Here is a 72,089-nt window from a genome sequence, read left to right on the forward strand (position 1 = left end):
ATAAAGACAAAGTCTAAAAAAAAATGTATATACATTTTTATTCACATCAAATTAGTTTATATGTATGTAAACAATATTTTGTCATGAATAACCATTAAGATAATAGAATTAACATCAGTCGTGGTGTCAGGGTTATTATATATCCAATATGTTTCACTTTAAAGTAGTAAAGAGCACATAATTTATCTCCACCTCTAAACCCCAATTTGACCTTTAAATTCCAAAACTGCTTAACAAAGAAGGATCCAAATTATGTTTGTCTTTAAAATGTCTGTATATCTCGTGTACCTTGATTTCTGGTGTTCGTGTTGTTTACATGTTCTGGTCTTGCTGTCAACGTATTGCTTCCTGCATGGACAGTTTAGTAAGTATACAACATTAAGGAACAGGAAATGGTTTATTTAATGTTACTTTTTTTTCCCACTGCTATAGGACTCATATAGAGCTATGTTATTAGAACAACAACTGCACGTGTTAAATGCACCACGTCTATAAAATTTTTTAGGTCTATTAAATTTTACTTGGATTTTCCACATTTCCAACTATTAATGCCAGATTGCAGCTTTTCTCTATATGACGTTAGGAGTTTTGTTTAAAACAATTCAGATAACAAAGCCCCATCAACAAAGCCCATCAACAAAGTCTTCACATTATTTCAATATATTTTATAAAGGATTTTTGTGATTGTTATTGGAATTTCAAACAAGGATCAATTATTTTCATTATTATACTTCAGATATAGGGGCTAATTCAGGTTGGAATCCAAATTGCGATGCAACCCGGAATTTTTTAGAATGCACCGCGGGCGCATGTGCAGCACCCATCCTATGCATGCTCCCACATTTTCTGCGCAGAAAATGCAATTGCCTTTGCCTGTCAATCAAGGAGGAGCAGTCACTGGGCAATGCTCCCTTTCCAGGGAGAAGACAGAGCATTGCGGGGGCGGTTCGGCGTGAATGGGGGGGGGGGGTAATTACATATGTCTGGAACACCCGGGCCGCAACTTCTTTTTTGCCCTTTGCTTTATAGTTATTGCTAGTCTAATGCAACATACTACTCATATAAATAATATAAATGTTGAGTGTATTAGATGAAAATATTTATTATAGGAGCCTTTTAGAAAAACTAGGAAGGGCATATTAACCTGCAGTAAAACACTTTACTGTGAATGTACAGATATAGCCATGCTCATCTATGCTGCAATGCAGTATGCTGCAACACAGCTTGCTGCATGGCATGCCAGGCTGCGATTATTCACAGCCGGTGATAGCTCCATTTGCTCCATTAATTCCTAAAGGAATTGATGGAGCAAGTAAGATAAGTATGTATCTTACATCGCAGTAAGATAAGCATGTCTACATCTGTAGTATTGCAGTGTTTTCGTATTGGCATTAAAGGGTTACTTGTGCTGCCAACATTACATATATTTACAGTATGTGGGATGTGTATTTGCAGTAATGACAGCTGAGGTGGCAGTTACCATGGAGATGGGGACCCTATGTCCAGATTCAAAATAAGCAGAAGGAGCTTAAGCTATGGTGATGATGATGATGATGATGATGATGATGATGATGATGATTATTATTATTATTATTATTATTTACCTTACATAAATACATAAATAAGTACATAAATAAGCAAAACAATAAAACAGTGACTTACAGTTCAAGACAGTATAGGACATGTACAGAGTATATTAACATAGCTGCATCAGCAGACAACACTGAAATCAGTATCGGGGCGGCAGAAAACCGAGGGCTTTGGTGCCATCGAAGGAAGTATGGAGTAGAAGATAGTTTAAGTAAGAGAAGGAAAAGTACATGAGGGAAGAGGGCCCTGCTCATGAGAGCTTACATTCTAAAGGAAAGGGGCAGGAAGGGATAGGGTCTAGTCAGGAGGTGGAGATGGTGGTGGTGGGGGGGGGGGGGATGAGGGTCATGACTCCCTCACCAGATACATGGGAGAAAGATTTCTGAGTTGGTAAGAGGGGTGTTGAGGGGTTGGAAGGTAGAAAAGGTGGTGGCTGGTTGCTACTGGTCTGGTGGGATTTGATGTCCAGACATATGGAGTCAATTTTAGATGTGAAGAAAGTGGCAAAGTCAAGAGCAGAGAGTGAGAAGGGGAGATGAGGTTGTGGTGGGCAGTGGATGGAGCAGACAGTGGCAACAAGATTCTGTGGGTTCAAAGATTGTGAGGAGTAAAGTTTTTGAAGTATGACTGTTTAGCAAGGCAAAGGGCAGCACTGAAGGATGAGAGCATAATTTTGAAATGGAGGAAGTATGCCTCGGAGCAGTATTCCCCCCACTGTCACTTGGCAGTATGTGAGCATTTTTGCAGATATCTGGTGCATTGGTGTGCCAGGGTTGAGGTGTTGACCTGTGAAGGTGAATAGTGGATGGTCAAGTGCAGAAGTAAGGGATGCATTTTATAGGGAAGTGGCTTGTTTAGGGCATGATTGAGAAAGAGAGAACAGGAGAGAGAAGTGAGTCAAACAGGGAGGACAGGAAAGTGGTATTAATAGTCTCAATGTTACATTTAGTGATGGTAGCCTAAGAAGGCAAACCTGGAGAAGCAGAGAAAGATATGTTAAGAGAGAGCAGATGGTGGTCAGAGAGGGGAAATGTGGAGTTGTAGAAATCAGAAATATCATAAAGTGAAGACCAGATCACAGACACATTCACATGGAAGGGCAAGGAGGCATGGGTGTAGCCAGAACTTTGTGGACCCCATAGCAACATTTTGAAGGGGCCCCCATCCCAATGCTTCTAGAGAGACACTTCTCTGCAGCAGTTGTTAATTTTATGCCCTATAATAGTGCCGTAGTTCATTTTCTGAACCATAGTAGAGCCTTATCTAATGTTATGCCCCATAGTGGTGCCCTAATTTCTTTTATGAATCGCAGTAGTGCTAAAGTTCACCCTATGTCACATTTCAGAGCTGCCAGTACACATTATGCACACAGTACCCCCAATTCACATTATAATATATAGTGCTCCCCATTCATATTGTGCCTCATTACAGTTTCCCGGTTCATATTATAGAACATTAAATGCCCTCCAGTTCATTTTATACCACACTACAATGATCAGGTTTGGTCCAGGGGTATACCTAGATATACTGCAGGCCACAAGGAAAATGTTTGAAAGGACCCCTATTTACCACCTAATGGCGAAAAATGTATATAGCACAGGTAACTTTGACAGAGAAGATGGGTCCCTCTCAGCTCTGGGCTCCATAGCAGCTGCACTGCCTGCACCTATGGTAGCTACGCCCTTGTGAGGAGGTCCACTAGGAGAGACCAAAGCGAAGATGTGAGGTTAAGGAGTTTAGAGGCAAGGGATTTTGTGAGGCTATCAATTGGGATGTTGAAATTGCCTAAAATAATGGCGGGAATGTCAGAAGAGAGGAAGTGAGCAAGCCAGGAAGTAAAGTTAATGAGTAATTTGGAGGGAATGCCAGGGGGACATTATATGGTAGCTACTCAAAGATGAACAGGTTGGTGCATAGCATGGATCTCAAATGTAGAGACTATAAGGGATGGTTCTGCGGGTATGAGTTAGTAGTAGTAGCTAGAGGATAAAAGACCCCAACACCACCGATCTGGCAACCCCTGGGTCAGAGGGGGGGGGGGTGAGAAAGTGAGGCCCCCAGCAGGAGAAGTGGTGTCAGAGGGAGTAATCCAGGTTTCAGTAATGGCTGGGAAATTCAGGGAGTTGAAGATGATAAGGTCATGGGTGGGGACCAATTTGTTACAGATCTGACATTCCAGGGGGTACAGGATAGGGGGTGTGAGTTTGTGGGATACATGCAAATGAGATTATCAAGGTTTCTGTAGCATTGAGGTGGGATGAATTTGGATGGCAGGGATAAAGCAGGTGTAGTGTTGGATCGGGCGCCTAAACTAGGAGATGAAACTGCAAGAGGAGAGCAGGGAGGGAGTACAGTGTGATGCAGATGGAGGTGAAGTGAGGTGACAGGGAAAGGAGGGAAAGGCTGAATGGTAGGGTAGTAGGTATGGTATGTGACCAACTTCTTGAGAGAAGATTGAGAGAAACAGACTTCCACAAACTGTATACAGTGGCAGAACAATAGCACAAGGCCTGAGCGGGAAACCTGGCGACATGTGCGTCACTCTAAAAAGAGGAGGCTTAAACACAGCAAATAGTTCTCTGAGGTACTTGTCAGTGGTCAGCCTGAGTTAGTAAATAGGAGGAAAGAGCCTGTCAGGAGGTGTACCATTTTGTCAGTAGTTGACAGGGCAGGTATTTCAGATGTAGCACTGTGTGGCAGTACAAGCTGCAGAAGGGCCCATAGTCACTATAGTAAGGCTAAGCTTCCAACTAATTGACAACAGTCCCAGGTATGTCTAAAAGTGAGCTTTCCCGAGCAAGAGGGTGCTGAAAAAGGAATCGAATGGAACAGGTACCCCATTCGTATACACTTCTATTAGTGAAAATAAATACATAATATCTACTGCAGTAAGCGATAGACTATACAGTAAGGTATATAAGTATCTGATGTGCATACCTGATGTGCATACCCTACTTTGAGTTAAAGTATTACATGTACATATACAGTACCTGCCTCATTAATAGCCTTTTTTATAAATTAGACCGAGGTCCAACTAAATATTCTATACGTGGATATGTGTGTGTAGGACTAGGGTTAAGTATATATTGGTTTTGTATTTACTTAGGGTACAGTATTGAAAAGGCTACTATGAATTTGTGTAATTTAGGGGGTTATTCGGTTGCATCGCTTATCATTGGCTGTGCTAGAGTGCACATGCAGGTCAGATCCTGCGAGTGCACTAGCAGCCAATGCGATCTGATCGCATTGGCTGCGAACACCTCTGCCTGATTGCCAAGCAGAGGTATTCGCATGGCGGGCGGAGGGAGGGGTGTGGCGAGCGCAAAATGAGGCTGGTTGGCAGTGTGTTGGGGTAGGCAGCGTGATGTCACATTCAGCCGCTACAATCAAGAAAATGGTGGTGGACCCTGCCTAGTTGCGGCTGCAGGGAGTCATCCACAGTTGCTGCGACTGCAATTAAATTGCGTCCGAAGCCACTGGGCAGGCCATTTAGCATGCTGGGCAGTCTTGCCCTGTGATGAGCAGCCCCCAGCATGCGACAGAAAGGATTGCAGAATCTGCAATCCTTACTGAATAACCCCCTTAGTCTGAGGAGTATTCTTAGGACAGTTGACACCGGGGGAATCCTACATTTTGTTAATAGATTTAAGTGGTAAAAACTAGTATTACTTTATTTAGTTTACCTTGTGTCTTCTGCATTATTGATTTAGTTTGGAATAACTAAGGGGCAGTTCTAATAAAGTATGTAATAATTTAGTAACTTTGCAAAGCAGCTATGGTTCTGTTTTTAATAAGGGTCTTTTTTAGCCAGGGGAGTAAGAAGAGTGTTATTTAGTCAATAAGGAAATAATATGACATTTTGATTAGTGTTTTTATTACTAAAACTCTTCTTATACTCTTTAAAACAGTTAATATTAGAGGTACAGCAGGATAGAGTTAGAAGAGTGGACCAGAAGAACAAACATATACAATAAATGTCTAATATACAGACCAGAACCATATCAATAATGTACCAGTAATGTCCAATTGTAACAATCCACCATACTCTACTTACCATCCTCAATTAGGCGAGATTAAATCTCTTAATTATGTCCTAACAGGTACAAGACCTACAGTGTCACTTGTGTGAAAATCTGAAGGTTGTGAAATACATCTTATACTGTAGCTACATCATCTTTTTTGCTGCGTCCAAACAATGTGGTGGCTGCCAAAATGTGAGGTTTTGAAGTTCAATTGTGGAGATGGTTTATTCACAGTCTGGCATGGGTTCATGTTCCAGCACTGATTACACTTCTAATGGTGTAATAAAGTGAAATATGGTATATTTGTGCTGAATGCAAACTGTTAGGATCTGTGGTAGGTTTGGACTCATTACAGTGGCCAAGGTGTTTGTACAGCTTGATGGTTATGGAATATAATAGGAGGTCTGAGCAAGTTCCTCTTCATAAGAACAATCTCAGTTACCTGCAGGATTGGCTAATATGACCAAGTAGCGGTGTTGGAGTGTCCAGTAGAATAACAGGTGTAATCTGTAGATAGTAGACACACAACAGATGAATGGTACAATAGGCAGATAACCAGGAGCATGGTGTAATTCTGGAGTTCTTTAAAGTCCTTTAAATGAAATCATGAAAGCTGTAGGCACGGGAGAAGATAGCTGAGCAGGAAGATAATTACCCACACTTAGGGGAGAAATTGGAAACAGTCTTTAAACTCAGAAAGATGACTGATGACTTTCCACTAGAACACAGTATGATATGTATACTTCTCTAGCAGAGCTCAGCTACACACTGGGATCTGTAATCACTGAACAGGAGTAGGCTAGAATGTTACTTTCCACTACAATAGGGACAAACTGAGACTTGTAGTTTGCTGAATAACCAGAACAGACTGAGGAGTTTATTTATCAGGAGTTATAAAACCCGTCATTTTGGGTCATTCTTCTGTCCGACATCTAAAAGGAAGGCACCCGCTCAACCCCCCCTCCCCCATCCCAACTGTCGCTCGTTGCTGCTGGCATCAGCAAGTGTGTATGTACATGTCAATGCCGCCACTGCCACTGGCTCCCGTCACTGATGACATCGCTTTGCATCAAATTCTAAATCTTCTGCATATGTTACATCTGCCCCACCTGCAGTGCAACACGGTTTTGCCCAGTTGCTTGCTTTTTTGTTTTGCTACCAAACCTAAATAAGGCCCTGTATCCAGGATTCATGTGGTAAATACGTTCATGCATCACTAAAATGCTTTATGTGTTGTGCAGTGGACACTGGTAGGATTTGTTTATTGTGTAGGGGGTCACTGTAGGGCTCTCTTTATTGTACAGGAGAGAGTAGAAGGCACTGTGTATTATTTAAGGGTCACTGTAGGGGAGTCTGTGTTGTGCAGGGACAGTGGAAGATTCTCCATATTACATAGGGGGCACTAGAAGTCGATTAGTATTGAGCAGGGTTTCACAAACAACTCTGTTTTGCGTCGGGGGTCATCACAAGGCTCTTGGTATTGTGTAAATGTAATTAGAGGCCGTCTGTATTAAACAGAGCTCACTGGACGTCACTTTCCATTTTATACATGCCAATCATGTATTGATTTTGCTATAAATATATCTTAATTGTTAAAAAATGTCTTAATATTGTTATCAGTGGGTAACATTATATTGTCATACAACTTTATAAGGAAGTTTATCAGTCTTCAAACTGCTATGCTCTTGAAGATGTAGCCATATAAATCTAATAGGGAAAAGACAGCATTGTCAGTGTATTTGAAGTTGAAGCAATTGGAGAGTGACCTACTGTAGCACTGTATAAAGTATTAGTCACACCTTGCATCATGGCCACAACTTCTACAGTGGTGTGAAGGCACCCAGGGTGACAGAGTGGTGGTGTACACATCGCCTGCAATCCACCAATATGACTCTCTGCCTACTAACAATTTGGAAATGCCTACAGCTGGAGGCTGCCATCAGAATTTTATACCAGGACCACTTTAAGATCCCAAGCTGCCCCTCTCTCTTGTATGGAGAACTGTGTGAGCATGGTACAGCTAGTAGGACCTGGCGTGCACAACAAACTGCATCTGATTACAAAAATTTCAGAGTTATCGAATTCACTCTCCTGCGTATTCAATTGCAGCCCGTTTTCGCATTTTTTTAGGCTTTTACGCAAATTCCTTTTCACGTCTTTTTTTAGTGAAAAGGCATTGGCAAAAAATGCCTCAAAATTGGTGAAAACGGCCCGCATTTTCACCAGCACAAGTTCGAAAATACATGTATTCGCCAATCCACATGTTTTTCACTTCTGGGGAATTTTTCGTCTAGGAGAAAAAATGGCAGTGCTATTGAATAGGACATTTCCCCATTCACTCTAAAGAATAGCGAAAAGTGTAATTTTTTTCTCCTAGGTGAAAAAACACTCCTAATTGAAAATCCCCCTATAGCTACAATGAAAGTAATTGCCACTATTGAAAAGAACACAAATAATAAATACTGTAATTCTAAGGAATTTTATAGAAACATAAAATCAGTTTACAGTAAAACATATCTAGAGTTAACAGTTATATACTGACTTACGGTATGTGAAATATAACTACTGCTGAACTAAGCAAGAGCCAGACAGCTTCCCCTTTTGAAAAACTTGCTTACTAAGTATTTTGCAGCATGTGATTGAGGTACATTTCTTAATATCAAGAACTATACTGCTGACTCTAACAAGATGGCAAAGAAACATTGAGAGCATTGCAAGTACCTATACTCTACTTCAAGATTTTCTATCTGCAGAATAAAGAAGGGCTGCAATGCACATACAACAGTAAAATCACACCCATACTGATTTTTATAGCATTCATTTCTGACTAATGCGCAGGCCCAGATTAAGGAGTGGGTGACAGGGTCTGCCTCAGGGCCCACACACACAGGGTTGCCCCCCACACAGGATCAATCTGACCCCACAATTGCTGGGAACAGGTGCACTGGGAACAGAGTGGGGTGCACTGTTACTATATTGTGGGAGGCAGGGCAAGGGGTTTTATTGGAGAGGACCCACAATTTAGTTGTCCTGTGGCCCCCCACAGGCATTAATCTGTCCTTCTAATGCCAGCCATACACGGTCAGATAACATGCCTGTCAGACCAACAGACATTTTATCTGATAGTCTGTAAACCAGCATAAACTGTGCTCATACTGTACACAGTGAGATATCTGAGTGTATGGCCACAATATTTGGGTTCCTCCATAGGGAAGCAGACATTTCCCCAATCCTCCCATGTGAAAGAGCAGAGGAAATGTCTATTGGTCGGCCGCAGCAGTGCAACCAATTTGCGACTCCAAAAATATTGCATCTGACAGACACGTTGGATGCTTCATTATGTCCAAATGATCAATATTTTGATATGGGTCACACAAATACAAAGTACAGTTATTGTATCTGGGAGATCAGATATCCAAGGACGGAGCAACTGGCTTCAGTACAATCAACCAGAAAATGGGGCCAACATGCATGCTTTTTCTGGAACGCTGCTTGTCGCCACCCCATCGTCACCCACGAACACCAGCAGCAAGGCAGTCATGCAGTGTCATTTGGTGCTCTGTGAGAGATATTGCAGCCCAGATCTGCACTTGTGCAGCGCAGCTACTCTGCATACGCAGACCTAAAATCACAGGAGATGTACGTAAACATCAGGCTTACCTACATCTTTTAAATAGGCCTTCCTTCCTTCATTCCTGCAAGAGTGGAACCCATACAGCTATACAACCAAAAGGTCCCAGTTAGTGAGGTATTTGTGTTAGCAGTATGCTGTGAAAAGCAGCCAAGTGCACACTGTAAAAGAGAGTTTTCACCTTTCTTGCAAAGCAAAATGTCTTGAGCAAAAACAAAGATGTTTCATGCCAAGACATTACATTGCAGATCACACTGATATCATCCACTGTCTGATCAAGAAACATGCACACAAGTTCAATACAAAGAATAGAAATAAATCTGCATAATTTGTTTAAAAAAAGCCTTTCACTCAATATGCTACTCCTGAAATATTAAACAGTAACATCTTAAACATAAATTGGGATGAAAAGTATATACTATGAGAACCCATGCAGAGTAAAAGATAAATGGTAAAAACAATATTCAAGTGCTTTCATCAATTATTTGACTGCAGATCTAAAATACTTTTTGTAAGTTATGGTTACATGCAGATAGCCTTCTACTAATACCATGAGCTGGAAAAGGTTTCCAAGAGCGTTTGTGCATCCTAGTATTGAAAATCATCAACTCATGACTACTGATCTACCAAAGTAATGGTGCTCCAGAGAAAAGTCAGCAGAAAATTAAAAGAATAATTATTATACTTATTAGATAAACAATCAGTGATATGTAAACTAGCTGCAGTGGCTGTGAAGGAAAAATGCAGAGCTTTCTCAGTAATTGTGCTACCTAAAGGCCACTCACAAAAGTCTGTCTGACTTTCACTGTGGTCATCATCACCCCAACCCCTACTTTTTATGGCAGTGAGGTATGGGGACCCATCACATACACAAATCATCAAAACATGATTACTGGTTGAGTCTCAAATATCAAAAACGCTTCAGACCAGAAGTATTTTGGATTTTGGATTTTTCCATATTTTGTTTTTGCATACCATAATGAGATATCTGGGAGAAATAATTTTATGCATGAACCAAAGTTTGTGTACATTGAGCCATCAGAAAGCAAACGAGTTACTATCTCAGTCATGCTCAGAAACTTTTTAGATTTTGAAATATTTTGGAGATCGGATTTTCGGATATGGTAGACCTGTACAGCTCAATGGAAATATTACTTTTGTAATTGTGCAAATGTATCCTACACGTGGCATACCCCTTACTTTTACCAATACATTAGAGGGCACATATAAACAACAACAGTTCTACCTTCTACTATACAGCCATAAAGTAATGCTCAGACAGGTGTACCTCAACAAATCATCAGTTCTATTTCCAACAAAAGGGGTCTTGAAAACAATTAAATATACTAAATAAAGGAATCAGTAAATATGCAAAAGGAACAGATTTCAATATACAATATATTGGAAAATTTAAATAAGGTAAAAAAAGTGAACATTTATTCTCGCTACTAAAGGTCTAAAAGTTGGCATCAAACATAACTATAAAGTATAATGTAAGTATCCTTTCCCTGTACCCTACATTCACTGGCAATGCTAAGTAATCTGTTATCAGTCCTGATAATATACAGTACTTATAGGTGGTAATTCTGAGTTGATCGCAGCAGAAACTTTGTTAGCAGTTGGGCAAAACCATGTGCACTGCAGGGGAGGCAGATATAACATGTGCAGAGAGAGTTAAATTTGGGTGTGGTGTGTTCAATCTGCAATCTAAATTGCAGTGTAAAAATAAAGCAGCCAGTATTTACCCTGCACAGAAACAAAATAACCCACCTAAATCTAACTCTCTGCACATGTTATATCTGCTTCCCCTGCAGTGCACATGGTTTTGCCCAACTGCTAACAAACTTCCTGCTGTGATCAACTCAGAATTACTCCCATAGTGTCTTGCAAAAGTATTCAACATCCTAAAAAGTAAACAGATGAGTACTACAAATAACACTGACACAGATTGTTCCTACAGTATTGTTTTGTGAACTGTAGGCTTTTTAAAGTAAATCTACAAATTCTTAATTCAATTTTTCTGCAGATTAAAAAAATAAAAGAAATCTGAGAAATGGTTCTTCAGGCCACAAAATAGCTGTGTAGACAACAAGTATACTTTTAAAGGGATTGAACTTTAACTTTTTCCTGGGGGGAAACTATGAGATGAGATGGACACTGATCCTACCATTATAAATAAAAAATAGTATTGCTCGTGTCCTTTCAGGCAGTTACTTAAAGTAGCAGCGTATCAGTAGGGTGAGCACATGTGACAGATAACTCTCTGCATGAACACTCAACAAGAATGTACAAAAACATTTAAACACTTCAGACTTCAAAATCACACTTGAAATCAAGAATTCATCTTACAGTTTTGTATGTGTGGTTAGACCTGCGTAGACTCTCCATTTAATAGCGGTGCTTAAAAAGTGTCATCACCACCCATTTATTGATTTTATGTGCATGCTTGCAGTGTGCTCATTTGTTCATTTCAATAAAGGAATTAAATAGAAATGTTAAAATATGTTATATCTACCATGGTGTTCCCTAAGAATGTGCTTGCTCATTGTTCACCCTTTACACATTCTCCCATGCCATCAATACAAAACTGCAACAGGCATCAGGTAGATTCTAAATGAAATCCTTGCATTAATTACATGCTGGCTGCCTGAGCCAACACAATGCTTTTTGAGACACATCCATCAAATAACTTTCTCAAAAAGCTGATGCAGGCTGCCGTGTCTATAGACACTGTGAAAGTGCACTGATCCTCTCCCGGTGCAGCTTTTGTTGTTAGGCCTTCTTGTTTCAAATGTTGCCATGGCATTAACCAATTATCATAAGAAAGAAAAAGGAGAAAAAGAATTTAGAAAAGTCTGTTAGTGCAGACGAGAACAATTTCTCTTATTCTTATTCAGGCATTAAGGAAAAAAAAAAGTTAAGCCACATTTTTCTAAATCAACTTTGTCCATAAATGTGACTTTACAAGACAATTGTTTCACCTCATGTGGTAGAATTTCTTTTAGTGCCAAGGTATTTTTAATTGCTTATTCTGCTGCTTGAAGGTACAATACTTCATAGATAATTTATATACAGAGCCATCATAATTCTCACAGAGACATACAGTATTCTGGGTGGGATTCGGGATTTGTGGAGAATCTCAGATCTGATCCTGTATAATTCTGTTGCTAAAGTAATTAAAGCTAAAGTCACATTTTTGGGGTGGGCTACAAGGTCCGGGAGTTTGAGACTTACCCTGCTGTGGGATTTTTTTGATGGCATGTGAATAAAGTTTTCTTTAACGTGTGTGTGTGTGTGTGTGTGTGTGTGTGTGTGTGTGTGTGTATATCTATCTATCCATCTATTTATATATATATATATGGACTGGCCTACAGGGGTAGTGCCCACTGCCTGCGGGTCCCTCCTCCCTTTCTAGGGATCAGGTTCCAGACTGTGTACTAATTATACATAACAAATGTGTTAACTTATACTGCACAGGTCTATGGTGTATTTTCTATGGTGCAGTGTTGCTATTTATCTGATACATTATCATGCATGCACTACCAGCATTTACTATATATATATTTATATATTTATCAAGGGGCCCAGACCATGACCTCTCTAATAGTTAGATAAACTAATGTGGCCATACCCCCTCTGCAGACTGGCCACACCCCTACACATGGGCCCCTACCACTACATTCCGCGGGTGGGCCCTTCATGCCCCAGTCCGACACTGTGTGTGTGTATATATATATATATATATATATATATATATATAATTTATTATTATTATTATTATTATTATTATTATTATTATTATTATTATTATTATTAGGTTTTTGAAATATTTTATTATTTTTTGCTTATACTGAATCCATGAAAAATACATTTTGAATCTTAAATTAAATTAAACTAAACTATGAGCCTGACAGTATGCTATTCACTCAATAACTGCCATTTTGCATAGAAAAATATTTAGAATGTCTTGGTGTAACTGTTTACAAAAAAGTTTTTTTTAATAAGAAAACTTGATGATTTAAAGTGGCACTCCTGTCCTCCTGGAAAAGTGGGAAAGTCTCCTGAATCCTGCTTACCCTACACCCTCCGCTCACCCCTACTCAAGGTGCAAAAGTGGGCGGGGGGATGATGCAATTCACTCTGATCCACATCATCAAAGCTCCGCCTGCCACTTTACAATGCTGTTAACGTGGGTAATGTGTGGGACTACTGCCAGCTGTGGACGGTGTATTCCCGGGAGGATATGCTGGGTCTGCGGGGGAAAGCTGGTGTGGCGGCGGGTCTCAGAGAGATCACTGTGCCGGGAGTTGCTGGAGCCATGACAGGTGCTGTGCGCGTCTCTGGCACTGACGCCGCGCCTGGAGCTGAGGCTGCGGCGGCTGCCGATGCCACTGGCTGGGTTTCAGGACATGAGACGCTGAGGTCGGCTGCTGTGCTGAGAGACCGGACAGAGCATGCTGCGGCTGGGGGTCGGGAGATTGTGACAGAGGGCAAGGGGGACGCTCAGGTGCTGGTGAGTGAGCCCTGGATTGATCCTCCGGAGGTGGATGCCATGTTCAGCAGGGAAGGGGGTGAGGACAGTCATAGAGATGGCCATGCCCAGGGCAACAGGGGTCAGAGGTGGAGGAATGGGAGACGCTGCATGGAGCCTGGCTTGGGAAGGGGACGTTATTGGAAATGCCGTCCTCGGACGGAGAGGCGGCAAAAGTGGGGTAAGAGGGCTGATGTGAGGGTGAGACTCAGACTGTGCCCACTGAATCCTCCATTACCAAGTTTGTTCCTGGCAAATGTTCAATCCCTCACAAATAAAATGGATGCTATACAGGCAGAGGTGGCAAATAAATGTCACCTGAGAAATTGCTCCCTTTTTATTTTCACGGAGACTTGGTTGAACAATTCTGTTCCAGATGCAGCTGTGGGTTTTGGAGATATGATTTTATTTAGGGCTGATAGGACGTCGGCTTCAGGCAAGCATCGAGGCGGTGGCTCTGTATATATTTGAACAATAATTGGTGTCCGGATGCCATTATTATTGAGACCTTTTGTTCTGAGTCTGTGGAATATCTAATTATTAAATGTCGATCTTTCTACCTGGCCAGGAAATTTACGACACTAATAATTGCAGCTGTCTATATTTCCCCAAAGGTAAATGGAAGTGATGCATTGGATCTGCTATATGACGCTTTGGGTAAATTCCAATCAACCTATGTGGATGGGGCTTTTATAATTGCTGGTGATTTTAATGGAGTTGATTTCAAATCTATTTTACCTAAGCATAATAAGAATATTGGGGTTCCAATGCGTGGTGGAAATATTTTGAATCAAGTTTATATGACTTTCAAGATGAGCTATGAGACTATGTGAGTATGTGCTCACATTGGGAAATCTGATCATGTTTCATTGTTTATGAAACCGACTTATGTCCCAGTAGTGAAGCGTGCTAGGCCTATTAGGAAATGTGTTCAGGTCTGGCCTGAGGGCGCGATGGAGCGGTTAAAGGATATTTTATCCTTCACTGATTGGGATTTATTAATAGAAGAATCTGGGGATGGTGGGAAAATTGATGTAGATCTTCTCACTTCTACAATTTTGGGCTACATAGATTGTTGTATGGAAAGTGTAACAGTTAGACAATGTTTTAGAGTTTTTGCTAATAAAAACCCTGGCTAAATGGAGAAGTTCATTCTTTGCTTAGGGCACGTGACAGAGCCTTTAGATCAGGGGATAAAGAGGTTTATCGAGCTGCTAGGGCTGAGTTGAGAAAGGGAATTAGAAGGGCCAAAATTAATTACTCATCAAAAATGGAAGAGAAGTTTAGTCAGAACTCTGATTCGCGGGGTATGTGGAGATGCATATGAGACCTTACAGATTCGGGGTGTGGATAGTTCCCTGGTTAAAAAATTAAGTGTATTTTATTCCAGGTTTAGTGAGGAAAGTAAATTAAATGACCTGGTATTGGAAATGAGGTCAGACGAGGCCCCTCTGGTGCTTGATGAATGGGCAGTCCGGCTGTGTCTGCGTTCGATGGTGCCTGGTAGGGCTGCTGGTCCAGATTGCATCCAGGGTGAAGTTATTAAAGAATGTTGTGAACAGCTAAGTGGGATTTTTACGTTAATTTTTAATCTATCATTAGCACACTGCTTAGTTCCAAGCAGTTTTAAGGCAACTACCATTATCCCGATTCCAAAGTGTGGGGTACCAAAAAGATTAAATGATTATAGGCCAATAGCCCTGACTTCCTTGATAATTAAATGTTTTGAACGTTTGGGGCTGGGTCATATCAAGGCTCACTTTCCAGTGGGGTTTGACCCTTTTCAATTTGCCTACAGGGCAAATCGATCTACGGATGATGCTGCACTGACTATGTTACATCATGTACATACTCATTTGGAAGGAAAGAACAGCTATATAAGAATCTTATTTGTTGATTTTAGCTCCGCTTTTAATACCATTGTGCCCAATTCTTTAGTTTTTAAGTTGTCCAGGTTGGGCCTAAACAGTTCTACTTGTAAGTGGTTGATCCACTTTTTATCGGATAGGGCTTAGGTTGTTAAATTGGGGGGTTTAACTTCGGGGGAAGTGGTGTTGAATGTAGGTGTTCCACAGGGATGTGTCCTGAGTCCACTACTATATTCATTATTTACCCACGACTGTGAGTCTACATCAGATTCTGTAAAAATTGTTAAGATTGCGGATGATACTGCTATTGTGGGTTTAATAAGCAACGAGAATGAGACTGCATATAGAAGAGAGGTCGTTAGTTTATTAGAATGGAGCAGGGTGAATGGTTTAATTTGAAATACATCTAAAACTAAGGAGATGATTATTGATTTTAGGAAACGAAATAGTGCCCCAAAGTCTCCTGTTATTCTGGATGGAATAGGTATTGAGCAGGTGGAGTCTTTTAAATTTTTAGGGATTTTTACTTCAAACTCTTTGTCTTGGTCTTTAAACTCAAATTTTTTTATAAAGAATGCGCAGCAACGTCTTTTTTTTTTTTTTGGAGGAAATTAAAATCTGCTAGTGTGAGTAAAGGGAACTTGTTAAATTTTTATCGTAGTGTTGTGGAGAGCAGAGGCGGATTGGCCATAGGGTCCACAGGGAAGATTCCCGGTGGGCCGACGCACCTGGCGGGCCTGTTTTGTTTGAGGACATGTGGTCCAATTTATAGACATAATGAATAAGATGCCAAATAATTTGCATATATGAAAATGACTTTGCCTCTTAGCCTGTGATTGCAGATGATCTAGTGTATGCTCTGTCTGCCTGCTTGGCTGACATATAAGATTGAGTGAATAGTGATTGGGATACGGTTGGTGTAATAAGCAAGAAAATATATCTTCCTAAAGAATTCTATAGTTTTCTGAATTCTAAAGGTGTATCATATAATGTGCTCATAACATTTAATTTTATTTCCTTTTAACTTCCCCTTGATGCTGGACATGCCCATTATCTGGAAAGTCTTGGTGGGAGGGTGCTGCTGTCATGCCCATGGCTAGACCTTACACCTCTGGTGCTGCCCATGTGGGGCCACTAGTACAAATTTTTCCAGGGCCACTTTTTGTTCCCAATCCGCCCCTGGTGGAGAATGTACTGACCTACGGGATTGTCGTATGGTTCGGAAATTGTAGTGTTGCAGAATGAAAGGCCCTGGATCGGGTGGTTAGGACAGCGTGTAGAGCAATCGGTGTCAGGTAGCCCAGTATTTCTGAAATATATGAAAAGAGGATCCTTAAGAAATCTATAGCCATTTTGGGGGATTCTAGTCATCCAAACTTCCCAGTCTTTTCAAGATTACCATCAAATAGACGCTTTAGGGCTGTCTACTCATGCACAAAGAGGCTGCATAACAGCTTCTTTCCGAGCGCAGTTCGCATGCTAAATTGTCAAAATGTTTCAATCTTAGGTCTTGAAATGTAACTTGCTGCAAGTTTATGTTATGCAATATGGTTTTGCTTGATTGTTTTCATTGACATCCCTTGGTGTTTGTTACTGACAATAAAGATATATTATATTATTATTAAGGTAAAGCAGTGGGTGGGGCCACAACATGATCATATCCCCACACCCTCGGACTGCCCCTTTTTCCGGATCCATGCTCCTCTGTTGCGAGACCTTGCTGCTGCCTCCTGGAAGGGAGCAGCCATAATGCTGGCATGTATGAGCAACTGTAAACTACACCACTTGTAATTTGATTAAAAACAAATTAAGTACAAGAGTAAGGATAGTAAAAATGGATAAATATACTGCAAAATGGTAAATTTGAGCATCATTGCTCTGCATTTACCCTTGTTTACATTAGCTGTATAGCCAGTATTTTTGTTGTGCTAATGCAGAGATACATGGTTTCTGGGGCCATGAACAGCTTTCACAATTATTTTTGGTGCAGCTGAGTCAACCATATAATTTTTCTCAAAGGAATATTTGGTCTGCTTCATCAACACAAAGACAAACATTGAAGAGAGAGTGAGGTCTTGAGCCCATGATTCTGAACTGTTGAAGTAGAAATAAACTTCTGTCCTCTGAGAGTTTGTCATTATCTGAAAGTTTGTTCATCTACAGTAGGTGCAAGATGTTCTACAAAACATAAAAAGGTTCTATGGAAATGCATTTTAAGTGAAGATTTCACAGTGAATCAAAACCATAAATTATATATAAACCTGTTATGAAAATGACACAAAAATATCTGCTTCAATTATAGGCAAAAAAAACATAAAATCATGAACATATAATTGAATGTAGGTTTTATGCCGTTGTTTAAGTAGTTCAAAATAAATATATATCAATATATATTATAAACAGTGAAAGAAGGGTGGCTCTCACAGGTCTTCATACAGCAAGAATAACGACTACTGAGTCAGTTCTGCAGTTCGACATTTTGGTGTTGCCACCTTTATCAAGAACATTGACAACACCGAAACGTCGAACTACAGAACTGACTCAGTAGTCGTTATTCTTGCTGTATGAAGACCTGTTAGTGCTGCCCTTCTTTCATTGCATGTATATGGGGATTAATTGAACCCGGGATGGCAGCAGGGCAAGTAGAGAAATTGTGCATTTGGAGTACTTGCACTATATATATATATATATATATATATATATATATATATATATATATATATATATATATATTATAGAAAGAAGTTTCCCCAGGGAGCTGATGTTGTACTTTGGTATGTACAAGTTGTGTATAATAAAACAATCTTAAAAAAGAAATTGTTTATTTTAAAATATAATGAATAAAACTGTTTACAATTTGCCCAGGATAACAATAAATGATGTTTGTACAGACAATAGTTGTGTTGGTAATTCAAACAACATCAAGAGTGATCTTCCTTGAAGAAATGTCAGAGAACAATGTTTTAACCCAACGCTTTTCGTCCTTCAGACTTCATCAGGGATATATTATAATCTTAATAATACAAAAACATTCATAAACAACTTTTCTTATCTATTTGCAGTACAATTATATCTCTTCAAAAAACTATTGAATACATACCAAAGAATCACAATATGGACATACATCTTATCGTGTCTTCAAAAGGCAAATAAACAATACTCAATACTTAAAATGGTATCGGACCAAATTTCGCCATATGGAATATCTGTAAAATTATGACATATATTAGCAAAATGTATATAGACAGGATATGTTGTGTGAGGAGGAACAGGGGAGGAGGACTAGTTCACAAGGAATTTCAATGGGCTTATTATCAGCCTTACTGCTTCATACTTAATCAGAAAATTGTCAAACAACTTATTTGTGTTTATATCATTTGATCATATTTAAATACTAAACATACTTCATACTAATACATTCAATTTTCAATGGCAGCAGGGCAAATAGAGGAATTGTGCATTTGGAGTGCTGGCACTACATATATATATATATATATATATATATATATATATATATATATATATATATATATATATATATATATATATATATATATATATATATATATATATATAAAATGAACCACTAATGAAATAATCTTCTATCAGTGAACCTAATTAATATAATATGGGGCACCAAGAAGGGGGCAGGTAGGGGGTCAGTAGCACATTGGGCAGGGAGAGAGAGAGGAGACTCTCAACCCTGCCAGTGCTACAGGGGTTGATTGCTAGAGATGTGCGCACCCTCATGTTTTGGTTTTGGATTAAACAATTGATAATAGCTACAGTCATGTAATTTGGACTTATTTTTGTTCCTACAGTAGTATTAACATCATTACCATTCATTTTCACTCATCTCCAATCAATTTGCACCACATTCTGCTGTGTGAAATGGCACCTGAAGTCATAAGGAAAAGATTTACAAGCAATTCAAAACACAAGATTCTGATGGTAAATTCAAGTTCTGAAATGTGGGAAGCTCTGAAATGGGACTCGTTTTGACTCAGATTGCCTAGATTAAAAAAAATTAAAAAAAAGCGCACATCTCCAGAGATTGCAGTGATCGCCTCCTTTCCCCTGGATCTCCCCCCTAGCTGAGGGCAACAAATCCACTTCCCTTCCTAGTGTGCATAGTACTTTTTACCAAAATTTTTTGGGTAGGGGGTGTAGCCACGCCCAGGGGTGTATCTAGGGGTCCGAGCGCTCCTGGCAAAGTCAGGGGCAGCCCCTCCCCCCCCCCCCTCACACACGCACACATATACCGTACTTGCCTACTTTTGAAAAAGCATTTCAGGGAGATTGTGGAAGTAACAACTAAAAGCACAGGCACGTACTGCTACATCGGAGTGGCAGCAGACATCCTTCTGTGGCTTCCTAGACATGTCACCACAGTGATTGTCAGCCAGAGGACAGTTTTGATTTTAATACTGCTTTACAAATAGCTGATCAGTTGCCTGCAAATAGACTGAGGTATAGGTTAAATTGTAGAGTTGATCTTCAGCCAAAAGACATTCAGAAGATGATTACACACCCTAACAGCATACACCTTTAATACCACAAAAACATACTACACAAATACTGAAATAAAGACCAGGAGACATACTGTAAGTATGATGAATTGGAATTTGTTTATTGAAGAACAACTCCATAAATTCTGGAATTATGCCAATCAAATAAGACATTGTTTTCCAGCTCAAAAAAAACAGTACTTTTGACAAACTAAAATGCAACAAACATTTGGACTGGCGTGTTATGTTTATTTTGTGATTCTTCATGGGAATGATTAACTGGGCGTAACAACATTATTTATAACGGATATTGTGTGCTTAATTATAAATGTGAGCTTATTTGAAGAATAAAACACACATACAAAAATTGACCGTGCACTTGTCAAATTATTCCTGTACAGCCAGTAATATAGGGGCTGCTCAAACCTATAAAAGTAGACAGAACCAAGAAGAGAAAAATATTACAGCGCACAGGAATATATACACAATTTATTAAAATACAGAATGTATAAAAAGAATTACACCCACCGTCTGGTGAATACATTTCACAACCCTAGAACAATTAATATGACCATTGTATATCATAAAAACGAGATTTATGGTAAGAACTTACCTTTGTTAAATCTCTTTCTTCGAGGTACACTGGGCTCCACAAGGATAGACATTGGGGTGTAGAGTAGGATCTTGATCCGAAGCACCAACAGGCTCAAAAGCTTTGACCTTCTTCCCAAGATGCATAGTGCCGCCTCCTATATCACCCCGCCTCCGTGCACAGGAGCTCAGTTTTGTTAACCAGCCCAATGCAGTAGCAAGGAAAAGAGATGACAACTGCAAGTTGCCACAAACACCACACTCTCCCAACAGGAGAAAGTGTCAGCGGCTATAGCCACACCAACCCAAAGAAGCTAAGTGCGTCAGGGTGGGCGCCTTGTGGAGCCCAGTGTACCTCGCAGAAAGAGATTTAACAAAGGTAAGTTCTTACCATAAATCTTGTTTTCTGCTGCGGGGTACACTGGGCTCCACAAGGATAGACATTGGGGATGTCCTAAAGCAGTTCCTTATGGGAGGGGATGCACTGTAGCGGGCACAAGAACCCCATGTCCAAAGGAAGCATCCTGGGAAGCGGCAGTATCGAAGGCATAGAACCTTATAAATGTGTTCCGAGGACCACATTGCCGCCTTGCACAATTGTTCAAGGGTCACACCATGGCGGGCCACCCATGAAGGTCCAACAGACCGAGCAGAACGGGCCGTAATGTGAGCAGGAGCTGACAGACCAGTCTTCACATAAGCATGTGCAATCACCATTCTAATCCATATGGCCAAAGTCCGCTTGTGAGCAGGCCAGCCACGTTTGTGAAAACCAAACAGAACAAAGAGAGAATCAGACTTCCTAATATGAGCAGTACTCTCCACATAGATACAGAGAGATCGTACCACATCCAAAGACCGCTCTTTGGGAGACAAGTCAGGAGAGACAAGGACCGGGACCACAATCTCCTGATTAAGGTGGAACGAAGACACCACCTTAGGTAAATATCCGGGACGAGTCCAAAGAACCACCCGGTCATGGTGAAAAATCCGATATGGGGAACTACAAGACAAGGCACCCAAATCCGACACTATTCTAGCGGAGGCAATAGCCAGCAGAAACACCACCTTAAGGGAAAGCCACTTAAGGTTAGCTGAGCCAAGAGATTCAAATGGAGACTCTTGTAACGCCTCCAAAACCACCGACAAGTCCCAAGGAGCCACAGGCGGGACATAGGGAGGTTGGATACGCAGCACACCCTGAGTAAAGGTATGAACATCAGGTAAGGTTGCAATTTTTCTCTGAAACCACACCGACAAGTCAGAAATATGAACATTGAGGGAAGCCAGACGCAGGCCTAAGTATAGGCCCTGCTGAAGAAAAGCCAAAAGCTTGGCTGTACTAAACTTGGAAGCGTCATAATTGTTAGATGCGCACCAAACAAAGTAAGAATGCCAGACCCTGTGGTAAATCTGAGCAGAAGCCGGTTTCCGGGCCCGCAACATAGTTTGAATGACCGCCTCAGAAAACCCTTTAGCCCTCAAGACGGAAGCTTCAAGAGTCACGCCGTCAAAGACAGCCGGGCCAGGTCCTGGTAGACACAGGGGCCCTGAACGAGAAGGTCTGGGCGTTGTGGAATTAGAACTGGACGCTCTAATGAGAGGCCCTGGAGTTCTAAGAACCAGTGCCGTCTGGGCCACGTTTGAGCTATGAGAAGCAGGATTCCTCCTTCCTACTTGAACTTCCGAATTACCCTGGGCAGGAGTGACACTGGAGGGAACACGTACGGCAGCCAAAACCTCCATGGCACCGCCAGCGCATCCACGAATGCTGCTTGAGGATCCCTTGTTCTTGGTCCGAAGACCGGAACCTTGTGATTGTGTCAAGATGCCATCAAATCCACATCTGGAAGACCCCACCTTTCCACTAGGAGTTGAAACACTTTTGGATGGAGGCCCCACTCTCTGTACGTCCTGACGACTGAGAAAGTCCGCTTCCCAATTCAGGACTCCCGGAATGAATATTGCCGATATGGCTGGTAGATGGCGTTCCGCCCATTGAAGAATCCATGAGACTTCCTTCATTGCCAAGCGGCTTTGAGTGCCGCCTTGATGATTTATGTAAGCCACTGTGCTGGCGTTGTCCGACTGTACCTGAACAGGAAGGTTCTGTAATAAATGCTGGGCCAGGTTCAATGAGTGGAAGACCGCCCGCAATTCCAGAATGTTGATCGGGAGGAAATACTCCTCCTTGGTCCACCGACCCTGAAGGGAGTGTTGCTCCAACACCGCGCCCCAACCCTTTAGACTGGCATCCATCGTTAACAGGACCCAGTTGGGTATCCAGAAGGGAAGACCCTTGCACAATCGTTGGTCCTGGAGCCACCAGCACAGCGACTGATGGACCTCCGGAGTCAATGAGATCATGTGAGACCTGATACGGTGAGGCAGGCCATCCCACTTGGCCAGAATCAGCCTCTGGAGAGGGCGAGAATGAAATTGAGCATGCTCCATGTCGAATGCTGACACCATGAGGCCCAGCACCTGCATCGCCGAATGTATCGACACTTGTGGATGAGAGAGGAAGCAACGAATCCTGTCCTGAAGCTTCAGGACTTTCTCCTGAGAAAAGAACAACCGCTGGTTGTGAGTGTCCAATAATGCTCCCAGGTGCACCATGCTCTGAGCAGGGACCAGGGAGGATTTCTTCCAGTTGATGAGCCACCCATGGGCTTGCAGAAACCGGACAGTCAGATCTAGGTGATGTAGAAGAATTTCTGGGGAATTTGCCAGGATCAACAAGTCGTCCAGAAACAATAGGATCCTGACCCCTTGACGGCGGAGTACCGCCGTCATCACCGCCATAACTTTGGTGAAGACTCGCGGAGCCGTGGTTAAACCAAAAGATAACGCCCAAAACTGGTAATGGAGCTTGCCAACCGCAAACCTCAGTTATTGCTGATGCGACACTGCTATAGGAATATGCAGGTAAGTATCCTGTATATCGAGGGAGACAATATAATCCCCAGGTTCCAAGGCCAAAACAATAGAGCGAAGGGTTTCCATACGGAACTTGGAGATTCTCACAAACTTGTTCAATGTCTTGAGGTTGAGAATGGGCCGGGAGGACCCATTCGGTTTCGGGACTAGAAACAGCAGAGAAGAGTACCCCTGGCCCCTCTGAGCAAGAGGCACATGTAATACCACTCCTGTGTTCAGGAGGGTCTGTACCACCGAATGAAGAGTCTTTGCCTTTGTCTGGTCCAAAGGGACGTCTGTCAGGCAAAATCGATGAGGGAGATGGTTTTTGAAGACTATGGCGTAACCTCGAGTGACGACTTCCCGTACCCAGGCATCTGAAGTGGTCTTCAACCATTCCTGGGTATACCCTAGAAGCCGGCCACCCACCCTGGGGTCCCCCAGGGGGAGGCCCACCTCATCATGCGGCAGGCTTATTGGTCTTGGAAGCTTGCTGACAGGCAGCCCAGGCTCTTTTGGGCTTTGGCTTACCAGGTTTGGGAGTGCGGGCCTGTTTGTGGTATGCCTGACCTTTTGCTTTACCTGAAGGACGAAAAGGACGAAAGGAAATACTTTTAGCCTTCGGCACAGAAGGAGCAGTACTTGGCAGACAGGCTGTTTTGGCAGTAGCCAAATCAGCCACTATCTTATTTAAGTCCTCCCCGAACAGGATATCTCCCTTAAAAGGGAGTACCTCCAGGGTTTTTCTAGAATCCAGATCCACAGACCAAGATCTCAGCCACAATATCCGGCGAGGCAGGACTGACGTAGTAGAAGCCTTGGCTGCCAGAACACCGGCATCAGAAGCCGCCTCTTTAATATAGTGAGAAGCTGTGACAATATATGTCTAGCATGGTCAGAAGAGATTTCAGCTTCCAACTCTTGGGCCCACGCTTCAATAGCTTCTGCAGCCCATGTCGCTGCAATAGTGGGCCTCTGCGCAGTGCCTGTGAGGGTGTAAATGACTTTCAGACAACCCTCCACACGTTTATCCATAGGCTCTTTCAGAGACGTGATGGTATTGACAGGTAGAGCTGAGGAAACCACCATCCTTGCCACATGCGAGTCCACTGGAGGAGGTGTCTCCCAATTTTTAGACAGCTCTGGAGCGAGGGGATAGCGAGCAAGCAGCTTCTTGTGAGACACGAACTTCTTACCTGGATTTTCCCAGGATTCCTGACGTATATCAACCAGGTGATCAGAATGAGGTGAAACTTGTTTAACCACCTTCTGATGCTTGAACCTATCCAGTTTCTTAGGAGGAACGGACGGCTCAGGATCATCCGTAATCTTTATAGCCTCCAATAGATCAGGAACATCCACTTGTGAATCACTATCCCCATCAGTATTATCAGTGTCAGAATCTGTGGGGTCAGTGTAAACGCCAGACTCATCAGACGAGGTGTCAATGACAGCAGTGGATTGTGAGGAAGTAATGGCCCACTTAGAGGACTCCTTGGTCTTAGGCGGGCGAGGGTTAGACTTTTTAGTAGTCAGGGACTGGTTAAATTTTTGTAACTGAGTGGACAAGTGCATCTGCCCACGGCAGACTAACCACGGGGACCATATACAGTTGCATAGGAGGTCCCATAGGGGGCGTTAGTTTAGTAACTAGCGTATTCAGTAGCGTGGAGACGGTAGCCCACGGCGGGTCATTCTGGACCCCCGTTGCTATAGTCCCACTTGGGGGCAAGGAACCCCCAGAACCATAGCCCTCAGCTGATATATTTTCCTCAAAAGTATCTGTGGCCTCAGCACCACTACCAGTGTGTTCAGCCCCAGAACCGTTACCCTCATCAGCAGACATGTTATATAACTTGCAGTATAAGGTAACACAGTACAATTTGTCAGCAGCACAGTACCTGACCCAAACCCCTGCACAGTGTAGTCAGCACAAACAGGGATTCAGGAGAGATATGGTGACTAATATCACAGAGAAAAATACAATTTAAGAAAATCTTGTGAATATCCTATATCATGTATTACAAACCTGACGCACCTAGCCCCCTCAGGTTATAGAATATAGAGTAGAAAGCTGAGTGAGAGACACGAAATGGAGGTCACACAGCAAGCCAATGCACACACATATAGTCACAGTTTGTACAATGCAGAAGTTATAACAATCAATAATATTGCACTGGACTAGCTCGATAATATAGCTATATAATCAATAGATATAACAATGCACAGTAAAGACTGGATGTATATCACAGGGTACTTGTACTAAATAACCCTGACCAAATGCACTTTTTCTTAACTAACACAGTCTAAACGACATGTAGAATACGTAAGTGTCTTGTAAAGGCACAGCGCTGACTTTCAGGCGGCTTTACAAAGGAGGATTTGCCCAAGCAGTCCCAGGAACAGTGTAGCTGGGGAAATGGCGCCCAAACACTGACTGGGAGTGAGGGAGAGATAGAGATATGCAGCTCCAGGGTGGGAACATTTACTGTAAATTGCGCCCTGGGGAGGGGGAGGGGCTACAGGTCTAAGCCTTATCCCCCTGCTGGACTTCACCATCGGTACTGTGGGCTGCATAAGAAATGGTTTACAAGAGAAAAACCAACCTGTGCCCTTGCCCTGGTGGCTTAGTGGGTCCCTGCACTGCCACAGTGTCCACACCGGCGCGTGCGGCCCGCCTCCCAGCGGCCGCGCCGGATCGCGATAAAGCATGAGTCCCGCGAGCGAGACCCACTTACCTCCTCCCGAAGTGCGGCCACGCAATCCCGGAGAGCCCCAGCCGTGTGTGACTGACTTTGAAGAAAACCGAAGCCTCCTGCTGTATGTACCCGGCAACCAGGGCACGGTAGTATGCAGTGCCGCTGGGGGAGAGATGGAGCTGCAGCAGGTGATGTCTACTGACATCTAACACAATCTGTGTCTCTTCTGCAGCCCTTGTAGTCTTTTTTCCTCAGAAAAAGCTTTTTCCTGAGCTGCTGTGAGCAGCCCTTCCTGTTACATGCTTGTACTGCAAGCACCAACTACAAAACTGAGCTCCTGTGCACGGAGGCGGGGTGATATAGCAGGCAGCGCTATGCATCTTGGGAAGAAGGTCAAAGCTTTTGAGCCTGTTGGTGCTTCGGATCAAGATCCTACTCTACACCCCAATGTCTATCCTTGTGGAGCCCAGTGTACCCAGCAGCAGAAATGTGGTTTCAGCAATAATTGCAACAAAGAACTTCTTTAAAGTCCACTGATTTGTAGCTTGTTTCAGAATTGTATACAGTGTAACATATAAGGAAATGTCTCATATAGGCTGATTGGAATTATCTGTTGCAGGCAAATGGAGACACAGCTGGAGTAATCAATTTTTAAATCACAATATAGGATCCTTTATATTCAATATTCAGAGGAATCCGATGTATACATAGTACTGGTTTGCAGCTCTGGCCAGACTTAAAATATAAGTGTGGTCTTACCACTCTCCACACTGTTCTGTTGCAAATAATTTCTCCTCAGCTACTGGTGCTTTTAACCTTTTCTGGCAGACATCTCTGGGAGACTGGTCAAAAAAACATTTTGAATACTGCAGGGTGATATGTGGAATTTCTCCGGTTCAGGTAGTGTATAAACACAAAGATTAAAATGTTGATGCGTTTCCCCGCCTCCTCACGGTATCATCGGCTTCCTCATGCCGGCCAACCTGTCTGTACAGGTGAGCATACTGGAAATAGGCCGACATCCAAATTCAACCTCCTATAAGCCTCAAACACACTGGGTACCTGTAGCAGGTCCCCATGAAGAGTGTCTGGGTTCTCTGTCACACCATACTATGATAGTAATGACCTACTGTAAGTATCCATCAACTAGTGCAAATTGGCCTTTATTTCCACGAAGAGGGTAGATTCAGGTGACCACTGGAGAATGGAATGCTTTAAAACAAATAGACTTTTATTCTAGTAGAAAGGTACATACAGCCAGTGCAATAAGATCGTACACAGGAATATGAACAGCTAACAGAAACATTGCAATGGCATTTCATAAGAACACAGCAGTATGGGAGGTAAGGGTATGCAGCATCCAGTAAACAAAGGGGTAGCTAAATGTGCACACCAACCAATCTCTCCCCCTGATTTATCCACACAAGCAGGTTTATATAATCTGGGATCCAGTCAGGATCCCGGCTGTTGGAATCCTGGCAATCATAAAACCGACCATCCCGAAATTGGTTCACCATTCAGGCGCCAGAATCCTGACAGCAACGATGATGAATGATCAGGCAGGGGCCCACAAAAGCATACCCCAAAAACCCAGCTAAAGGATATGCAGAGCCCAGGGAACTAAGCAGGTATCCCTTCACTAAATGGTGTCGAGCCAACCAAAATATAAAAGAATGGCCTACGGTCCACAAAACAAATCCCATACCTGCAGGTACAAAATAATATAGGGAGGTTCTGACACAGACAAAAACATCAATGGGAAGGGGAAGAGTAAATTTCCCAAAGGTGAAAAAACCTACAAACAACCCTATATAGTTTACACTGCAGGTCTGATGAGTAAAGAAACAGCAAAAACCCTGTAGGCCACATAGAGTGGTGGTCTGTGATGGGCAGGTATTCCAGGATTAGTTTTTGCAGGGAGCAAGATCTCCAAAATAACTGAAGCCAGTGATCACAGTCAAAATCACTGAATGCGGAAATAGTGAGTACTTAAATCACCAGGATCGAAAGCCACCCTTTCAATGCAGCACTTAAACACAACCCAAATCTGAGTCAAGAGGGAGAAACCAATTTGTAAACAGCCTAAAGACCACATCCTCCAAGCTATCTACAGCAACCAAAGCTGTATCATAGTTGACAGTATAGGCATATCAATAAGCAGATATGTGAATGTTGTGGTGGGGTTTCACCACCCCAGCTATAGTTCCGTTTTAGGTGGGTTTAAGCTTGAGGACACTCATAAGTAAATGAGGACCACACAGGTATCAAATCAAATAAAAGCATTTTGATAATACAAGCATAGATGATAGTGTGTGTGTGTGTGTGTGTGTGTGTGTGTGTGTGTGTGTGTGTGTGTGAAATTCCTCACTCACTCACTCATCACTAATTCTCTAACTTCCTGATATGCTAGGGAAAAAGGAAAACTATGTAACTAGAATTTTAATAAACCTCCCCTAAGGGGATGAAAAGGGGGTTGACATGATGACATCATTGCCGATGAATGGCTTGCACTGCCTGAACAATAATGCCCAAACTGACAATCGGAACAAAATTTGGATTGCACCTCCAGTGTGTAGAATTTAATAAACTACAAAACTGGTCCTTTCACTTTTTACCATATCAGCTATGGATGCTCCTCGGGTAACGCCAAGAACCATGGATTAATATTTACTTACATTAAGACGTCTCAAAAGTACAGCTCCATAGATTTACCAAATTTTGTACACTCATTTATAATGACAACAGTGAATATCAGAAACTGCCATGCAAAGAACGGGTAGAACAGCTAGTATATGGATACTCAGCTATGTATGATGTTCAGTAAGATGATCATTCAGGTAAACATGATCAAGGCAGCAATCACATCAGCATACATAGTCCAGGAGCCCCATCTTCAGGTCATTCGTCCTGGCACCTCTGCAGACAGTGTTTGCTTCAGGAGTAAGGCTCTCGAACACTTCCTGCCTAATACTTATAGTAAAGCTAAACAAATCACAAATATAATAGGCTTAAATGGTTATGAACATAAATGAAACCTATGATTTGCCTTTCCATACAATGCACAGCATAATCAGGTGCAGTAGCAGTTAAACCGTCACCTGGGACGTTGTAACATGTCTCATACTTTTTGGAACTTTCCAGTATGTAGTGAGACAGAGATGAGAGCAATAAACAGCAAAATGCGTGACAGCTGCCATCTTGTTACATCATTTTGTCCCTTCTATTACAAACCACCATTGCTCTCATCCTGGATAGCATCATACTCTTGCCATCCTTGCAATTCATTCGCTTTCCTTACTGGATACAATTGAACTTCTTGCACATTGTTGCATAATTTGGTCACAATCAATAGCATCACTCTTACAGTAATATAAAAAAATTAAAAGCAAATGCAGGGCATACCTTGGCATATGTAGTATGCCTGCTACACACCCTTTGATTACTGTGAAGCAATAAGCAGGATTTAGCCGTCAAACTGTCTTCGTTATATTGTTTGGCAAAGGTGTCTTTATTAAATGTTCTTGTAGCTCTCTCTCTGTCTTGTGATATTGTAGGCCTTGTCCACATCCCTCTCTTCCAGTGTAACATTGGCTATGGTCACCCAAAGGGTAAGGATCAGTCCGACTGCAAGGATGCTGGCAATCAGGATACAAGCCCACTGGCCCCCATCTAGTTTGAGTCCCAGAAGTTGCATAGAGCCATCTGCGCAGTCCCTGGGTATAGTCTGTAGGATGAAAAACACAGACCTGATTCACATAAGACCCTTAAAGACACAACTGGCGAGGTCTTCGACCAATAACAGTCACCCGCTGTTCCCATAGAGCTAGTAAGCTCACTGGTGCTTTAGTGACCACCTGGATTTATGCTTGGGACAGTAAGAATTTATGTGATCAGTCTAGTGACCACAGGATACTGGCAGATACTCAAGCTGTCTAGTAGTTAAGGATTCATCCAAGTAATTAAGTCTCCAGCCCTACAAAATAATGGCATGTGTAGAGCAGGCCGGGAGTACAGGACTCAACTGAGTGATAACAGCTCAGCCATACAGGACAATGGCACTTGTTGAGCAGGCCAGGATTACAGGATTTATACAGGTAATGATGGCTTCATCCGAACAGGACACTGACAGATGTTGGGCAGATCAGGAAATCAAGAGTCAGTTGGGTAGTAACAGCTCCAGCCAAACAGGACACTGGCAGGTATTGAGCAGGTTAGGAATTCAGGATTCAACTGGGTAGTAATGGCTCAAGCCGAACAGAACACTGGCAGGTGCACAATGGTAATGGCTACCACAGTGAGTAAATAGACTGGGGTAACTACGACTTTGCCATGGCAGGCATCTATTTCACTGAATGCAGAGGGACATGACGATAGATGGAGCAGCAATTGGGTACAGGTACGGACAGATACACAGGAACAAGCTAACACTGACAAGCAGGATACTCAGGAATCAGGTAAGAACCTGTAGCTTCCACACGAGGTGTAGAGTATAACCTGCAAGGATCCGGAGCGGGTTGGATATGTGTGCCCGGGGGGGGGAGCGGAATGAAGCCCCTTGCAGGCTCGCTTTGCATGCCGTGCTACGGGCTTGGTGGTGAGCTTTTGAACGCCTCAGGTTATATTCCCACTCTATGGGTGCCGTGGACACCCATGAGTGAGAATAGTCCCTGTTAGTCGGCATGCTGACTGTCAGGGCTGTAAGGGGGTGGAATTCCGGCATCAGTATTGTGACTGGGGGTCTCCTGTCCGCCGATCTCGTAACTGCCTCCCCCCATAGCACTGCCTGTGTTTAAAAAGGTAACCAGGTCATCAGAGAAAGACTTAAATGGATGTAGCTGCAGGACACACCAGACACAATCTCAGCCAGCAGTATCAGAAGAATTCCAAGTAGCAGTTCAGCGATGTTGTAGCCTAGTAGCCTGCTGGCATTTTGGTCACCCAGAGATGGCTGGAGATGCAGGAAGAGATGAGTCAAGGCAGCTCATAACAACTCAGCTGTAACAATTGCTTCCTTCGATTTCTGTAATACGTACACAGTGTTAGTAGAAATCACCTTCTACTGCCCTCTCATTCAAACAACACACAACCTCCTGAAGGACTTCTATCTTCTATAAGTTAAAGCTGGACATGTCATTCATCCTGGCACTTATGCAGTCAGTGTTTGCTCCAAGAGTAAGGCTCTTGAACACCTCGGCCAGTATTTGTTAAAAATCCGAGTTTGGCCGATTTGAGTTTTTTTTACTAAGTCTCAACACGGGAATTCACTAAGCACAAATCTCGGCAGTGTTTGGGACATTCGTAATGGTTTGAATGGCAAAGTACACAAATACGAATGAATAGACCATTGGTCAAACGCGCCTGTTATTTCATACAATACGGGAATTCACTATTCATTCGTATTTGGGTGTTAGTCTCTGAGTGCTCAATTGCGGTCGGATTTGTTTTCGATTCGTTAAAAAACGCAGCAAAAAAATAGACCTGCTTTTTTCAGCCGTGTTTACATGTGTTGACACTTACAAATCATTCTAACCTGAATTAGGATGCCTATAAAAGGGACACAAACTTCTCTCATGCAAAATAATTTATTTCCTTATGTTTGCTGGCCAAAACTTGTAGATTTGAAAGGCAATACACATTTAACAACATATATCCATTATTACACACATTTGTGTTCAACTTTCAAATATTTCAAATGTTGTTGTTTCTGCATCATGTTTTTAAATCTGATTACTTATTTTTAACACACACAAACATGGCACAACAATAATGTCAGTCATTTTCGGACTGAATTATCTAAATATTACCCCCAACATATTAGGACACTTTTAGCCAACTCGATTGTGTTTTTCTTGTCAATTCGTCTAGAGAAGAAATGTAAAACAGTTACAATTCACATTGTAAATTGTATTGGTCATGGATGAATCTGCCAGGCTGCCAATTAGTCTGTCTGCTGTCTCAAAGAATGATTAGAATCTAGAAAGAGTAATGATTAGAAAAAAATCAAGTGGTCTGCTTTCTGCATGCTAAGATCTATGTGCAGCTCAAACAACAGTTTCCTGCTAACAAAAAATACAAAGATGATAAAGAAGAAATGTGCGTACAAAATTCCTTTTGTTGTTTGTACCAGTTATAATTAATGATGTTGTACAAATTGTCAAGGAGCTAAGTGTTATATATATATTCTGTTAATCATACACTTGGTAAGTGTTTTTTTTTCTCTTCTCTTTAAAGAAATGGGTGTGGGTTTTTTTATGTTTATTTGGGTGGTTGCTTGTCCTGGCCTTTGCCTTTACCACTGTCGTGTTGGCGTGCTCTGGTGGTGCGCCTTGGTGGTGATGACACTGGCGTTACATTTGGAGTAGTCGTACCAGAACTGCTGCTTGTTTGCTGTTGCTGCAGGGATCTGAGTGTTTCATTGAGGTTAGTGAGGGTGGCATTGAGTTCACGTGTTGCAGCATTTTGATTGTCTACAATTCTGGACATGGATTCATTGATCATTTGATTGCTTTCTAAAATGTTTATATAGCTTTGCTGTTGTCTGTGCTGTTCTTCCATTATGCACTGTAAGTTGCCCATGACACGTGTAACGTCTTCACGTATGATTTCCATGGTATTTGCAATTCTTGTGTTTGTTTCATTTTGTCTACTCAGATTTCTGCTGATTCGTCTGAGGTGAGATGGTAGGCTTGCAAACATTTGGGTCTGCCTACGCAGGCAATCTTCATTAGTGGCCTGCTGTCTAGCCCAAATGGTACAGAACACTTGATCAGGGCCTTGTGTTACTGGTGTTGTTGGGCTGTGTTGGGGTGGTGGTGTGCTTTGCTGTGGGGGAGTACTCACAGGTGCTGGGGGGTTGATTCCTTCGCTTACTGGATGCATTTCTAACATGATTGTGTCATCCATGTCACTGTGTTGCTTTTGTTGCGGAGGGATGCTGGTACCAGGACTAGAAGCTGAAATTAAAAACATTTATCCGTTACTTATCCATATGTTTAATACATTGGTACAAAGCACTAAACATGGAACACATGTAATGGACTGGTGCTTTCAGATATCCGGCCTAGCAACATCATCACTCATTACTTAAATACATACATATGCCTGTTTGTGCCAAATGTGTCTGGTTACTTCATTCTGAAAGCAAACACATGAGTTGTATGGTACATCAGACATACTCCTGCCTAAAAACACATTGTAATCCATAATGTGTTGCCTTATAGTGTCTCCAACCAAAACATAGTAATGTTTTTGTATGCAGTTGGCAATGTTAGGACAAACACACATGTGTAAATGATTCTAACAACCTTACTATTTGCAAAGCTTACACATGAGTTTCTGTTGCAGCATCTTCCACACAATGTGCTACTGTATGACTGAAGTGGACATACATATCTTTACTGGATGTTGTGTAGGCCATTTTGTTTGGTTTCCATTTCATGTTTTACTGACTTGGGTAAGTATAGCAGATTTTGATGGGTATTGACTTAATGAGTTTAAGTAAATGGTTTTTTAAAGATCTGACATTTTTAATTGTTATCACAGTTTGTTACTCACAATCAAGATGAGGGGAGTATGGTTGTCGTCTTGGAGGTGTGTCCAAAATTTGGAGTGGGGGCACCGAACAAACAGTAGATAATCTTCGTGGCGGGGTAGCCTGCTGTGGTTGGCCCTGGACATCAGACCTTGCTTTCTTTGCTGGCAGATGTTTTTTGTGGTGTGTTACAGAAGTGCGCCTTCTGCTGCTTAAGACTTCTTTGGACGGACCTAGTATTGAAAGTGACATTTTGTTATGGCCATTCATTTAGAAACCTAACCTAAACTACAATGGACACTTTACCTGCTTCCGCAGCGTCATCATCATCAGATGTGATGGGAGTGACTGTAGGACGACCAGTACTGCTTTTTTTCAACACTGTAAATAAAAAAAATAAAAAAAATGATTCATGCTATTGTTAATACATCCACCCATTATGCTTATAAACATTACATCTTTAAAAAATGGATGTTTTATTATGAATCTAAAAATAAGGACATTAAACACAAAAAGCACAACAACAAACCCAAAACATTGTCCAATAGCCATATGCACTATGGAAAGTGCAACATAGGGAATCATATACAGGACACAGACATAGAACACAATTCCAAAAACATACACTAACAAGCCAAAACACACACAGCTGCATTTTCAAATAAAAGGGAAAAAAATACAGATGCGATATAGAAATAGGTCTGTGATGTGGCACTCCAAACACACATTAACACAATATGAGGCCAACAAAAAATAAAACAATTAAAAAAACAAAAAACAGTAAGGTAACTAAGTCTGCAGTTGTTGTGTCAGTGTACAAATACAGACTCAAAATGAACCAGCAAATAGTGGCCTTGACTTAAACAATATTACATTGAGTACTAATGAAATTATACATGTAACTGCCTTCAAAGACACTTTGCACTACTCCAGCCTCTAACATATCAACCACTGATTTGGAAACATTGCACATGGATAACTGAATTAAAAAACATAGTCCAACTTTCAAAATGTACAATGTGCAAAAGTAAAACATTATTGCTGGACAATTCAATGACACACCAAGTCCAAACTACACATGGAAAATGTACTGTCCAAAAACCACATGACATGCAAGCAAGTAAGACGTTACATTGACTTTTGTATGAAACATGACCCAAAACAATGTATTTGATGACGCACACTTGAAGATGGGAGTAATATGCAACGTCACATGACACACATTTAAAACATACAGTAAGCCAGAAGTAATGTCATAGAATGTTAAGGCAAATACACATGCTCACCATCCTTCCTGGGGCGATCGGAATCCCGGACATGGGTTGCAGACACTACTTCTGGAGGGATTATAGTCCGCATGGGCTCCTCATAGTCTAGATAAATAACAACAATAATGGGCGGACCACCACCGGTTTTGCGAGCCGACTTCGCCTCCTTCGCCATTTTGGACTTGACACGTCGCTTTATGTCATAGTACTGTTTGCGGCACGTGTCCTCCGTCCGCTTCACCACCCCCTCACTATTTACAGCAGCAACTACTTTCGCCCACAACACCGTCTTCTTCCGTGTTGGCACCTTGGCGGACTCAGGCCCAAATAGCTGCCGCTGATACTTCATCAGCTCCCGCACCAATGCCACATTTTCTGCATAACTAAACTTGACATTCCGCCCAGTCTTAGTAGTGGTGCGTGGCTGCGGAGCTGCCTGACTGTCACTATCACTGTCACTTGAGGCTGCTGCAGCAACCTCACCAACCTCCTCAACCTCACTAACACTCACCTCCTCCACCTGACCGACCTCCTCCCCCTCACTAACACCCTCCACCTCACTCACCTCAGCCACCTCTGAGTCACACATAATTGTTGACTAAACAATTAACACAGAAAAAAAAAGACAAAACAAAACACTCCTCCGCTACCACTACACTAATCACACACACACACACACACACACACAAACACTGACAAGGGACTATAAATAAAAAAAAACTTGGACAAAAATTGAGTCAAAACCAAAAAATACAAGACAACAAGAATGACAAAACTACTTTCAAACACAATACAGCACTCAGAACTCGCAAAAAATACTCCTCCAAACAAATACTACTCACCAAACTCCACTACACAACCTCTCTCCTCACCACTAACTAAACCCACGAGGTGCGGACGGTTTGGGGCGTATTTATATGGTTGCGCACAGACACTCCTACTATCTGAAACACAACCAATCACGAACGGGGATGAAAACCGAAACTAAAAGTGAAAATGCGACCGCTGGAAAAAAAAAACCCTGCCGCGTTTAACTTAGAAAAAAACCCAGCAAAAACAACACAAACAGGTACGCAAATGACAATGACGGCCGTAAATGTGCCAAAAAAAAACGACTGGCATCGACATCGGAAAACACGAAAACAATAAACTCGAATGCTTAGTAACTTGGCGTATATAGGGGGTCATTCCGAGTTGTTCGCTCGCAAGTGAATTTTAGCAGATTTGCTCATGCTAAGCCGCCGCCTACTGGGAGTGAATCTTAGCATCTTAAAATTGCGAACGATGTATTCGCAATATTGCGATTACACACCTCGTAGCAGTTTCTGAGTAGCTCCAGACTTACTCGGCATCTGCGATCATTTAAGTGCTTGTCGTTCCTGGTTTGACGTCACAAACACACCCAGCGTTCGCCCAGACACTCCCCCGTTTCTCCAGCCACTCCTGCGTTTTTTCCGGAAACGGTTGCGTTTTTTCCCACACGCCCATAAAACGGCCTGTTTCCGCCCAGTAACACCCATTTCCTGTCAATCACATTACGATCGCCAGAACGATGAAAATGCCGTGAGTAAAATTCCTAAGTGCATAGCAAATTTACTTGGCGCAGTCGCAGTGCGGACATTGCGCATGCGCATTAAGCGGAAAATCGCTGCGATGCGAAGATTTTTACCGAGCGAACAACTCGGAATGACCCCCATAGTTTCAAAAAGTTGCATGAAAATGCACCCGATACAAGACGAGTTTAAACACTACACAAACCGACACAAACACGAATATTAGTAAATTTTGGCCCTCCTGCCTAACACTTATATACAGTAGCAAACCTAAACAAAGCACGGATATAATTGCCTTAAATGGGTATGAACATAAATGAAACCTATGATTGGCCTTTCTAAATAATGCTTAGCATAATCAAATGCAGTAGCAGTTAAACGTCCTCCAGAATGTGGTGATGTGCAGTGGTGCACCAAGGGGGGGTTCCGAGCATCCAGAAACCCCCCTCCACTAAAAAACAAAAAAAAAATTATTATTATTTTTTTTAGCTGCATGAGTATTATTAATGGCTGTCTAGCGTCCTCTGCAGCCTGCTGTCTTCCTGGTGGCACTTGTAAGTGCAATAAAAGTTTACTTTACTTTAATTATAGTACATATATATCCATGTGCATACATATATACACATGTATATACATACATACATATAAACACACACACATATGATATATATACGTGTACTGTATGTGTATGTGTATATATATATATATATATGTATGCATGTTTAATATGCTGTTGTAACACTGTAAGGGTGCAAGGTGCCGTTTCCTGGGGTTTATGGCAGCATGCAGCAGCTAAGGAATAACACAAGTCCAGGTTCTGGTACAACTGGCCCCAGCCAGTTTTATTATACAGAAAATAAAACAAACACCAAAAGAAAATACCTTGCCTGTCCGGCACTAACTAAACACAAGATGTTCCTAACTATCACTAAACAAAAAACCCACAGAGTTCTCCAGTAAGCACTGTATAGCTCACTTGTATCAGGAGCGTGTTTCTCTCACAGAGATCCTGCAGTCTTCCCAGGCAGTCTGCACACCCTAATCAGGCCAGCAGCTCTATAACACTCTTACACAGCTGAAAGCCTGATTAGCCTTCTGTGAGGCCAAAGACCCGAACTGGGCCCAGTGTCTGGAACTTGCCCCATCTCTCTTTCAGGGCCCTTACCCAGCTTTTCCAACAAACTGAAAAGGTTCTAACAAAACAAAACATATTCCTAGAAGTTTTCATTTTTCTAATACACGTAAGACAAGAACCTGGGACAAACATACCTGCCCTCAAACACTATCCCAGTGTTTTTGTCAATATCCCCCTCCCCTGTTTCGACCTAGAGGCCGGAACACTTGTAATCCCCAAACAGAAGATGCGGGACAATGCATCTGCGTTGGCCAATTGTGTACCCGGTCTATGTTCGACAGAAAACTTAAAATCCTGCAACGCTAGAAACCATCTAGTTACATGAGCATTCTTGCCTCTATTTACATACATCCATTTTAAAGGGGCATGATCCGTCACTAGTCTGAATTGTCTACCCAAGAGGTAATATCTCAAGGTATCTAGTGCCCACTTAATGGCCAAAGCCTCTTTTTCCACAATGGCATACCTTTTTTCATGCTCATTGAGTTTCCTACTCAAATAAATGATAGGGTGTTCGTCCCCATCTCTGGTTTGGGACAGCACAGCGCCTATCCCTACCTCTGAGGCATCTGTCTGTACCACAAATTCTTTTGAAAAATCTGGTGTTATCAATACCGGTTGTGAACACAAAGCCACTTTTAACGCTTGGAACGCTTTTTCTGCATCGGGGTTCCATTTCACCATATTTGACTGCTTCCCTTTGGTAAGGTCTGACAACGGCACCGCTGTGGTCGCAAAATTGGGAATAAACCGTCTATAGTACCCAGTTATTCCCAAATAAGCCCTTACCTGTTTTTTATTCACTGGACGAGGCCAGTTTTGAATAGCATCAATTTTATTCAATTGGGGCCTAATTAGACCTCTGCCTATGGTGAAGCCCAAGTATTTGACCTCCTCCATTGCGAGGCAGCACTTCTTTGGGTTAGTAGTTAACCCTGCCTCTCTGATTGAGTCCAGTACTGCTTGTACTTTAACCAAATGGGACCCCCAGTCTGTACTGTGAATTACCACATCATCCAAATAGGCAGCTGCATATTTTCTATGGGGCCTCAAAATTTTATCCATCGCCCATTGAAAGGTTGCTGGAGCCCCATGCAACCTAAAGGGTAACATCTTATACTGGTACAGCCCCTCCGGAACCGAAAAGGCTGTTTTTTCTTTTGCGCTATCAGATAAAAGTATTTGCCAGTAACCTTTGGTCAGGTCCAACGTGGTGAGAAACCTGGCTGTTCCCAGCCTTTCTATAAGCTCATCCACACGGGGCATGGGGTACGCGTCAAACTTGGACACCTCATTTAACTTACGAAAGTCATTACAGAAGCGTATGCTACTGTCGGGCTTTGGGATGAGAACTATGGGACTGGACCACTCACTGTTAGATTCCTCTATGACTCCAAGTTCTAACATGGTTTTAACTTCTTTAGAAACAGCTTCTCGCTGAGCTTCAGGAATCCTATATGGCTTTAAATGAACCCTGACCCCTGGGTCTGTGACAATGTCATGTTTTATTATGGTCGTTCGGCCAGGGAGCTCTGAAAATATCTCCCTATTTTGGATGAGAAATTCTTTAACCTGATTGTTCTGATCAGCTGATAATGTCTCTGACACCTTTACTGCGGGAAGCAACCGAGGTGGCAAGGCTCCGCTGACAGAGACAACCTATCTTTCCAGGGTTTGATTAAGTTAACATGGTAGACTTGTTCGGGTTTTCTCTTTCCTGGCTGGTATACTTTGTAATTAACCTCATTCACTTTTTCCCTAATCTCAAATGGACCCTGCCATTTAGCTAGGAATTTGCTTTCCACAGTGGGTACCAAAACAAGAACTCTATCTCCAGGAGCAAATTCCCGTATCTTGGCACTCCGATTATATACCCTCTGTTGAGCACTTTGGGCCTGTTCCATGTGCTCTCTGACAATAGGTACCACGGCTGCAATCCTATCCTGCATTTGTGTTACATGTTCAATAACGCTTCTATAAGAAGTGGGCTGTCCTTCCCACGTCTCTTTGGCAATGTCCAACAACCCTCTGGGGTGTCTACCATACAACAAATCAAATGGAGAAAACCCTGTAGAGGACTGAGGAACTTCTCTGATGGCCATTAACAAGTAGGGCAACAAACAATCCCAGTTTTTCCCATCTCTCTCAACAACCTTTCTTAACATACTTTTTAATGTTTTATTAAACCTTTCCACCAACCCGTCAGTTTGGGGATGGTAGATGGACGTCCTGAGGTGAGTGACCTTAAATAATTTGCACAACTCTTCCATGATCCTTGACATAAATGGAGTACCTTGGTCAGTCAAAATTTCTTTTGGTATTCCCACTCTACTAAAAACCTGCACCAGCTCCCTAGCTATCGCCTTGGTTGTGATAGTGTGTAAAGGGACAGCCTCAGGATATCGAGTGGCATAGTCCATAATTACCAGGATATGTTGATGACCCCGAGCAGACTTTAACAAGGGCCCCACGAGATCCATGGCTATTCTGTCAAACGTGACCTCTATAATAGGCATGGGAACTAGTGGGCTCCTGAAATGGGGTTAGGGGCATGATACTGGCATTCAGGACAGGAAGAACAATATTCAGACACTTCTTTATAAACCCCCGGCCAAAAGAACCTTTGTAAAACTCTTTCAGTGTTTTTTTCTGCCCCTAAATGTCCTGCGGTAACGTGACTATGAGCTAAATCTAGTACCGTTCTCCGATAAGGCTGGGGAACTACCAGCTGTTCCACCACATCCTCAACCCTTTTGACAATGTGGTACAAGAGCTCATTACAGATGGCCATGTGGGGATACGTAACCCTGTCACCTGGTACGACAGGTCCTCCATTAACAACCTTAACATTCTCTCTAGCCTTTATTAAGGTAGGATCCTTTAACTGTTCAGACGCAAACAGATCCTTCTTTACCTCCAGGTCAGGCACGCTTTCAGTTCTAACTACTATGTCTCTGTTCCCAGCAAGAGGGTCTTCACTGGATTCACCATCTGTCCCTTCCCCAACCAAACTAGCAAAAGGCAAAGGGTCAAAAAGTTCTGAAGACACACGTACATCCATGAAATCACCGGTATAATCAACTGGCTCTTTACTTCTCACATCTGTTGATAAATGTGATTCCCACAGTTTCCAAAAATGAGGAAAATCCCTCCCTATTATGGCCTCATGCACCAAGGTGGGGACCAGTCCTACTTTAACAATTGCTGACCCACAACAAGTTTCTATATTCACTTCAGCATTGACATAATGTTGGGTATCCCCATGTATGCAAGTTACCCCAATAGGTATTTGCTGGACCTTTAAGGGGTTCACTAACCCTGCTTTCACGAGGGTAACTAAACTTCCTGAATCAAGCAAAGCCTCTACCCGGTTACCCTCTAAGAACACATCACACATTTGTTTTTCCAGCTCTGGTGAAGGTACCACAGTAGAGGCTAACCTAGGAAAGAAAGACATTCTGCGACATTCAAAGGCAGCATCACATTGCATGGGATCTTGTGTGACTGGGCAATTGGCAATAACATGACCTGGCATACCACACCTAAAACATTTAACCACACGATTATCAACCCGTTTGGGCAGCATAGACCGTTCTAGCCCCATTGGCCTGTCTCCAGGGCCAGTGTTTACAGTCTCTCCAGCCTTGCGTTCTCTTAACCGCCCAGCAACATTTTCCCACAGAACAGTCTTACCAGTCTTTACTGAAGGGCGCTGTCGAGGATCTATGGGTTGCTGGGTGGTCATCAGTAGTTCCTCTGCTGCCAAATACCTCTCTACCATGTCCACTAATTGGTAAGCAGTACCCGGGTTTCCATGGCTTACCCACTTGCGCAGGACCATGGGCAAAGATCTCTAGTAGCGGTCCATGACGACTCTTTCAACCATCTGGGGACCAGTTAATGTCTCTGGCTGTAACCATTTTTTTGTTAGCTGAATAAGGTCGTGCATCTGGCAGCGAGGCAGCTTCTCCATGGCGTACACCCAACGGTGCACCCCTTGTGCTCGTACTGACAGCGTGACTCCCAGGCGGGTCAGGATCTCAGTCTTTAGTTTATCATAGTCCCTAGCCTCAGCAGGGCTTAAATCAAAGTACGCTTTTTGGGGCTCACCTGACAGAAAAGGTGCCAGCAGGCTGGCCCACTGTGCTTTCGGCCAGTTCTCACGCTCGGCAGTCCTTTCAAACGTGGTCAGGTAGGCCTCCACATCATCAGCCTCTGTCATTTTATGCAGGAAGTGACTGGCCCGTATAAAACTAGAGCTGGTCGGAGCACTGACGGCCACATCTCCAATCCGGGCTGCAAGGCTCTGCACCACTTCTGTTAAGGCCTCTCTATCCTGACGCTGTTGCCTGTAAAGTTCGCCAACAGCTGCCTGCTGTTGTCTCCTATTTTCCTCCATTGCCACCTGATGCTGTCTGTTGGCCTCCTTCTGAGCCGCCGTAGCTTGCAGCAAGGCTTTAAGCAGTTCCTCCATGTCGACAGATTTTTTAGGTGGCTTTGTAGCTGCTTTCACTTAGGACATATATCAAATCCTCAGGGCGAGTCTCAGTAACTTCACACTGGGCTGTATCTGCATAAACCACCGTTTTCTGCAGACCTCACAAAGCTGCTGCTTTCACTTATGCGCAGAATGGCATGCTCGCATTCTCCACCAAGTTGTTACACTGTAAGGGTGCAAGGTGCCGTTTCCTGGGGTATATGTCAGCCCGCAGCAGCTGAGGAACAACACAAGTCCAGGTTCTGGTACAACTGGCTCCAGCCAGTTTTATTATACAGAAAATAAAACAAACACCAAAAGAAAATACCTTGCCTGTCCGGCACTAACTAAACACAAGATGTTCCTAACTATCACTAAACAAAAAACCCACAGAGTTCTCCAGTAAGCACTGTATAGCTCACTTGTATCAGGAGCGTGTTTCTCTCACAGAGATCCTGCAGTCTTCCCAGGCAGTCTGCACACCCTAATCAGGCCAGCAGCTCTATAACACTTTTACACAGCTGAAAGCCTGATTAGCCTTCTGTGAGGCCAAAGACCCGAACTGGGCCCAGTGTCTGGAACTTGCCCCATCTCTCTTTCAGGGCCCTTACCCAGCTTTTACAACAAACTGAAAAGGTTCTAACAAAACAAAACATATTCCTAGAAGTTTTCATTTTTCTAATACACGTAAGACAAGAACCTGGGACAAACATACCTGCCCTCAAACACTATCCCAGTGTTCTTGTCACACTATGTATATGTGTATGTGTGTGTGTGTATATATATATATATATATATATATATATATATATATATATATATATATATATATATATACATACACATGGTATATATATGTGTAGATATGTATATATACACATATATATAGTTAGATAGATATATATAGATAGATATACACACACACACACACACAGGCACACTGGGTCACCTCAGTCCCCACCCCTGTGATTGGCTCCACCCAGTTCTGGAAACCCCCCCCCCCCATGCAAATCCTGCATTTGACACTGATGTGTCTCAAACTTTCTGGTACTTTCCAGTATGTTGTGAGACAGAGATGAGGGCAGTAAACAACAAAATTGATGACAGCTGCTTTCTTTTTACATCATTTTGTTCCTCCTAGTTCACTCCAGTTTCTGTAAAAAAAAAAAAGTGACCCACGGGTATACCATGGCATGTAAAACTAAACAGACCTAGAATGGACTGCATCTAACTCAGGGTCAGGGACACCCACCTGGAAATACTGAATAGAAAAAACAAGTAATCCAGATTCATGAATTTCTCTATTTCTCAATGCAATCATTACACCTACCTTGCGTCTCTGCAACAGAATTCATTCATATATTATAAATTATTTATATAGCACATACATATATTCTGCTTTTACAGAGAATGTTTGGTCATTTACATCGGTCCCTGCTACATTGTTATGATCCTGGCTGCAACAATCAAGTACTTGTATTTGTAATCAGCAGGACCGACAACAGAAATCTTGGGGCCCGGTACAGTGATATCTCCGGGGGCCCCTCATATTATACATATATATATATATATATATATAGTCCATCCAGTAGTCCGGCACTCTGTTTCCCCCTTGGGGGTATTTACTTTGGTGCCCTCCTAGGGGTGTGAGCCCCAATATAAACAGAGGATGCAGGTGGCACTCAGAGACTTACACAATATCGTGAAAAACAGCCAAGTGGTTTTATTGTCATCAACGTTTCGGGGGACGCACCCCCTTCCTCAGGACACAACACACTAGTGCTACACAAAGTGAAAGGTAAGGTATTTACGTTTTCACTTTGTGTAGCACTAGTGTGTTGTGTCCTGAGGAAATGGGTGCGTCCCCCGAAACGTTGACGACAATAAATCCACTTGGCTGTTTTTCACGATATTGTGTAACTCTCTGATTGCCACCTGCATCCTCTGTTTATATATATATATATATATATATATATATATATATATATATATATATATATATATATATATATATATATATATATATATATATATATATATTTATATATATATATATATAAAAGTGCAACACAATTTGCTGCGCTATATAAGAAAATTAAATGAATAAATATATATATTTATATATATTTATCTATACACATATAGAAATATATAGAAGGGAATATCCGCACTGTGCTGCCCATCAGAATCCACATGAGATGGTGCTCAACTCCACGGAACAGTTAATTCCAATAAACAGTCATTTGTAAAGGAGGGCACTCACCAGTTTTTTGTAAAATAATAGCTGTAGTTTTAATATTGAATCATCAAGTCGACGTTTCGATCACATCCCAGTGATCTTTGTCAAGACACCAAACAATGTTCCAGGCAGCAGGACACCACAGGTAACATGTCCAACCACTTCACATACAGAGCTATTTATACCCCTGCTAATTGAGCACACCTAGGACACACCCACCGTCACTCAAGATGTAAAGCAAACTATAAATCTGTAATATATCATATCAGAAAGTGAAAAACACTGGCCAGATCAGTATTAACATCTAACAGAGAACCCATAGGGACAAAAAACGCCAACCACAAAGACCTACAAGTCTTGAAAATAAACTAAATAGAGAGCCAGGAAGTGCTTGTGCGTTCCACTCAGCCGTGGAACGCACGCGCCGGGCGGAAGTGACTTGCAAAGGCGGAAGTGACGTCACGTTACTATGGAAACCATACAGAGCCCGGAGATAGCGGAAGGCACACTGGTCGCCTTGTCTGTCAGCGGCGGTCCCGCCCCTAGGTGAAAAAGCATAGCAGTTGCCATAGAGACAACCCTCTAACAATGCAAACGCAGACTCATAGAATATATGATCTATAATTGATGCTGTCAATCAAAGACCAATAATGGACTATTCAACAGAGTGTCAGGGAGGTGCCTGGTGACTCAAAACGCAGGGGAGAACACAGAAGCTAAATACAGTAGTATGGAAATATAGCTTACAATATTAAAAACATAACCTTTAATACTAAAATACTAAAATAAAACCGGGTAATCCAAAGCGCACCTGCGGCCGACCGGAAGAGATGGCACACCCAAAGAATTTTGGAGGTGCCACCAACACCAGCCCCGTCCCAGGCGTGCGACACCACCCGGTCAGACATAGGTAGAACAACAGTACCCACAAAAAAATGAGAGATAACAGAAAAAAAGAGGGGGAAACTGAGAAAAGGCTTTGCTGTTGGTACTTAATAATCAAATGATAATCCTAGAGATTATAAAGAAATGCCATATGGATTGGCTTCATTAAGCCCAAACGGAGAGTGATAGTCCCCAATTCAAAGATCCACCTGGATTCGCGTTGTCTGAGTTTCAGTTCCCTATCGCCACCACGGATAGAAGAGGGAATATGTTCAATCAGCATGCATTTGAGACTGGATATGGAATGCTTGAGTCGTAGCCAGTGTTTTGCTACTGGCTTATCTGTTTTGTTTGTTTCGGGTGCCTGACGGATGGAATAACGGTGGTTGGCCATCCGTTCACAGAAGCAGCGAGTCGTCAACCCCACATAATAAAGTCCGCATGGACATATAATGATATAGATCACGTGATCGGACATGCAGGATAGCTTGTGCTTGATGGAAATCCTTTTGCCACTATGTGGATGTGAAAAAGAAGAACCACTGGTCATTGACCTGCAAGTGGTGCAATCGGGGCAGCGGAAAAACCCAGTTTTTCTCATCGTTAGCCAAGTGGTATTGGTTTTTTGAGGTTGTAGAGATGGTCGCATCAACAGCTGCCGTAGATTTGTCCCTCTGCGATATGAGTGCATAGGAGGTCTTTGGCTTAAACCTTCCAATTTAGCATCAGTAGCAACTATAGGCCAGTATTTTTTAAAGGCCTTTTCAGCAACTCTTGCATTAGTGTCAAAGGTAGAGGTAAAGATAGGTCTGCTTGTGTCAAAGGTCGACGACGACTTCTTGATACTTGCATTGAATTTAGTTTTCGCTTTGTTCAGGCATCGGGAAACAACTACTGGTGAGTACCCTCTATCCAGAAATCTTTCAGACATTTCTGTCAATTGAAGTTCTGCAATCTCTGGAGAGGAATTATTGCGCAGCACACGTAGAAATTGAGAAATTGGCATGCTTTCTTTCAAGCTCTCGGGATGGTGGCTAGTCGCAAACAATAGTGTATTGCGATCAGTCTGTTTGCGAAACAGAGTGGATCCTAGACTATTTTGCAGTCATTGAATCATGGTCTACTTGATGTGTAAAACGAATGGGGCTATCAATAGAGTTAAGGTATTGGACCATGTCACAGAACTCACCAGCGGTCCCCTTGCACAAAATAAATATATCATCGATATAACGCCCAAAATAGGCAAGTTTATCTCCAAATCTAGGGATGATATGTGTGTTTTCATATTCATGCATGAATAAATTTGCATACGACGGCGCCAGGTTGGAGCCCATGGCGGTCCCCGTGTTCTGTATAAAAAACTCACTGCCGTAGCAGAAATGATTCTTGCTAAGAACCAACTCGGCCAAAGCCAACAGGAACTCAACAGGGGGGCTGACATGTGTACCACAACCCAGCGCCGTCCGAAGAAAATTCAAACCAGCAGTATGGGGAATCACTGTATACAGTGAATTTACATCTAGTGTGGCCAACAAGATGTCATCCGCGATATCACCCATTTGTGAGATTTTCTGCAGAAAGTCCCCAGTGTCTCTAATATAGCTTGACATGCCGGTAACAAGGGGTTGCAAAAAGCTGTCAACAAACTTAGCAATTGGTTGCAGGATGGAGTCCCTTGCTGAGATAATTGGACGGCCCGGGGGGGCATCTAACGATTTATGGATTTTCGGGAGCGTATAGAGAATTAGACACACAGGGTGATCGACCAAAAGGTAGGCAGCGATTTTGTCATCGATCCACCCATTTTGAAGTCCCATAGTGATAGTTCCATCTACCACTTTTTTAATGTCAGGCATAGGGTTAGAGCTAACTTTATGGTATGTCAAGCCATCTGTCAATTGGCGACGTATCTCATTGTCATACATGACCCTATCCTGTATAACTATCGCCCCGCCTTTGTCCGCTGAACGGATCACGATTCGTCATTTTTCATCAGGGACTGTAGTGCTGTCCTTTGTTGCTTATTCAAATTGTCGTATGGTCTATCCACCCTGTGTGTCCTCATCTCATGCTCCGTCAATCTAAGAAAAGATTTGATGCTTGAATTTTGTGAGATGGGGTCAAAGGAGCTAGGTCTGGAAAAAACTCTATCCTGTAGAGGATCAGTGGACTGTGTCGCAAAGTATTCTCTGAGTCTTAACTTCATGCCAAATTTAAAGTGGTCAACTGACCACTGAAAAGAATCATGCTTGACTGTTGGCACAAAGGAAAGACCCAGAGATAAGACCTCCATCTCATTATCAGATAGAGAGTGTGATGACAAATTAAACACAGTCGTTAGGTCTTTGCAGCTCCTCCCTTTCGTGTGTTTCCTCCCGCCCCTCCTTGTCGGGTGTTTGTGGGACGTTTTTATGGGGGGGTCTGTGGTTTTGCGAGTAGCACGTCCTAAAAAATTCCCACGTGGTGGTCTAGAGTCAGTAAACTCACTGTCTGAATTGGATTGAGATGAACTGTCGTACTGTCTCTGTGGTCTAGACCGGAAATTGTGAAATCTTCGCGTGGGATTTCTAGAATCCCCTTTTAGCCACCTATAGACCTGGTGATTAGAATAGTCAGAATTCACAATATCAAGTTTTTTCCGTTTAAACGCAACAAGGTCACGTTGATAGGACAGAACTTGGTCTTTAAGTTTCTCAATCCAATTTTCAGATTTTTCACGTGTCAGGGTACTCAGGTGTACAGAATTGAAGTCTGTCAAATCTTGTCTGACTTTAGTCAATTCTACCCCAACCTCCTCGATCACTAACAGTATTATATCAAGTGAGCATTTGTTTAATACTCCGCACCATCGGGTACAAAACGTCAAGCTATGGCGTCCGATGGTGGGAGTATTGTTGACCCTAAAGCCACGTGGAATTCTCTTATTTCTATAATAATCTGTAAGAAACTGCCTGTGAAGGGTGAGATCAACTTCCCTTTTCCTTAACCGTAGTAACTTATGGTAATGGTCAATGGGTGTATTATCAGGCAATTTCTGAAATTCGCGATGATCGAATAGAACTTTGTCGGCATCGTCATCTGTTAGGGAGACAAAATTAGTTTGTGCTAAATTAAGTGTCACTTCATCAAGAATGTAGAATTTAAGAATGTAAGCCCTTTAGAATGTAAGCTCTCACGAGCAGGGCCCTCTACCCTCATGTGCTTACCCTTTTCTTACTTTAATAATCTTCAGCTGCCCCAAATCCAGCAGTCTTCTGCCACCTGATACTTATTCCAGTGTCATCTACTGATGTAGCTATGTTTATTTACCCTGTACTTGTCCTATATTGTCGTCAACTGTAAGTTGCTGTTTTCCTGTTTGATTATTTGTTTATGTACTCTGTAATTGGGTGCTGCGGAACCCTTGTGGCACCATATAAATAAAGGATAATAATAATAATAATAATCAAGGACATTTCCTGCTCCGAAAGACATTACCACTGGTACACTTAAAAGCGTGTAATATAACACAAACGGAGTAGAGAACGTAGTGAATTTTGTGAACCGGTCCACATACCACCAAACAGCAAAGCCAAACAAAAAACAACTATGGAAAAAATAGGGAAAATCTATGTTTTCTCATATATATAAAAACATGTTGTTCTCCTGAACAGGCTGGAAACGTACTTATGGATATCTCCTGTACACCATAAGGCAAATAAACGTGATCATATATATTAAAGCATCACTTATTTTGCAGGTGCTGGATAACGGCAATCGCTGGAAGTCCAAAAAACTGCCAATTACATAGAAGGGAATATCTGCACTGTGCTGCCCAGCAGAATCCACATGAGATGGTGCTCAACTCCACGGAACAGTTAATTCCAATAAACAGTCATTTGTAAAGGAGGGCACTCACCAGTTTTTTGTAAAATAATAGCTGTAGTTTTAATATTGAATCATCAAGTCGACGTTTCGATCACATGCCAGTGATCTTTGTCAAGACACCAAACAATGTTCCAGGCAGCAGGACACCACAGGTAACATGTCCAACCACTTCACATACAGAGCTATTTATACCCCTGCTAATTGAGCACACCTAGGACACACCCACCGTCACTCAAGATGTAAAGCAAACTATAAATCTGTAATATATCATATCAGAAAGTGAAAAACACTGGCCAGATCAGTATAAACATCTAACAGAGAACCCATAGGGACAAAAAACGCCAACCACAAAGACCTACAAGTCTTGAAAATAAACTAAATAGAGAGCCAGGAAGTGCTTGTGCGTTCCACTCAGCGGTGGAACGCACGCGCCGGGCGGAAGTGACTCGCAAAGGCGGAAGTGACGTCACGTTACTATGGAAACCATACAGAGCCCGGAGATAGCGGAAGGCACACTGGTCGCCTTGTCTGTCAGCGGTGGTCCCGCCCCTAGGTGAAAAAGCATAGCAGTTGCCATAGAGACAACCCTCTAACAATGCAAACGCAGACTCATAGAATATATGATCTATAATTGATGCTGTCAATCAAAGACCAATAATGGACTATTCAACAGAGTGTCAGGGAGGTGCCTGGTGACTCAAAACGCAGGGGAGAGACAGAAGCTAAATACAGTAGTATGGAAATATAGCTTACAATATTAAAAACATAACCTTTAATACTAAAATACTAAAATAAAACCGGGTAATCCAAAGCGCACCTGCGGCCGACCGGAAGAGATGGCACACCCAAAGAATTTTGGAGGTGCCACCAACACCAGCCCTGCCCCAGGCGTGCGACACCACCCGGTCAGACATAGGTAGAACAACAGTACCCACAAAAAAATGAGAGATAACAGAAAAAAAAGAGGGGGAAACTGAGAAAAGACTTTGCTGTTGAAATATGTATATCTCTCCTTCTCCCACACAAACACTGCAGCCTGTATCTCCCTCTTTCCTTCCTTCCTCCCACACACACCAGAGTCTGTCTCTCCCCAATGACTGCATGCTGAATTCCCAGCTCCCCCACCCCATCCCAAATCTTGTATCCCTTCACCAATATTACCCTGGAGAGAGACTCATCTGCACTGCACTCCCCAGTATCCAGACCTGAACACCGCACAACATCTACCATGCGGCCCTCACACCCCACCAGAAAAGGCACCGGAATCCTGGCCAGTGTAGCTGCTGGCATGTCCTGTAAATGCCTGCAACAGAGTTGGACTCGCACATACTCTCGCCGCACAGTCACAGTGTGTGAGAGGCTCCTGTCATTTTAAGCCTATGCCCACACCACCTACAGCTCGATGCCCAATTTGGGCAAGACGGCTCACATCCCTGCTGGGCACTAAGTGACATATCCTTGGGGCTCCACCGATCCTTGGGGCCCTGTACAGGTGTACCCTTTGACCCCCCCCCCTGTTGCCGGCCCTGGTAATCAGATTTACCTTGTTGCCTGATCTGCAGGTCAGGTTTACTGTTTGTCTTGTGAACTGTTGCTGTTGGAGCATGTCAGCTGTTTTATAGCTGATGTATTGCCTCCAATCAGAATGTTCCATGCCTCAGCTGACATTAGCAACCAATCAGAGACTTGAAAACCCTATGTATACCTTGTGTACCTTTTGTTCTGTGCCAGTGTATAAGTCATTCTGACTCCTTGCAAGTCACAGCCTGACTCATTGACTTCTGAGTGTATTCCACAGTTCCAAGTGATTTAACCGTGCCTTGCCGTATACCTGATCTGCATTACCTGCTGTCAACAATGCTTCACTCAGTTTTCGCCACAATAAGATTGCACAGACTTCAGCCATTAATCTCTACCTGCAGTAAACCTGTTTCATCTGCAGATCCACTATGGGCTAAAGTTCTGTCTGAGACGCCACCTGTGCCTGCAGCCTGTTCCTAATTACAAAGCTCACTACAGTCCTCCAACAAGGCAGTTATAGTGATCCTAAACTTTCACACCATGTGATTAATCTCTGTTTGCCAGTTAACTATCTTGGTTCAGTGAGTACTTTATCTCAACGTCCAGCCATTGCACCAGCAGCAGAGTCTCTCTCCACCAACATTCAGTGACAGTTTGCTTTTGCTCAAGCACAGCAATTTCCAGACAGTACAGTGTGGCATCTTTCCTGTTTTATCTTGCTCTCCTGTACTCCTCAGTGCTACGCTCAATAACAAGTTGCACACCAATGTAGTATCATTCAAGTCTCCATTCTGGTTCAAGTTTCCAACTTCAGTCCAGTCCATGTCTGGTCCAGCACAAGAATCTGATTGCAGTCCATGTCCAGTTCCAGTCCAGTCCAGGAACTGCAGTTCAGTTCCAGTACAGACTAAGTCCAGTTCCAGTCTGCTCCAGCATTCAGTTGATTCCAGTCCAGTTCAGTATCCAAGTCTGGTTCCAATCAGACGCTGGTATCAATCCAGTGTTTAGTCAATTCCAAGTTACTACAGCTACTGACCAGGGCTGCCTGATTTTGTGTTCGCTGAGTATCCTGATATATCTGTACAGGGCGGATCCTGACAGTTACACTGGCCAACAACATGGACACAGTTGGTCTGACCCAAGTTACAGGCCCAGGTCTGGGTCTTCTGAACAGAGTGAAGGATTATTAGAACATGTAAGCGCTGATGTTACAAGCCTTTATGGGAGTATCACACAAAATTGTTCTGCTGTTAACTCTTGCCTACGCTTGTTATGTTGTAAAGAATTTGATGGCACCTCCATTCTCAACTGTTCCTGGCCTCCTCAGTCTCTCAGTGTGGTGAACCCTGAACAACTGAAGATTCTTCATCAGATGACTGAACAGTTAAATTAACCATTTAATTGCAGAAATTCTTGGGAGTATTCCGGACACATTATATACTACTACTCAGCCTACTGAGACTGTAGTGACTACTGATTCAGACCCCTCTAGAATGAAGGCCTCTGCATTTATGGAGAGTAAAGGGAGGCACTGGAGTTATCCATGGCCCAGGCTCTCAGCAGCAGAATGCCAGTGGTGCAAAGAGTATTGTCTCTGTCTCTACTTTGGGAGTACAGATCACCTTATTAAGACTGTCCCATTTGCAAGTCTAGGAATAGTGTCAAGCTTCAGAGTCTCAGAGTTCAAGCCAATAAATTATCCTGTGTGACATTTAGAGTTCCAGATTCCATTACTGCTTTCGTTACTGGGGTATCAAAAAGGTTATCCAAAAAAAGACTCCCCAGTTACAAGAAGGCCCTATTCAAAGTTAAGGAAACAACAAACAATGTTCAAATCTCTCATTACAAGAGAAGTCTTTGACTGCAGCCACAGGAGGAGCACCAGATTTTACAGCCTCAGGAGCGGTATCCTATGCCTTGATCCCAGGAGGGGTATTCGATGTCCAGACCCCAGTAGGGTTAGCCGATGTTCAGACTTCATCATGGGTATACAATGTGCAGGCTCCAGGAGGAGTATTCAATGTGCAGACTCCAGGAGGGGTATCCAATGTTCAGACATCATAAGGGGGATCAGATGCACTGGCCCCCGGAGGGATATCAGATCTACTGACCCCAGGAGAGGTGTCTCATGTACTGACCCCAGGAGGGGTGTCTGATGTACTGACCCCAGGAGGGGTCCATTTTTGTGGAATATGAATAAGAAAAAAAAATGATTAAGAGTCAATATTTAATTATATAAGATAAGTAATCGCAGGTTAAAAAGCAGAGAACAAGTTAATGAAACAGAACAGGGTGGATAACAGGGAAAATGTTAACTTTGGGATTTGTGAATGGATAACTATGTCCCAAGCCATCTTTGAAGGTGTTCGCTATCTTTGTCTATATAGCTGTTGCTATCGGTTGGTTTACGGTAGTTTTTTTGTGTGAATTGGTCCTTCTTTGATGTAAATAGTTAAATCAAGGAAATGTATTTGTTCCTTGCTTATGTCAAAAGTCAGTTGAAGGTTAAGTGAATTGGTATTTAATAAGTTACAGAAAACTTTTAAATCCTCCAACGTTCCTTTCCAAAAGTTGTTCGTGCTATTCTTGATAGTATTCTCCTCCCATTTAATCAGGAAGAGGTTCATATAGCTGAGAGTGGATCTAGTACCCATGGCTGTTCCTATTATCTGTAAGAAATATGCTCCATTGAAGTAAAAGTAATTATCTAATATGAAACTTATACTTTGATGAAGTCTATCTTATCTTCTGATAGTCTTCCTGAGGTGACATTCAGTTGCTGTCAAGCCTTGCGTATGGTCGATAATTGTGTATAAAGATGTGACATCTGCAGATACCATGTACATGTTGTCTTCCCACTGGATATCATTTAACTTTATGAGGATATCTGAGGTGTCTTTCAAGTAGGATGATATTGTAGTCACTATGGGTTGTAAATGATTATCGATATACGCAGATAGGTTACTGGTCATACTGTTGGTTCCAGATATAATTGGACATCCAGGGGGATGGGTGGCATACTTGTTGATTTTCAACATGATATAAACGGTGGGTGTAGTAGGATTGGATATCTGAAGATAATTTCTTTCTTCCTTAGTGATCGTACATTTCTCTTTGTGTTCATCCAAAAGTTTTATGTAATTTTGTGTGATCCTAACAGTGAGATCTGTACGTAGATTTCGGTAGACCTCTTCTTCATACCAAGTTTGGTCCATGATTACAATGCTACTACCTTTATCTGATGGTTTGATAATAATTTGTTGATCTTCTTGTAGGTTTTTGATAGCTGTACATTCATATCTGGATAAGTTGCATTTTCTAACATATTTCTTTTTTCTATGCTCTCCAAATCATCCAAAACAAGTTTAGTGAAACTCTCCACAAAAGGACCCTGTGTGAAGGGTAGAAGGTTGAAGTTTTTTTGAATGTGTGGGGTTCCTTAGCGGATGTTGGATTGTTGTGATTGTGAAAGAATTTCTTTAGGTTTAGCTTCCTTATGTATTTTTGTATGTTGATAAATGACTGAAAATTAATGATTCATCTTACAAGTTGGGTTAAATTTGAGACCTTTTTGGAGGACTCTTTCTTCCTCTCCTCTTGCTCAAATTGAATATTCTGCAGGGTTGTTTTGGTACAAAATATTGTGAGGACTAGCCTCAAAGAAAATTCCTTTTTTGGGTTGTTTTGGTATACTGTAGCCAACTCAGGATTTGAGGTTATTTTCCTTTTTCGTGTTTTTTTCATCTCTGAGGTTTCTTCCCCCCACCCACCCCTTACCCCTCTAAGGATGTTCTCTCCAATTCCCTCTTTCTCTCCTAAAAAAGGGGAATTTCTCCATGTGGAGGTTCCATCAATGGGGTCAGATTGATTTTGTTTTTGAAATTGTCTATTTACTACCACTCTTTTGTTATTGTATCTATTGGGTGTTTGCTTATCACCCTATTGCCTACATGTTTTATATGTTTATATATATATATTGTTATTTATGCTTTATAACCTATAAAAAATGGAATTATTCAATTCAAACATGTGTATCTTCAATCTACCCAGCACACAGTGGGCCAAAAATACCCATATCCTCAAATAAACCACTCATTAAGTTTGGAGACCTTCACTGGTGCGGTAATGAAAAGATTTGGTGATCCAGAAACATTTAATTTGGTGTCTACTGAGCATAGGCATTTCTATAATGGGTGCAGCGCACAAGGGCCTCTGGGTCCAGGTTGGGCCACACTGTACTCACTGCACCCATATATTATACTTACCCATCTGGAGTCCCGCGATGGCGGCTCTGAACTGGGGACAGAAATTGCTTGGAAAATGTCCGCCGCAGCCATTTCCGAGTGATTTGCACATGCACACTGGAGATTTCCCCGGGAACAAGGCACGGGCACCATGTTTCCAGAGACCTGTGCATGCACAGTGGACTCTGGCATTATGCCAGAGTCTGCTCCTGCAGGAGAGGAGGGGTCCCACGATGGAGGATGCATGCAAGCTTTGATGAACCAACACAATAAGAACTTCCAATCTCACCAGAACAGGAGTAGTGTATTTTAAAATCAGAATGGAAGCCACAATTCAGGGACATGACAGTTGATTATAGTTTCTTATCTTCGACATACAGTGGTTCTTCTGAGTGTTCTGCGCCTCTGAATTCATTGTCCACTCAGCCTGTCAATGGTTCTGTCAATACTCTGTCTTGTGGTCCCTCAGGTCCTACTTTTGATCCTGCTTCATGTTATCTCAAAGATACTTTGGAATGTCAAACTCTTAAAAACAAAGATGTGATCCTACCATTGGATGTAGCCTCCAATTCATATTATCATACTGAAGGTAATGAAATTCCATTGCTTGAAGGTTCCATAATTTCTGAAAATCATTTTTCACTTCCTTTGATTGGATCAAGACGATCTCGTAAAAAGAAGAGGCACAGTGGAAGGTCTTGAACCTGCCTTTTCCCAGTGATTTTGTATAAATATGTTTCCTTTAAGTTCCTCTCAGATCTATTTGGGTGTCCGGAGTTCCCCCAACTGTTATGATCCTGTCTGCAACAGTCAAGTTCTTGTATTTGTTATCAGATTTTTTTTCTTGTGAATTGTTGCTGTTGGAACATGTCAGCTGATTGTTATCCCTCAAATCACAATGTTCCTTGCCTCAGCTAACATTAGCAACCAATCAGAGATTTGCAATCCCTATGTATACCTTGTATACATTTTGTTGTGTGCCAGTGTAAAAGTCATTCTGACTACTAGCAAGTCAGACTAGCTTTCTTGCTCCTGAGTGTATTGCACTGTTTCCAGTTATTTAACCCTGCCTTGTCATATTTCTGGTCTGCATTACTGGCTGTCAACAATGTTTCACTCAGCTTTCACCACAATAAGATTTACACAAACTTCAGCCATTAATCTCGGGTGTAGTAGGGTATGCCAGCGGCCGGGCTCCTGGCGACCAGCATAATGGCACTGCAATCCTGACCGCCGGCATACCGACAGCTGGGTGAGCGCAAATGAGCCCTTTGCGGGCTCACTGCGCTCGCCACACTATCTATTCTCCCTCCAGGGGGGTCGTGGACCCCCAAGAGGGAGAAAAAGTGTTGGTATGCCGGCTGTCGGGATCCCAGCGCCGGTATACTGTGCGCCGGGATCCCGACAGCCGGCAAACTGAAGACAACCCATTAATCTCTACCTTCAGTAAACCTGTAAGCTTCCTGATTCTCAGTCTGCTTGGTTAAGTGATGGATATGGACAGGGAAGATCCTGACACACATGTTCACATATACATACAATAGGGTTAATATTTGATGGGAGCCAATGAACCTAACAGTATATTTTCAAACTCACAACCTCAGTGCTGTGAGGTAGTTAAGCTAACATTGTACCAAACATGCTGCCCAACAATAACATATTAGACACAAAGGAAGAGGGTGTCCCAGAGTTTATGGCAAAACCCTGGCAAGGGGTACTAACCAAAAGCAATAGGACTTCCAACAGAAGAGAACTACCACTCAGTTAAACATCATAGGGGAATAAGCAGAAACTGTGGTTGATGCAGAAGACTGAGTGAAATGAGACAAGGACTCCAGAAATATCAATGCAAGGGCAGGTGCTGTGGTACCAAAATTCAAGCCAAGTAGGCAGAAGAAGAAGGCAAGGGACTGGGCATGGGTATACGTACAATCAGTCACAAACTGTTACCATAAAGCCAAAGCCCTAGCTGCCTGCTCCTCAGAAGAACAAATTGCATGTAGTAGCATGACAACAGCAGGAGGTGCCCGTGCAGGCAGTATGGATGCAGGCCCTGTGGTGATGCCACAGCACCTTGTATCAGTGACATAGTCCAGCCACAGATGCCATGAAGCCAACTGCTGAACCAAAACCATGGAGGAGGGAAGAGCCACCACACTAGGCACTACCCCTGAAACCTCTAGATGAGGCACAGCAGCCTGGAGGAACAAGCGTGATGGAGAGTGGACATACACCCAACATGAATCACACAATTGCCAGAGTCATATACAGTACTTGCTACTACCGTAAGTTTTTTTGTGGTAAAGGTTGGCCATCAACCATCAATGGTTACAACCCATTGATAGTTTAATGCCAATATTTTATATATTTGCCATTAATGGCAGAGAATCAACGTTTCTCCACCATCAATGGTACAAAGCCCCGCAATGGTTCTCCCATCCAGTTGGTGACAGGAAACAGAGCCTAGCTGGTTGTTTTTCTAAGTTAATTTATTGCCTGGCACTTGAGGGGGTGGGCTGTGGTTACAGATTTCAATTATTGGTTTCACTTGTATTAGTCCTCTACTTAAATCCAATGGTGTAGGCTGTGCAAAGCCGTTTGGCTGTGCATCTATGATCTAAGCGTGCATTTTTATCAAAGCGTGATAAAATTGACACACAACTGCAGCGTTCCAACAGCGTTCAAACGAAGTAAAAAAAGAAGGAAAACAGAAGCACACCAATCTAACAAAACAAAGAAACCAGAGGAACTAATAACAAATGTGAGTCACTTACTCTTCAGACCACTCACCTCCTGATTGTTGCATCTGATTAAATAGCACGGAACTACCTTACTTGGACATTTCATAAACCATCCATTTTACCAACAAATGCTTGTATCTATATTATTGGAATTTTGTTTTTCATGCACAGCTGCACCAATGCAATCTTACCTACAAACACCTAAAAAATCTTACAGAACCACCATTGCTTCTTAAACCTCACAATCTTTTCATTACATACGGTCCAAATACATCTCAACACCCACTTTATCTACACTTCTGATTCATTTCATACTAAATCTACACCCATTGAGCCGACACTGCTTTTCTAATCTGCATTTCTGCAATTCTTCAACTCTGAATTCCTTACAGCCTCCACTCCTACTTCCACTTTCCCTCAACCTATTTACCTACTAAACACTATGTCAAGGCTTTCTTATACTCCCCACATTACTCAGTGTCTACCTAATCATGCGTCTTTATCCTTCCCCCCTAGTCTCCTACACCTCCTGCTCCCTCCCCTCCTCTGTCTCCCCTCCATCTCTCTGTATACTTTCCCCTCCTTTCCTGTTACCGCACTTTCACTCACGTCTACCCCATGGTCCTGCTACCCCACAACTCAGCCCTGCTCCCTCTCTCCCTTCCCTGTCACCTCCCCACACCCCCATCCACATCACACTGACCTCCCTCCCTACCCACCTCCTGCAGTTTCCCCTCCTAGCTCTGGCACCCGCACCATCACTACTCTCTCATCATCCCTGCACTCAAAGTTAATCTCTCCTCATCGCTTCAGCAACCCTGATAATCTCATTCACATCTCTCCCACAAACTCATACCCCCTATCCTGTGCCCTGTGGAATGCCAGGTCTGTTTGTAACAAACTGGTCCCCACTCATGACCTTTTCATTTCCAACTCCCTCCACCTACTAGCCATTACTGAAACCTGGATTACGCCCTCTGACACTACTTCTCCTGCTGCTCTCTCTGCTGGGGGCCTCGCATTCACACACACACCCCGACCTGGGGGTCGCCATGGGGGTGGTTTTGGGGTCCTTTGACCTTCTAGTTACTCCTACCAACTCATACCACCAGAACCATCCCTTACATTCTCTACATTTGAGGTCCATACTATACGCCTCTTCCAACCAGTCCATCTTAGAGTAGCTGTCATTTACCGCCCCTCCCTGGCGTTGCTTCCAAATTCATCAACAACTTTGCTTCCTGGCTTCCTCACTTCCTCTCTTCTGACATTCCTTCCATTATCCTCGGCGATTTCAACATCCCTATTGACATACCCACACAATCCCCTGCCTCTAAACTCCTTAACCTCACCTCTTCACTTGGTCTCTCCCAGTGGACCTCCTCACCCTCCCATGTGAATGGGAGCTCACTAGATCTGGTCTTCACTCACCGCTGTGATATTTCTGATTTCTCCAATTACCCATTTCCCCTCTCTGACCACCACCTGCTCTCCTTTAACCTATCTCTCTCGACTTCCCCATCTCTACCTCCCAAGGCTACCATCACTAAGCGTAACATTGAGGCTATTGACACCACATTCCTTTCCTCCCTGTTTGACTCACTTCTCTCTCCTATTCTCTCTCTCTCATGCCCTGAACAAGCCACTTCCACATACAATGCATCCCTTACTTCTGCTCTTGACTCTGTTGCTCCACCAACCACTATTCACCCTCGCAAATTAACACCTCAACCCTGGAACACCAAATGCACCAGATATCTGCAAAAATGCTCACGTACTGCTGAGCGACACTGGAGGAAATCACGCTCTAAGGCAGACTTCCTCCATTTCAAACTTATGCTCTCATCCTTCAGTGCTGCCCTTTCTCTTGCTAAACAGTCATACTTCAGGAACCTCATCTCCTTCCAGTCTTCCAACCCCCGGCGCCTCTTTGCCACTCTCAACTCACTCCTCTGCCCACCTCCACCTCGTCTCCCTTCCTCACTCTCTGCTCTTGACTTTGCCACTTACTTCACATCCAAAATTGACTCCATACGTAAGGACATCACATCACATCACACCAGACCATCAGTAGCCAGCTTTCCCCCATCCCTTACCACCCCTCCCCATCCCTCCCACCTACTCTGACCTCTTTCTCCCATGCAACTGGAGAGGAAGTCATGGCCCTCATTCGTTCCTGTCCCCTCACCACCTCCACACTTGACCCTATCCCCTCCCGCCGCCTCTGCTACCTCTCTCCTTCTGCTTGTTCCCACCTTTCCCACCTTCTCAATCTCTCCCTCTCATCAGGCACTGTCCCCTCTGCCTTCAAGCATGCACTCATCTCTCCTATTCTTAAAAAACCTACCCTTGATCAAAACACTCTCTCCAACTACCGACCCATCTCTCTCCTCCCTTTTGCCTCCAAACTCCTTGAGCGTATTGTCTACAACCGCCTTACTGCCTTTCTTTCCTCACACTCACTACTTGACCCATTCCAGTCTGGCTTCCGTCCTCTCCACTCCACTGAAACTGCCCTTACAAAAGTATGCAATGACCTCCATGCTGCTAAATCTAAGGGACACTACTCTCTACTTATTCTACTTGATCTCTCTGCTGCTTTTGACACTGTGGACCATCCTCTCCTACTGCAAATCCTTCACTCCATTGGTCTGCGCGACACTGCCCTCTCTTGGCTGTCTTCCTACCTCTCTGACCGTTCATTCTCTGTCTCTTCTCATGACTCCACCTCCCCCTCACTTCCACTAACTGTAGGTGTACCCCAAGGTTCTGTCCTTGGTCCTCTCCTCTTCTCTCTCTATACGTCCTCACTAGGTAAGCTCATTAGTTCTTTTGGTTTCCAATATCATCTCTATGCTGATGACACCCAAATCTATCTTTCCTCTCCAGACCTCTCCCCTGCTCTCCTCACTCGTATCTCCAACTGTCTCTCTGCTACCTCTTCCTGGATGTCCCAGCGCTTTCTTAAACTTAACATGTCTAAGACCGAACTGATCATCTTTCCTCCCTCCCGCATAACCTCACCTCCTACAATCTCATTATCTATTGATGGCACTACTATCTCCTCTAGCCCCCAAGTGCGCTATCTTGGAGTAATCCTTGACTCCTCCCTCTCCTTCTAGATGAGGCACAGCAGCCTGGAGGAACAAGCATGATGGAGAGTGGACATACACCCAACATGAATGGGGGGACAAAGTCTCGCCACCAGTAAACAAAAGATCAAGGGGTGTGGTAGGCCGTAAGCTTGCTCTCTCTGCTTGGATGTCACCAAAGTCATAGAATGGTGGCTGAGGAGCATCCTAAACAAGGACAAAGGATGGAAGGAATGAAGGTAGAAGGAAAAGGTGAAAGAAAAACAAAGACAGCCAGAAAAGGGGAAAGGCCATAAAGTAGGAGGAAAAAACAAAATAACACACTGCAGCATGGTAAAAAATGAAGAATAGTGATAAAACATTGAAAGAAAAAACAGGTAACCGCAATCACACAATTGCCAGAGTCATATACAGTACTTGCTACTACCATAAGTTTTTTTGTAGTAAAGGTTGGCCATCAACCATCAATGGTTACAACCCATTGATAGTTTAATGCCAATATTTTATATATTTGCCATTAATGGCAGAGAATCAACGTTTCTCCACCATCAATGGTACAAAGCCCCGCAATGGTTCTCCCATCCAGTTGGTGACAGGAAACAGAGCCTAGCTCTGCCCCCAGGTGCACATGTGAAGCCCCAACCCCAGGTTCTGATTCGCCCACGAGTGAAATAATAGAAATAACCTTTGGAGGATGAAACAATTTATGTTCTTCCATTGCATACAGTACTTTGGTCATTTACAGTTTCATTTCCACCCCTACTTTGTAAAAAAAAAAAAGAGGCATTTTCCTGTTTCCTGTTTTCCCCTTTCTTAAATGACTACTCCTGGACCACCCCCTCTTCATTTACTGGCTAGCCCTATATGACAATCACAATACCGGCCAGCAACAACAGATTAACCAAAACCTCTCTAGCTGTTTTGTGGTTCTTAATGGCTTTGCCTTGGGGGTAAACTGTCATTTCCCTTACTCTGCCCTTGGTTGTTTCTAGCCATGACTAGAATTTTATTCATGGTTCTACAAAATAGATTCTGTATGGAAAATTAGTGGGCAATGTTTGTAGGCCACTTATATGTACATTTATACAAACAATTATTACATTTTATACTGTATATATTTTATTGACATGTATTATTATTATTATTATTATTATTATTATTCTAATTATTATTATTATTATTATCCTTTATAATGCTCTAAAATATTACCCATAACTTTACATTTGAGTTAATTATGGTACAAATAGCATACAATAACATACAAAAGAGAGAATTAGAACAATTATAGCTGGAGCTGGGCACATTGTGTTACTGTAAGGCATTAGCATTATCTGTGCAGACACTGGAGGTGTGGACAGAATACCTTCTGTATTACACTCTCCTTAACATTGATTGTCTCTGGGCCTAGCCAATCGGCATGGTAATGGAAGAACACAGGTAAAATATTATAATTTTCTAGATTAACTGGTTAAATTAAGCTGAATACAGATCACACTATACTGTTAGGTCATAAACTGTTAATTCATGTTAAAGAGTCAACATTTATGAAATATGTTGATAAAACAAGGAGCTTAACTTATTAAAAATTTGTTTAGAAAATGCAGCATGGACAACTGTGAAGTAGGAAGGAGATGCTGGACATGACTTACAGTTGCTCTTACATTGATAAAGCATAAAACTGCATCAACATATAGTGTAAAGATGTTTGTCATGAGTACCAGGCACAATTAAGCATGCCGTCTGTGGTTATACCCATGCACTTAATGAGGCATGCATATGTAAATATTCCCTTGCACACCAATAAATCCAAACAGCACTCAAGTCCAGAAAAATGTAAGAATGTGGAACATGTTGTCAGTATTCATCACAATCTCAAGCATCCCAATTGCTGTAAAACATCAGCGTTAACTGCAAAAGATGACAGTTTCTACAGCTATCAATATTAACTTACACTGTTCCACATCAATAACCCAAGCTGTTGCTGACAAAACATTTCAGAGACAAATATTTCTTCTTACTGAAGTCATTTCAGTTCTCTGCTTACTATAACTTGATACACATTAGTCTTTTAAAATACCATTTGTTTTTGACAATATACTTTCAGAATTATAAAAGTTCTTACTGTGCTACAAGTGTTATCTACATCAATAAAGTGCATTTAGATTTACATGTTCACCTCTTTACTAAGGCCTTAACTATGGCGGTGCGACCGCCCCCACTGCCCACGGAGGGAAGCCTTGGAAGGTGCCATCATGGCTGCCCGCCATTGTACTTTTCTTTCCTGTTGTCTGACTATAACTTGAGCTGGTTTCTGCTGGCATCTGTGGTAGTTTTGGGGGGTCCTCCATAAGTACCTGTCACATTCAACTCTGCAGTTCTCATCTTGCTGTACCTCCTGTTTTGTGCATTGACTTGCTGCCTTCAACAGCAGTAAGACTGTGACTATGCGTAGCAAATATATACAAACTATGTATTTGAGACCACCAAAAGCTCTCCACCTTTACTCCTGATGGCTGTCCTGTGTCCAACCCCATTCATTTCCCCCAATCCTGATTGGCCCACTAAACCAAGTAAGTCTTGGGCTACACACAGACTGCACACACTGGAAAAATCATTCGATGGTGAGTGAGTTGCAAATGGATTTGCAGATGTCTGCTGTCTGGTAGAATTTTCGCACTGAGTACACATGTATTTGCACACTTGCACGGGACGGGTTTTCACTCTCCCTGGGCAGTGGGCAGTGGCTATCTGATCAAATATGCAGCACAGCAATCAGGTCTGAATTAAGCCCAATGTCTTGTATGTACTACATACTATGTACAGTACTGCGGGAGATGTGTACAGTATATACAGAACATGTTTACTTGATCCAAATGCCTAAAAACAAAGTGGAGAAAATGTACCATGTTCTATTTTTTGCACCCTCTTTCAAACAATGGGGCAGATTTAATTAGCCATGGGACTTGCAGCAGGGTTTTAGCTCTCGGGTTAAGTGAGCAGAACTATTCAAATAATGCCTGTGGTAAGCCTGCGACTAGCCCTGACGGGGCACGTAACGTGGATTTCTGCTCACAACATTCTGAGGTACAAACAGAACTTCATATTAACTAGTGCTTCTGGGGCTTGTTGCAGGACTACCATTGGATATAACTAAATAGCTCCAGGCACATAACTAAGGAGCTAAAACCCTGCAACAGTCCTGTGGCTAATAGAATCTGTCCCTATTTGTAATGAGCATAAGTGGAGCGCACACCATGTGACCAGCACTGCATTACTTTTCCTACATAAAATTATTACTTGTGAAAATGTACTCAAACACATGAACATATCCTCTAGCATAACTGCTTCATACCATATCGCTGATTATATATTCTATACAGGGGTTGGGGTTGTGTTACCAGTGGCTAGTATATATAGTATATATAGTTTTTATCTGGCATTACAGGAATACAAATCAGAAGCACAAAGTGGGTAATTTCTAAACACAACATATCTTATCAGTAGTTCCCTGATTTCCTGTTATGATGTTTTATTCTTATGTTTTCTAATGTTTGTTGCAAACATGTATCTCTAACAGTACAGATTTATTTAATTTGCCTCAAAGTTTTCCAACAAGATACATTTTCAAGGACCTAAAGTGCAACCGTGTGCAACATTTAGCTGTTGTTTTCATTAGGTCAGTGAAGCTACAGTAATTGGCTACAGTCAAAAGGGGTAATTCAGACCTGATCGCTCGCTAGCTGATTTTTGCAGTCCTGCGTTCACATAGTCGCCGCCCACCGGGGAGTGTATTTTAGCTGTGCAAGTGTGCGATCGCATGTGCAGCCGGGCGGTACAAAAAGTTGTTGTGCAGTTTCTGAGTAGCCCAGGACTTACTCAGCCGCTGCGATCACTTCAGCCTGTCCGGGACCGGAATTCACGTCAGACACCCGCCCTGCAAATGCATGGGAATGCCTGCTTTTTTCCAACCACTCCCAGAAAACGGTCAGTTGACACTCACAAACGCCTTCCTCCTATCAATCACCTTGCTATCGCCCGTGCGAATGGATTCTTCACCCAAACCCATCGCAGACAAACAAACCGCTTTGTACCTGTGCGATGCTCCTGTGCATTGTGTTGCATATGCATGCGCAGTTCTGACCTGATCGCAGCGCTGCAAAAACCGCTAGCGAGCAATCAGGTCTGAATTACCCCCAAAGTCAGATATACTGTACAACATATTATATGGTGTTGAAAAAAACATTTGTTCCCAAGGGAAAAAAGTTGAAAACATATTTACAAAGGACTTAAAGCACGGTTCTTCAAAATCTGATTTGTGTCCACTGTAATCACAAACCATACTTTGTGACTAGCAAGCACACCAATGTAGCAGTTTTATTCTGGGAATCCTGTGTAAGAAATGTGCTTTTCCTTGCTTTTCAATGTCAGCCCCACACTGTAATGTTGGTCAGAACAGCATGCAACTAGTCAGAGGAGATAAAATCAGGTTCACAATGTAAGGATGGCAGCGCAGGCCAGAGCAGACACTAATCTGTTGTTGAATCTAGGTCAATGAGATGCTTTGAAACTGCAGCTGGCCATGTGGGGACCACAGTCTCATGCAATATTCACTAAACAATAATGATGGCTAGACTCCATTTTATCAGCTATGGAACTATTGACGATTTCTGTCTTGTCATATTGTGAGAAAGATCTAACTATGGCACAATGCGGTAAATTGTGCATTACATAAGTAGACCCATTAGCATGTCATTCAATGTAAGACAAGTCATCGGTGCACTAATTATCTCAGAGAGACCAGCAAGGATCTCATGGACTCATACTGTATAGCCAGACCATTAGTATTGGGATATTTCTATTTTTGAATTCAGAGTTTTCACACAAGAAATTCCTATGCAAGGAAACTACGGATAGCAGTTTATCATTTGTGTTTAGACAAGCATTGGACTGCCTGTTGCTTACAATACATTTGTTTTGTCCTTTGTGAAGTGTCTTTGCTGTGACTAACAAAGTCATGTATTTATTTAGTCACTAACAATCTTACTTTTTCAGATGAAAATAATAAAAAAAAAAATGTTTCCTTCAAACTGCTTGCTTGGACAAAGATGGCTAAATCAGCTAGCAGTTTGTACATTTTTCTAAGCAAGCATATGTGTTTCTAGCAGTCAGTCATCGCCAGAAAGGGAACACCATATCATTTCATTTTTGGAACAACAGAAGCTAAATACATACATGTATGGGTGTTAATTTAAAATAAGTTAACAAATATTGACATTTTGGACACTATGCAGGAGTAATCAAATGTTCTAAGATTTGCCTCTCATACATATAGATAAATGTGATGTGATGTTATGTACTTGTTTGTATAGGAAGCCCATGGAATTGACAGCTCAAAATGGCCGTATATGCAGGGGTGCAAACTGTATATATGTTGGAAGGAACTGGGGTTGTTAGATGTTCTCATGTTCTCTCATCTCTGACAGATGAATTCCTGCTCCTTGGTGGCTGGCCATTTATTTAATAGATGGGTACTCAGATATTGGCCATTGGGCCAACATATCGGCTGGGTACACATCGCTTAAGTGTGTACCCAGCTTCATTCTATGACATTAACATACAATCTGCTTCTTGGTGTGAGGCTCATGTGCACACAGGCCTTTAAAGGTAAAATGTCCACCAAGCGTATCAGCTGTAAAGCACATAGGTAAACTATTTGACACAAGTTGGATTAGATCAAGTAAAGGGAGATTTCTCCCAGAGATGTGTGCAGAGTAATCTAGCACAGATCATTCAGCACACATCTCTGGACGCTCAGCACACAGCGCAATGTGTGCTGAGCAAGGTTAAAAAAAAAAATGCTCACTTCACCCAGCGGTGAAGTGAGCGATCTGACTAGATCTGGCATGCATGCTGACAAATCTAGAGCCGGCGATAGCGACACGCAGGTCGGCGCATCATTCTCGCCGGCACCCTACACACGGAGCGATGTGTGCTTAATTTCTAAGCAATCTTTTCAGATTGCTTAGAAATTAAGCACACTTCACTATGTGTGTACCCAGGGTCGGACTGGGCCGCCGGGGAGCCGGTGAAACCAGCGGTAGGCCCCACTGATTTTTGGCCACACCCTCTTCTATGTGAGGGCGGGGCCTAGCTGAGGGGAAGGAGAAGCGCACGCTGCGCTCTCCTCCCCGCCCTGACACAGGAGCAGCAGCAGAGCCCGGGCGGCGGCAGTAATTAGATCCAACGCAGAGTGGGACTGAGGGCCAGGAGAGGCGCAAGCTGCGCTCTCCTCCCCGGCCCAAAGACACGGGGCAGCAGCAGAGCCCGGGCGGCGGTGGTGAGTAATGTGTATATCCTGCACTGTGGGGGTCATTTGTGTAACTGGCACTGGGGGGATATGTATATCCTGCACTGTGGGGGTCATTTGTGTAACTGGCACTGGGGGGGATATGTATATCCCTCACTGTGGGGGCATGTGTATATACTGCACTGTGGGGGCATGTGTATATCCTGCACTGTGGGGGCATGTGTATATCCTGCACTGTGGGGGCATGTGTATATCCTGCACTGTGGGGGCATGTGTATATCCTGCACTGTGGGGGCATGTGTATATCCTGCACTGTGGGGGCATTTGTGTAACTGGCACTGTGGGGGCATGTGTATATACTGCACTGAGGGGGCATGTGTATATCCTGCACTGTGGGGGCATTTTGTGTAACTGGCATTGTGGGGGCATGTGTATATCCTGCACTGTGGGGGCATTTGTGTAACTGGCACTGTGGGGGCATATGTATATCCTGCACTGTCGGGGCATGTGTATATCCTGCACTGTGGGGGCATGTGTATATCCTGCACTATGGGGGCATGTGTATATCCTGCACTGTGGGGGCATGTGTATATCCTGCACTGTGGGGGCATGTGTATATACTGCACTGTGGGGGCATGTGTATATCCTGCACTGTGGGGGCATGTGTATATCCTGCACTGTGGGGGCATGTGCATATCCTGCACTGTGGGGGCATTTGTGTAACTGGCACTGTGGGGGCATGTGTATATACTGCACTGAGGGGGCATGTGTATATCCTGCACTGTGGGGGCATTTTGTGTAACTGGCATTGTGGGGGCATGTGTATATCCTGCACTGTGGGGGCATTTGTGTAACTGGCACTGTGGGGGCATATGTATATCCTGCACTGTGGGGGCATGTGTATATCCTGCACTGTGGGGGCATTTGTGTAACTGGCACTGGTGGTACATATGTATATCCTGCACTGTGGGGGCATGTGTATATCCTGCACTATGGGGGCATGTGTATACCCTGCACTGAGGGGCCTGTGTATATCCTGCACTGTGGGGGCATGTGTATATCCTGCACTGTGGGGGCATTTGTGTAACTGGCACTGGGGGTACATATGTATATCCTGAACTGTGGGGGCATTTGTGTAACTGGCACTGGGGGTACATATGTATATCCTGCACCGTGGAGGCATTTGTGTAACTGGCACTGGGGGTACATATATGTATCCTGCACCGTGAGGGCAATTGTGTAACTGGCACTGGGGGTACATATGTGTATCCTGCACCGTGAGGGCATATGTGTATCTGGCACTGCTGGGGGCGTATGTGTATCTGGCACTGCTGGGGGCGTATGCGTATCTGGCACTGCTGGGGAACGTTTGTGTATCTGGCCATATACTCCAGTCATTATGTGTATCTACTGTTCTCTCCCAGATTAACTCAGGTGCATATACTACTGTTCTCTCCAGGGATAACCCAGGCACGTATACTACTACTCTCTCCCAGTGTAACCCAGGCATATATACTACTGCTCTCTCCTGGTGTAACCCAAGCACGTATACTACTGCTCTCTCCCGGGGTAACCCAGGCACGTATACTACTGCTCTCTCCCGGTGTAACCCAGGCACGTATACTACCGCTCTCTCCCGGTGTAACCCAGGCACGTATACTACCGCTCTCTCCTGGTGTAACCCAGGCACACATACTACTGCTCTATCCTGGTGTAACCTAGGCACGTATACTACTGCTCTTTCCCGGTGTAACCCAGGCGCATATACTACTGCTCTCTCCTGGTGTAACCCAGGCACACATACTGCTGTTCTCTACCGGTGTAACCCAGGCGCATATACTACTGTTCTCTCCCGCTGTAACCGAGGCACATACACAACAACTTGAAGTGGACAGTGAGGTAGAGCTGTTTTTCTTTATATACTATGGTAGGTGGTGCCTCTAATGGCTTGCCACTCCCCTCTGGTCATGTGGCCACACCCCTTCCAGCATATGGCAGCGCCTTTAGTGGGCCCCTGTGATTACATTTCCCTGGTGGGCCCTTCATGCCCCAGTCCGACACTGTGTGTACCCCCCTTAACCCTCAGTCAGGTGCAGCTGGCCTGACAGGCGCCGCAAAGCTGTGCTCGCTCCCCTCCCTGCCCTAAGGGTGCACAGGGTCCTGTCCCTTCTAGTACCTTCCTATCTGTAGGTGCTGTTCGAAACCCCCCCTAGTCAGTTTTCCCGCCGCCTGCATGGAGTGCAGTAGTGACCCTCCTGGCCTCTCAGTCACACTGTGCCCAAACTCCTCCGACTTTTGAAGGTTCATTTTTTCTTTTATTTTCATCTATTAATTGTTTATTTTGCTAATTTTATGAATGAAAATTACAAAGGTTGTGGATATTTTGCGGAAATATGTAGGTTTGTCCAGGGTGGCCTCTCAGGTACACTGCGCCCAAACTTATACTCATGTTCGTGTTTTCTCTTTTTTGCTTCAGATTTTCAGTGAAATGGCCTGTAAAACCTACGATCTCTTTCTTTGTACATCTTAATGAAGGTCACTGATCACTTTAAGAGTGTTGGAATTGAGTTACTTAGGTGCTAATGACGATTTTCTAACAGGCGCACTGCGCCTGAACCCGGGAGTCCCAGAGGTGCGCCTGACGGAGGGTTAACACTGCGGTGCATGAGCAGACATTACCACACAGGGATTAATAAAAATAAACAAAAGGAATTGATTCACTGCACTCTTCACTCATATTTTTTGGGGTGCTAGTGGTATGTGATATATATAGGAGTGATGAGTTCAGTGGATTAATTCTTTTTGTGTATTTGATTTTTTATTTTTATTTTCATATCTGATCTTCTCTGTACTAGCTGTCATATCATTTAATCCAACTTGTGTGAGGTGCTTTCCTAAGTGTTTAATAGCTGATCAGAGGTCTCAACATGGCCATGGGTCAGGGAAACATGCCCATGGGCCACAGGGAAGGGGGAGGGTGGGTTTGAGGGCATCTCTACAAATTTTGACGAATGCCTTGATTGCGGGAGCGTGGACTGTCCTGCTAAAATGGGACAGTTGGGAGTTATACATGTGCCCTCATGATGACAACAGCAGTTTAATTTATTTGAAACATAAAACTTTTTGTAACATATAAACCTGTTTGTTGTGGGATACGGTCATTAGGGCGACACAACTTAGGTCGACAGTCATTAGGTCGACCACTGAAGGTCGACATGTACTAGGTCGACATGTGCATTAGGTCGAAATGTACTAGGTCGATGGGTCGAAAGGTCGACATGAGTTTTTTTTTATCATTTTTTTGAATTTTCCATACTTGACGATCTACGTGGACTACGATTGGAATGGTAACCTGTGCTGAGCGAAGCGGTAGTGGAGCAAGGTACCTTGCCCGAAGCATGATGAGCGGAATTAAAAAACTCATATCGACCTTTCACCTGTTGACCTAGTACATGTCGACCTAATGCCCATTTTGACCTAGTACATGTCGACCCAACGACCCATACCCTTTGTTATATACAACATTTAAGACCTTCATTTAAAAATACATGTCTTCTATATTGGGGCATTTGAGGAATTTTTAATGATGAGTAAAACATTTTACAGGCTTATGTGTATTTCAAACTGTTAAAAATATTTTTCCTAGCATCAAGTAGATGGCACTAGATCCATATTATGGCCTATCAGTTTATTTATGCAATTGTTTTTAAGGATTGCGTGCCTTAGTTTCCATGGCGATATTGATTCTCATGCTTTGGGTTATTTCACACTGAACTTTGCAATAATAATATTTGTGACTCATCCCGCAAACAACATCCCAGTCTAAACATCAATTTAAGGACTGAATATATTTTAAAGCATGATACACACAATTTGGGGTAGTGTGACAGTGGCACTTTCTAATCTAATGCATTTCAGCATACAGAAGCTATCATCTCATTTTATAGTGATTGTATTGCAGCAAGAAAAGCACTGGGAGCTTACGTTTCAAAGTTTATACCATTGGTAATAGGTAACGTTGTTACATGGAACCTATTAATCATAGATAAGCCAGTTTATTAAGTGGCCTCGCTAGAGAAATCATAGTGCTCCACTTAACAACAATACTTATTAACAGCAGCATATTTTCTTTAGTATCACAGTGATACCAACTGGTATACTTACTGTACCAACAGTAATTAACATGACTTACAACCCCCCTGGTTTAATGCAACAGTGTGGTAGATAATGTCCCGACCCTCCCAACCAATCAATAATATGGGATATATTTACTAAGCCTTGGATGGAGATAAGGTGGATGGAGATAAAGTCCCAGCCAATTAGCTCCTAACTGCCATGTCACATGCAAGGTTTGAAAAATGACAGTTAGGAGCTGATTGGCTGGTACTTTATCTCTGTCTACTTTATCTCCATCCAATGCTTAGTAAATAGACCCCATATGACAGTGACTGGAAAGAACTTACCCAATAGAGTAAGAGTATTTTTTTTTTCCAAACTTGTCAAAATGGTTCATATATAAGACAAAAACCAAAACATTGCAATTAGCTATTTGAATTCCCACTTGAATAGATGGATAGATATAGCTCTTTATATTAAAACTGGTACAGCACTTAAACTGCACCTTTAAATAAAATATAGTAAAGTATCCCTTCTTAGGCTTGGAAATTAATTAACAATTACCTTTGGTGGTATTCAACAGTTGATACTGACAGTAGTTAGCCTATACATATATTCACAGAACTCCATCCTCATTCAAAGCAGTAAATATTTTCTTATAGAAACCAATACATTTAAAATATAAGTGAGAAAGTTAATTAGTTCAACCTGGCCAGATAAGTTTATTGGGGCACATAGAACAAGTTAGTATCAC

General features: G+C 42.8%; 1 protein-coding gene and 1 long non-coding RNA gene across 2 annotated transcripts; both read right to left on the reverse strand.

Annotated features, from left to right (window-relative positions):
- Nucleotides 1–11,096: 11,096 nt before the first annotated feature.
- On the reverse strand, nucleotides 11,097–44,737 carry LOC134911552 (uncharacterized). Its single transcript, XR_010176665.1, has 4 exons — nucleotides 44,587–44,737; nucleotides 18,743–18,848; nucleotides 16,842–16,951; nucleotides 11,097–12,021 (listed from the first exon to the last, which is right to left on the reverse strand). It is a non-coding gene; the product is annotated as an uncharacterized LOC134911552 (long non-coding RNA).
- Nucleotides 31,949–34,266, reverse strand: LOC134911551 (uncharacterized). The gene is made up of 3 exons (XM_063919700.1): nucleotides 34,197–34,266; nucleotides 33,914–34,123; nucleotides 31,949–33,312 (listed from the first exon to the last, which is right to left on the reverse strand). Exon 3 carries the CDS (start codon nucleotides 33,260–33,262, stop codon nucleotides 32,615–32,617), a length of 648 nt encoding a protein of 215 aa, XP_063775770.1. The 5' UTR covers nucleotides 33,263–33,312; nucleotides 33,914–34,123; nucleotides 34,197–34,266; the 3' UTR covers nucleotides 31,949–32,614.
- Nucleotides 44,738–72,089: the final 27,352 nt, after the last annotated feature.

Source organism: Pseudophryne corroboree, chromosome 4 (genome assembly GCF_028390025.1).
Source record: "Pseudophryne corroboree isolate aPseCor3 chromosome 4, aPseCor3.hap2, whole genome shotgun sequence".
Classification (NCBI taxonomy): domain Eukaryota; kingdom Metazoa; phylum Chordata; class Amphibia; order Anura; family Myobatrachidae; genus Pseudophryne; species Pseudophryne corroboree.

Excerpts from the sequence above, each read along its gene's own strand:
- LOC134911551 (XM_063919700.1), bottom strand. The coding sequence starts at position 33,262 with ATGGATGACACAATCATGTTAGAAATGCATCCAGTAAGCGAAGGAATC.